Consider the following 72,089-nt stretch of genomic DNA (forward strand, 5'->3'; position numbering starts at 1 on the left):
ATGTCAACCATTTATACGAAAAAAGTTTGTAATTTTTTTTTTTAATAATTTGAAGCATTCATAGGTCTACACGAAGAAGAGGGTGAATTTTTGAATGCATGCAATTTTTTTACATGTTGAGCATAGAGTTTTTGAAGGTTCTAGGTTGGATATGGTTTTTCAGTTAAAGGAAAAATGGGCATTGATACGTTTGTCAAACATTTGCAGCAAAAATGAGATCTACTCAATTAAGTAAGGGTTTTAATGCTGATTAAAAAACTGTTTGAAATCAGATTTAAATTTAGTACAATTTTTTACACACTTAAAAAGGGTTCTCTAACGGTAAACGAAACAATGAGTCAGAAGCTGAATATGAGTAAAAAATAAGCTGCCTAGATTGAAAATGGAGAAGGCTCATATGCTTGTATAAGCTGGAAATATTTACACTCCAAGATTTTTTTAGGAATTTCAAGAGGAATATGAAGAATATTAAGACACTTGCATAAAGGACAACAACATCATGTTGATCGAACTTGAGGCCCATGTCAATTTTACAAGGCCCTATAGTGGACATCAATTTGTACTCGCCAAAAAGAACAATATAAGAGAGAGAGAGAGAGAGAGAGAGAGAGAGAGAGAGAGAGAGAGAGAGAGAGAGAGAGAGAGAGAGAAGAGAGAGAGAGAGAGAGAGAGAGAGAGAGAGGAGAGAGAGAGAGAGAGAGAGAGAGAGAACATGTAAATATTAAGGGACTTTGTGTGTTTCTCCAAAGAATTTATGGATGATCTATCAATTATGAGATTGAGGTATTTAAAAAAGATTCTCTGGACTCGGGCTAAAAAGTCAATAGGTAGTTTCTCAGAGTAGTGGAAGACTCATTCTCCCTCAAATTAAGGGGAGTTTTCCCTTGACTGATATTACTTGAACACATCACAGTCCATGTTTGAAGGTTAAAATGGATTGTGGATATCAGATTGGGCGTTCAGGTACAACTTCGGGCAACCAAGTCCAATTAGACGATCAAGTTCAATCGATCAATTGAGTCTAACATTGCTTCACTTGCTCACTTTACAATTTTTTTTTATCTTTTATGGCCCACTAAAATCATTTTAGGAGATGTTTCTATGATTAAAAGGAAAGAACACTAAAACACTATATAAACAACCTAATAAGATCAATTTCATTCACTTGATATCCTTAAATCTGTCAAATAGACTATAATATATAATATTATATAATTTATTAATAGATTATTAAAATATTTAAATGCTAAAAGGTCAAACTAAACAATAATTAGAAGTTTATACCTGACATCCTTAGACCGACCAAAATATCTTTTTAATAGAAAAAATTAATTTGTAATAAAACCAAATTCGAAAACATATTGCAAGATTTTAGATTTGTGAGGAATTAAGCATGTATTGTTTTATTTTTGAATTTGATTAGTTTTTATCATATTTTGTTCAAAATTATGAAATTTTCAATATTAATGCATACATTTTATGCATTTTAATTGGATTTTTTATTTTTAAAACACTGGTACCTAATTTTAAGTTTTTTTGTGCATTTTTCAAAATATTGGTTCCTAATTTTTAATTATTTTTGGATTTTCCAAAATATCAGTATCTAATTTTTTTTTGTGCATTTTTCAAAATTTCCGATATACATATGGGTGAGGTTAGATATTTTAAAATTCTATTTTGTTTTTTTTTTGTAATTATTTAAATTTTTACTTACAAAGTTTGCAATAAATTGTAGCAAAATTTCAGCAAGAAATACATTACTTGCAGATTTTTTTGCCCATTTTTAATGCAAATATTTTTATACATTTTATCGAATTTTCAAAAGACAGATACCTAATTTTAATTTTTACCTTATTTTTCAAAATTATATATATTATTTTACCTCAGTTGTTTTTGTGTAAAGCTCAATAATATGCATACAACTAAATATTGAAAAATGAGCTTTACTTAAGAAAACAAATCCTTTAGCCGAAAGGTTGCAATGTCAAATCAAACATATGAATGTTGTCCCTCAAATTAACGCGTCTTTGACAATCGTTTCCATTTTGGCCACTTATTTCTGAAGCTTTCTCAGATCTTAGATGTTAGTGCGTTGTGGTAAGATTTCTCTTGTTTTGTTTCTTGCATTACTTAATTTCCTCTGTGCTTCATTGATTATTAGTTTCAACTAAGGTTTTGTATGGTATGTTTATTTCTGTTATCAATTTTCTATTTCAGGTGGAGGCATCAAACATAAACTTTCCCTAATCTATTTGTGGTCTTGCAACTATCAGTATGGACAAGGGTTATTCTTGGCGCAAGTAAGAAAATCAAATATTGATATTTTAACTCACCTATGCATGCTATATCAACTAGTACTGATTTTTAATTCATGTGTTATTATTCCTTTCCTTATACTCCTCATTCGCTTAAAATGACGCATTTGACTTACCTTTGTAGTATTGAATTTGAAAGGGTGACTTAAAAATATAACATATATTTTGTTTATAAAGTTTGGACGACCCTCACCTTTCAAGTTGGTTTTCTAAAAATCAGTTAGATACAATCCAAATTCTAAAATAGTATTAGAGTCTATTCAAAATCACTTGGTAAGGGTTATTTCTGGATAATCTTAATGCTATAATTCTATTGAGAAAAATTCAAAGGATAACATACTCGTTTGCATTAATATATTTAGTCGATAAATTTTTTCTGTATCCATTGAAGAGTGCTGTAATTTTTTGTGCCATTATGTTAATTGGGGTTTAGGATGGGTTTTACAGATGTAGTATGCGGGCCGTAGATGCTCCCATACTTGATTATAAGATTAAGCAACAGATTATGGATGCACTACGAGTGAGAGACCAAGGAGAATATATAATCGGATTATGCGGGTCAGATAAAAGAGCCGAGGATTCTGTAAAAAGAATTATAAGAAGAGTTGAGAGAGATGGATTGTTCACAAAGATTGTCACAGCAACTGTGACTAAAAAACCAGACATTACAAATATCCAAATGCAAATTGGTGATGCAATAGGACTCAGTTTTGACGATACGACGGATCTAGCTGAATCAACTTGTTGCATGTGTTTTGGTTATAGTAAAAGAATGAGAACTGCAGAAAGAGCTAATCTTCTGTGTGCTAAGATGAAGGAGCTGCAAACAGTCCTAGTGGTACTGTATGATCTTCACGGCAAACTTGATTTAGGCGAGATCGGTATCCCCTTTGGTGAAGATCATAATGGTTGCAAGATATTGCTGTCATCTACAAATTTGGAGGTTTTATCCAAAGAAATGAAGGTTCATAAATTGATACAATTATCACAGACATGACACGATGATTTTCCACCGAAGCAGAGTTGATGAAAATTTGAAGTACAGAGATGCACATCATTTGGAACACACCATGGTTGAGTTGGGAGATTGTTGACAAATGCTTTATGTTTTTTTTTGTCATATGCTTGTGTTTGTAAGTTCTGTTAGTATGAACTGTCTTGATAGTACTATCACCATATTATTATTGGCAGTGGACCATATGATAAAGTGGAAGTCGAGATTGTCTTATATACTGTAAGACATAAGTGAGGGAATAGATACGAATGTGAGTCAGAGTATTCTCATCAATGTTTTGATGAAAATGGTTATTTTTCTTACTTTAAGATTATAGACTCATTGTGCTATGGGAGAAACATTCCCTGAAGTTTTAAGACACGAGGTAAGCATTTATATCCCATCATCTAGATAATTGCTGCAAATTCTTAACTAATATGTCGTTTCAATGGATGTTCACTACATTTTATATAGTGACCACACACTTTATAAAAACTCTAAAATGCCCTTCATATCATTGGAATTTTAAAATCCGGATGCACCTATTATATATTAATATCTCTTCGTATGCCCTTCATTAGTGTTTTTTTTTACAACAGGGTGAGTCTGGATATCAAAATCCAGAAAAACTCTTGGACAATTTTTGTTAATGTTTTCAATCTCCCTCTTAGGCATACTCATTACATCTACCTTAACAATATTTCAAGTAATGGTAGCAAAGTTAGGATTCAAATATTTAAGCAAATTCCTAATATATTCAAATCAACAAGTTAATAAGTGAAATCATGTGCAATGATGGTTGTAGCACACGTTTCTATAGACATTTTTTTATCTATTGCAAGACTCTTAAGTTTACCTTACAAGTCGATCATGATTTGACCAAAATCAACATATTTTATTTTTGGGCATCTAACCATATGACAATTTAGTGTCGTGTCCCATGATTCTTACCGCCTGCACTTCACCTTTGAATCCGAAGAGTTCAAAATTGGAAATAAATAAAGACCGATTACAAGAAAAACAACACCAAATAGACCCAAACACAAGAATAAAAAATGTATCAAAATAAATAACAAAAAATAAACATCACATCAAATTAGCAAACATATGCAAAATGAAAAGAACAAACATCATTTTTAATTGAGATAACACATTAGAAAAATTGAAATGAACTTCCAATCAAGAAAATAAATAACAAAATATGAATCAGAAATAGAAAGGAAAAAAAATAACAAAAGAGTGATCTATGTTAATGGGTGCTAGCTTATAATTTTCTAAAGATAATGTCTTGTACACAAATAAATTCTATTTATAAGGACTATGTTAATGTATTGAAACACATCATTTTTGTTAAAAATATCTTCCTTTGATAGATACGCAACAACTTGGTATCAATAAAAGGCCAATAATAAATCTAGTGGAGAAAAATTAGGCATATCAAGGTCAATAATCAATCTAATATCCAAACATTAACAAGTAAAGATGTGGAAACTTCAAAGGCATAGTCATATTCCGAACATGAAAATAATCAAGTTTTTTTTTAAGTTTGTCTTAAGATCATGATAGTACAAATATACAATACTAGATCTGTAGTAAATCTAAAACTGGTTTCTAAATGTGTCATCTCTACAAATTTCATTGAGGTGTTTAACTATTTGTCTCACTTTGCATGTAATATCAAAAGAAGAAAGATCAGGTTGAAGCTTACCTTAATTATGTGTGTCTCTGGAGAGGAAGAAGAACAAAATAAAATCGGTGACATGGATGATCAAATAGAACGACAATGAAGTGGAGGGATAGGCATATCGAAAGATAAAACAAGTAGAAAAAAACCTAATTTTTGGAAAGATGGAATAATATTATATCTATATAAGAAAAGGGACCGTGCAATTTTTTTTATCTATAAAGAGAAAAAAATTAGTAGATTGGGATCCTTAATGGACTGCCCAACTTTCCTTCTAAGTAAAAAAATGTTTTAACAAAAAGTCAGCAGGTAAAATCCGTCTCGCCACTCTCTCGCATCTTTTAAATGGGTTAGGCGGAGCAGGCCAACTTAAGACACTGAGTCAAAAATCTCATCCCAACCCGCCAAAATTGATGTTCCAAATGGGCAAGCGTAGAAGACCTGACCCATTTTGTCACCCTACATGGAGCTCGAACACGACGCTGGGATCAGATGCTCATAATAATCTGCAAATATACCATCAACATATCTGCGAAGGACAGTGGTAGGAGCATCAACTATGTGGGTTTATGGGTTTTCCATGCTGATACTCGAACTGTCACAATACTTGCAGGTAGATGTAGGTACGTAAGTCAAGACCCATAATACAACCATCCAAAGTAAAAAGGATATCGGTTCCAAGGGTTGTGACTCACGGTGCTCATGTTACAATGTGAAACAGATATCACCTAGCACGATGCAATCAAAAGAAACTCGGAATGAATCAGTCGCATGATTCCTCCTGAGTGGGATAATTAAGCAAACATGTGGCAATTCCTCATAGTAGTCTTCAACATATTCCCAGATGGAGAGACGTGGAAAATGCTAATGGATCCATGATTGAAAATAGTTCATATGAAATATTAATAAGAATGTAGCATGAGTACAATGTAATTAATATCAATAAGGGTGCAAACAAATTATCGTAAATAGACAGTTGTTTGTTGTCATTTGTCTCGTCTTCCATAAAATAGCTTCATCTAACTTAGAGTAGAGGTGAACCAAACAAGTCGCCACTCAGTTGTACTCGTGAATATTCTCCAAGTCAATGAAATATTTAATATAGACAACATCGACATAGGTCTCACTTTTGTCCATAAATATGCAAGTCCTAACCAAAACCATGAATTATGACCTCAATGCACATGCCCAATGATAAGCAACCCGTGCATCATCCACCGTAGGAAATATGGACATTGAAATCCATTTTTTTTTAAATTGTTTTGCATGGTTTTGAGATTGGGCATATGTGGTGTGTTGAGGAACATCTTCATTTCAATCTCAGTAACTTATTAGTCCAGATTCAACATTTTGGACTTTTTTAACATTTACTTTTGTGTGTTTTAGAGATAGCTTGTTATGTATTTGTTGTGTTTATGATTCCATTTCACTTCATTTGTTTCTTTTGTATTGCTACGGTGATAATGTGTAGCTAAACGCTCTCTTTTTTAGGTTAGATGTAATTAACTATATTTTGATGTATCGGTTTTGATCATGATGATATATATGTTTTAGTTATTCATTTGTATTGGTTCTTATTCTTGCTTTTATTGTCTATTATACTCTGGTCAATTATGATTTGTTATTGAGAAATACTCTTTAAATCGAGATCTAGAATATTCACATGTTAAAGGCTAAAGTCTAGAGATAGAAATAAGTTTAACATTCACATGTAATGTCAAAAATTAATGTGGTCGTATTTGTAATTTGGATGAGAGATCATCGATTAAGTAATGCAATTGAGTAATATAAAGTTAGAGAGATTGAGAAACACTTGGAATAGGAACTAGGGTTTGTTCTTGAAAAATTTAGGAAATTATTTTCTTTAACTCATTTGTAATATTTTTAACAACTTTTACAAGTATAGTAAATTGGAGAGTGATAAGCCGCAAGTGCATGACTTTGTCGGTTTTAGTATAAAAAAGTTCATCGATCCCACAGAGACCAATCATCAATTGTTGTTATATGTTACTACGATGTTTATCTAAGGCTACACGATTTGTTTGTTTATGCGAAATTGGAAAATATCAATTTAATGCAAATTTAATACTGAGACGCCTGCACATGATTTACACCTATCATTGTTACTCTTATGAATTGTAACATATTATTGTAATGAGAAAACCTTTTTCGCAAAAAAAATTAAGTTAGAGGTATTGTCCATTGTCGCATGTTTGATATCGGATTTCAAACCTGTATTCACCCGTTGTAGCGTGATACAAATTATAACTTTGAAATCCCTGTTAGAAAATAATGATTTCTTTCTTTAATTTAGAAAGTGTTATCGCTGTTTTTAAAAATAAAAAATCTGAGTTTTCTTGATCGAATACCGTTTTCGCTCTTTCGAGTCATAAACAGTATTTTTGTGTTCCTTCTCTCGTAGTGAAACTTTAACTTTAAAATCAAAATTTTCAGAGCATAAAAATGAATTTTGTTATAACTTATTTAACATGCAATTTATATGAGTATCGTTGGTATGACGGTCCTCATGTTCCAAAATCAACCGGATTACTCATACATGGTAAAATAACTAACTAAATGTCATACCCCAAAATTTGTCCTACTTTTTTTACTCAATTCTCATGGCTTATGGTTTTGTTCATTTTCATACTTTTTTCTATTTGATCATGCATTTATCAATATTTTTATATGGTAACAAATTTAGGCCAAAGGTTCTATGATAACTGATTTAATTGATTTAAGTGGATTTTCAAGATGGATATTATTTGGTAATTATTCGGGTTTATTTCTCGTATTACTTGTGGTAGGGATCATCTCTTTATTTTAGATTCATGGTTATTGTAGGTGTTTAATTGGCTGCATTATATGGTAAAACACTAGCTGGTTACTAATGTCTTGACTGATGTCATGACATGTATGTGTGACTACATTATAGTTACTGCAGGACTAGCTAACACAGGAATTATTGAATGTCAAACTGGATGCTATGACATTCATACCTGTCAACAGATACTAAGGAATAGAACAGCAGGAGTTCTGTTAGAACTTAGTACTCATTTGCAGTCTGGTTATCAAGGAAGAACCAGACCTGGCATAAGGCCTACTGACTGAATGTCAAACTGGATGTTATGACATTCATCATTGAAAGCAGCTGCTGAAGATTAGACAGAGTGGTGTTCTGTTATACTTCAGCATGGAACTTAGTTTGTTCTTCAAGAGAATAACAGAACTAACTTAAGGCCAAATGTGTAAATGTTAAGTTGGACACTTTAACATTTATTAATGTAAGCTGTTACTGTAGTATGGTCATTTTGATCATGTACAGGTCAGCAAAATTGTACAGTCTGTTTTCTGGAAAAACAGACTCAGCATATGGACCTTGATGTCAAGCTGAATGTCGTGACATTCATGCCTGACAGCATATGCTATATTGTAGGTTGTTCAGTTTTCTGTTTCAGCTTTTCTTGGGCTATTCTTCAGGAAGTCAACAGCTTAGAGAAAATCCAGGAAACCAACAACCAAGCTACAATTAAGGAACCTAACAAATAGCCTATTTGTTAGCACACTAATATGTGGAAATTAGTTAGAATCCTATGTGGCATTATTTGTGGAGGTCTTGAGATATTTTAGGAACTAAATATGGAGATGTTTTAGGAACTAAATATGGAGATATTTTAGGAACTAAATATGGAGATATTTTAGGAACTAAAAGATTGAAGACCTTGTTTGTAGCAGAAAGTTTCTGCTGATGTTGTAACAGCAAAGGAGAAGTTTGCTGCGATTTCTGAAGGCCCAAATCCACTTGGGTGATTAGGTTATAAATAGCTGATTGTAATCTGGTCTTTGTAAGCCTCCTAGAATGAAAATTTAGGGGTGTGTGTAAGGTAAACCTCCCAACCTGTGGGATGGTTACCATGTGTTTCTCAGTGGTAAAAGCTGAGAGTTTTTGTAACTCAAGCCTGTAGGCAAGAGTGATTATGTGCTTGAACGAAGCTGTGAAGCAAGTTCAAGTTGGTTAGCATTACATTGTGATTGTAGTGATAGGAATGGAAATTGGAGGTTTCTATCTAGGAGTTCCTAGGTATAGATTGCATTGGGTAGGGATTAAGTGATAAGTTGTAAACGGGTGAGTTTAGCTTTGAATTGATACTACTAATAGTGGATCTTCTTCCTGGCTTGGTATGCCCCCAGACGTAGGTGATGTTGCACCGAACTGGGTTAACAATTACTTGTGTTTTTACCTTTTGCATGTTATAATTTTGTCAGTTATAAAATAAGGTAAACCTGTAATGCTGTAACAGATGATGTTCAAATCAATGTTGAGACATCATGCTGATAACTATGCAGGCTCAACAGAAGTAAGTGCTATGTTTGATCTCTGCTGTGCCTGTGTACCAGATAGATAGAACTGGGTGTTCTTCCATTCTATGGTGATATAGTAGCAGATGTCGTGACATCTGTGAATGTGTGCATATCAGTACTAGGTTGTAATTTGTATAACTGTCTTGCTGTATTTGTAGCAATGTTAGATCAGATGTCATAACTTGGAGTAGAACATCTGAAATCTGACTACACCAGAATTTCAATTGGTATCAGAGCAGGCATCCTGTTCTGCTTCTGGATGAGATCCATGGGTGATACTTTCTGGTATCTTGCAAGGAGTTATGTTAGTACTGATGCTGGAACCTGTGAAAGGTTCTGTAATTTCCCTGAATGGTCCCTTGAAGTAGGTGGATGGACTGTTCATGACAGGAATGGTGTGTACCTGTCTCTGGAGGGTGGCAATTGGCCTGTATGTGGGACAGCTGTGCCAGTATTGAATCACATTCAAACTTGGTATGGTCTTAGAGGCTGATCTGGTGAAGTGTGTGTTCATAGGTTGAGTTGTATTATGATTTCCGCTGCATAATACCTGGCAAAACTCAAACTCTGATGTTGTTTCCCCTCATGTGGATGAAAGGCTGCTGTATTCAAGATCTCATCATAATCTACTGAAGATGTCAATGATACTTGAGTCCCCTCAAATCCACTCATCATGACGTTCTCACTTCAGGATAGTAAGAATCACTTAATCACTGATTCTTTTACTCACTTGAGTAGGGTGTATGAAGACCTTGAAGACCTTCAAGGAAGGTTTGTTCCAAGGAGGTGGAACTAATGTTCTATGCGATGTTAGAACATGTTATTCAACAAGTATGCAGCTACTCGTTGAAGAGCAGATGTTTTTAGGTATCAAACAAAGGGATACTTCTGTTTGGAACCTACTCCTAACCTGGAAGAGGAGACATCTGTGTGTGCTAAGTTGACAAGGGTAGGGTCAACTGTGTGTGTGCTCAAGAAGGTCACCTTTAGAAGTCTGATCTCTAGAAGTTGAGCTGGTTGAGATGTGACATGTGCAATCTCCTGCTGTTTGGCATATTCCTGTTGATTGATCAGGATTGGATAGTTGTTCCCTGAATTACTATGGTGTGTTGGAAGACAAGTCTCCTGGATGTTAGCAGTCAATAATGGGGTAACCTGATTGTGATATCATTTAAGGGGGTTGGAACCATGAATCTTGTTATTCAAACACCACGTTCAGAAGTGGCAGTTCTTACTAGGAGTGAGAATATGAAGATTCAGAGGTTGGTTGAGGTAATATGCTCTGGCAATGCATATCTACTATTGACTGGTGTTGTTTGTCTCACTGGTACTTATGGTCAGCTGGAGTCTGATTGGTGTGATTGGAGGAGTTAGTTGCCACTGGTAAGGGATGGTGGATGTCATGTTGAGACATTTGTGTACAATGCATGGATATTGGTGTGGAGTTTCCATGATTGTTAAGTTGAGGGGGAGTCTTGGTTAACCTCCTCAAGTCTGGTCAGCCTAGGGTCTGGTTGGCTGTTAACCTGTGTCACATGGGTTCTGGTGGTTGTGTGACACATTTGCAAGGAAGAATTCATCTCTCTCATTCCTAAGGGTGAATTTAATCTGGGAAGACATTCAAAATTGTCTAGGTGCTTGCAAGCAGAAGATGTTGACACAAGAAGAGTACTTTCAAAGTATTCTTATGGTGGAAGTATCTGAAAGGAAAATTGGGAAAGGATTTAAGATCAATGTCTACTTGTGCCAAGTACAAGTGTGTAATTGATTATCCTTGGAGGTCAAGATAACAGATGTTCTTAAAGATGTTGGAACATCACTTCTTCAAGACCCTGTGCAGAATCACAAGAAGGATAGTACATTGGCTTATGATCTATCTCTTTGGTGGCAGCAAAAGCATATGATCTCTGAAATGGTTTCCTGGCAAGAAACATGTTCAGCCTTGGTATGTACAAGAAGAAGAAGACATCATAGTCTTGATGGTGGTTACTTGGATCAGTTTATTTCTGATCTAGGTAAGGAAGTGCATTAGCTTATGCACACTGTGGAGTCAAGAACAAGTGGCAGCAGTCTTGACATCATGGAAACAGCCTTGCTTTAGGATGTGGAATCCTTGGTATAGCTGAAGGGTTAGTTTCTAACTGGTCCTTCTGAAGACTCATGCATCAGAGTGTCTGATGTCTTTGGAGAAGAAGCAGGGATTCATCAAGGTGTGAGCTTGAATGACTTAACTGCAAACCTGCAGGATGGAGGTTGTTTACTCAAACTTGGTTCCACAATCAAGTCTATGAGAACATTGAACTCTAGTTCTGTGAAGGGAGGAAGTTCTTTCAAGTGGCAGAAGAAGGAGCTGAATTCAACAGCTGGATGTCAAAACACAATGTTGTGACATTTGGTTCAACATCAGATTCTTAGTTGGTGAAGTGGCACATCAACTTGAGATAGAAAGGTCTACAGGGTTGTAGATTGGATACTTCAAAAAGCTTGAAGTTCAAGTCTCACTTGGAAGGTCAGAATATCTTTGGGAGAAGTCTGATAAACTTGGGGAGGTCAAAAAGCAGCATTTGACCTTTTCATATGAGGATTCATGAAGGAGGTAATCAACCAGTGGCATTTGGTCTATCTCAGGAGTGAGTTCGAAGAATCAAGATAATCCATATGGCAGCTGATTATTCTTGAGGAAAGTCTGAGACAAATTACTTTTGAGCAGAAAAGTAGTAAGTTGAAGACTAAATGAGGTGTTTTCTATTCATCCCTTGGAGCTTGAGCTATCTATGGAAGATTATCTCTTGTAATGGGATGAAAATGTATATGTCCCAATGTATGTCTGGGTTCTTCTTGATCAACCCGGTGACTCAGTGATATCTGAAGACTATCAGATGGTGTGCCTTGTCCTGTTATGAAGGATGTCCCAGCTGATGTTAGAACATCTTGTGAAGTGGTCTTCTGTTCTGGTTAGAAGAGAGATTGACACAGAGTGTGAATGTGTTCAGCTAAGAGGGTTGAACAGAGGGTGTGCTCTTGAAGACATGAAGATGCGTCTTATGTTTTCCATTCATCAAGTGGTCTGGAGTCTCTTTGAATCAGGAAGTATGTGAAGGTCCAACTTTGGGATGTTGGATATGCCCATGTGTGATCTCCAAGCTTCAAGAGGAGAATGGGTTGTTCATGACAGGGGGAGTTCTGTCCTTGCACTGCAAGTAATCATCAAGCTTGTGGTCTATGTGTTCTCAGATAACAAGGTTTGGAACCTGTTAGCTAGTGGGATAAAGTTGGTATGTGTCAAGGCTGAGTGAGCAGAAGAATGTCTGACCGGATGTCATGACAATATGGAAGCATATGCCAGTAGGACATTCTGGCTGGTACAGGTGCTGGAGTTACAGCAGCTGTTATTTGATGAATGCACAGATTTAGGGGGAGAAGAAGTACCCTTGTGCATTGTACATTTGTGTGTCTTACTAGTTGCATCCATAACTAGTAATTCTGATTGTTGCAAAGATTTAGGGGGAGGAGAAGTACCCTTGTGCATGTGTGTATTACTAGTAGCCATAACTAGTAATTGTTTTTGCTCCTGCTGCTGACTAAACTACTATTATGTGGTTTAAACTGCTGATAGTTTGCCTTGTTAACAAAAAGGACAGAGTATTCACAAGATGTCATATGTGATGTCTTAACATAAGATATCTTATGTGCCTGCTGGAGTTCAAGAAAGTGTTCATGCAGGAGTGGATCAAGATGTCAGACTCAAAGTCTTGGAATCTGATATGGTGGTACCTACTGTAAAGCAAAAGTGGGTGATCACTTGATCGAAGCTGTGAAGCAAGATCAAGTGGATGTTAACTTGGTTGAAACTGTGAAGTAAAACCAAGTCTGGAACTCTGTCATTGTGCTCTGGCTATGTTGTTGGCTTTGGCAACATTTTTGACAAAAAGGGGGAGTAATAACCACCACTACCCCTGACAAACAGAGTGGGTCTCTACAACAGACTCTCATGACAGATCTGAAGATTCCCTCCCCTGCAGCAGCTGTGTGTTGAAGTTATATTTAACTTCTGTTGTTGTGCTGCTTTGTGAAGTTTTTATTTAACTTCCATGTGTGTGAGTGTGCTGCCACTCTAAGTGTATTAGCTAGTATTATTTCCTGCTAGGTGAGTGATTCCGCTGCTATGAACTCTGTTATGGGGATCAAAGTGTTTTAGCCAAAAATTTGCCAAAGGGGGAGTTTGTAGGTGTTTAATTGGCTGCATTATATGGTAAAATACTAGCTGGTTACTAATGTCTTGACTAATGTCATGACATGTATGTGTGACTACATTATAGTTACTGCAGGACTAGCTAACACATGAATTATTGAATGTCAAACTGGATGCTATGACATTCATACCTGTCAACAGATACTAAGGAATAGAACAGCAGGAGTTCTGTTAGAACTTAGTACTCATTTGCAGTCTGGTTATCAAGGAAGAACCAGACCTGGCATAAGGCCTACTGACTGAATGTCAAACTGGATGTTATGACATTCATCATTGAAAGCAGCTGCTGAAGATTAGACAGAGTGGTGTTCTGTTATACTTCAGCATGGAACTTAGTTTGTTCTTCAAGAGAATAACAGAACTAACTTAAGGCCAAATGTGTAAATGTTAAGTTGGACACTTTAACATTTATTAATGTAAGCTGTTACTGTAGTATGGTCATTTTGATCATGTACAGGTCAGCAAAATTGTACAGTCTGTTTTCTGGAAAAACAGACTCAGCATATGGACCTTGATGTCAAGCTGAATGTCGTGACATTCATGCCTGACAGCATATGCTATATTGTAGGTTGTTCAGTTTTCTGTTTCAGCTTTTCTTGGGCTATTCTTCAGGAAGTCAACAGCTTAGAGAAAATCCAGGAAACCAACAACCAAGCTACAATTAAGGAACCTAACAAATAGCCTATTTGTTAGCACACTAATATGTGGAAATTAGTTAGAATCCTATGTGGCATTATTTGTGGAGGTCTTGAGATATTTTAGGAACTAAATATGGAGATGTTTTAGGAACTAAATATGGAGATATTTTAGGAACTAAATATGGAGATATTTTAGGAACTAAAAGATTGAAGACCTTGTTTGTAGCAGAAAGTTTCTGCTGATGTTGTAACAACAAAGGAGAAGTTTGCTGCGATTTCTGAAGGCCCAAATCCACTTGGGTGATTAGGTTATAAATAGCTGATTGTAATCTGGTCTTTGTAAGCCTCCTAGAATGAAAATTTAGGGGTGTGTGTAAGATAAACCTCCCAACCTGTGGGATGGTTACCATGTGTTTCTCAGTGGTAAAAGCTGAGAGTTTTTGTAACTCAAGCCTGTAGGCAAGAGTGATTATGTGCTTGAACGAAGCTGTGAAGCAAGTTCAAGTTGGTTAGCATTACATTGTGATTGTAGTGATAGGAATGAAAATTGGAGGTTTCTATCTAGGAGTTCCTAGGTATAGATTGCAATGGGTAGGGATTAAGTGATAAGTTGTAAACGGGTGAGTTTAGCTTTGAATTGATACTACTAATAGTGGATCTTCTTCCTGGCTTGGTATGCCCCCAGACGTAGGTGATGTTGCACCGAACTGGGTTAACAATTACTTGTGTTTTTACCTTTTGCATGTTATAATTTTGTCAGTTATAAAATAAGGTAAACCTGTAATGCTGTAACAGATGATGTTCAAATCAATGTTGAGACATCATGCTGATAACTGTGCATGCTCAACAGAAGTAAGTGCTATGTTTGATCTCTGCTGTGCCTGTGTACCAGATGGACAAAACTGGGTGTTCTTCCATTCTATGGTGATATAGTAGCAGATGTCGTGACATCTGTGAATGTGTGCATATCAGTACTAGGTTGTAATTTGTATAACTGTCTTGCTGTATTTGTAGCAATGTTGGATCAGATGTCATAACTTGGAGTAGAACATCTGAAATCTGACTACACCAGAATTTCAGTTATCAAGGGGGATTGAAATGATCATCACTTAATTAAGAGATTTGCTTGGATTCAAAGGAAAGGGAAAAGTTGGAATAAAAGGAAGATTTCATTAATTTATTAGAAAATATCACTTCTCAAAAGTACTAAAAGTCATGGGTTAAGTCACTCAAATTTCAAGCCAAAAGTGGTAGAAAGATCAAGACAAATGCATTAAAATTAAAGTTAATTACTAGTGACTCTCTGCCTTACATCCTAACTTGGTACTTTTGATAAACTCCAACACCATTGGTCTCTAACTACCCTTAACTACCTATTTCTCCACAAGCCATCTATTTCCCTAATTACCCTTAACTACCATAACTTCCAAACAAACACAAATCTCAACTTCCATTTTTTTCACTCAATCCTAATCACTCTTAACAATTAATCTTATGGTTGAAATTGGTGATCCGCAACTAAGGATTAAATTAACTTCTAACCATTGACAAACCAATTACTTGGATCACAATCCAAGGGTGATTGTTCACCTACAAAGTGTATATAAACATGTTATTTCTCATAACTTTGACCATAGCTAGCATCACTAACCTAAATTAGAAAATTCACAATTAACTATTATTTTTCCACCATTTTTATTCTATTATCTCTCAATATTCATCTTCCCCCTCGCCCTCACCAAAGTTCATCTTCATCACCATTTAAAATTTCACATTGAAGTTCTGAAATGGTGGAACTTAGCCATCAACAATTTCTACATTATCATCAATAATTAGCAATCAACAATTCAAACATTATCATCAAAAATCATCCATCAACAATTTCTACATTATCATCAATTATCATTGTCTAAAGTTTATCAAGTTTCATCAACAATCATTATCCAAAGTTCACCAATTCAAGCTTGTTCATCAATATTATCTTCTACGTTCATTCATCATAAAAAATAATCATAAGCCTTAGAAGTTAATTGGATTAAATGAACTTATTCTTGAAGTTGTCTAGGTTTCTTTTCGGCACTCCGATTTTCAACACTAACCGGAGCAAATCTCTGCTCCTTCGGTAATCATTTATCTCTTCCACGCCCTTACTATGAATTATTGGATTTTTTTTTGTTAATTTAGCTCAAACTACTGTTTTGAAATTGCTTATTGGATAATCACTTATTTTAGCATAAGACAGATAAACTTGAAAATATTGATTTTTTAATTCTTAACCGTTAATTGTATGTGAATATATCATTAGAAGAGGTTTTCGTCATGATTCTGAATATGTGATTACTTTTTCACGAATCATTATAACACATGTGAATGAATCAATTCTTTACACACTTTGTTTTTCACTTTTTTGCCCGATTCTTCAAAATTTGTGGCTCATTTGTAAAATTCGGTCGAATATTTGGATTCCTTGCAAAAAAATCGAGTCTGATGATATATAATTTGCATATTGATTTTTTGATTTATAATTTTTAGTAGATCAAAATTCATAAATGTGTGCATTAATAATGAACAAATGAAGAACACATATGCAGACTGCACAATATGCTGACATGTGACCATGTTGAATTTCCCTTTTTCTCTTTCTCTTTGTGTGCCATGTGGTGTGCTGCTATTGGTCAGGCATATGCACATGAGACAAAATAAGGGAAAGACAAAACATGGAAAAGACAAAACAGGGAAAAGACAAAGCAAACTCGGGTCATTCTTCTTGGGCTTGCGCCTAGATTTTAATAAACTTATCTTCTTTTTACAAATTTACTCCCCTGACTTGGAATATATTTTTTCCTTATTTATAGCTTTTCTAACATTAAAAATACACATTTAAATAGAAATTTTACTAGAATTTAATTAAGTAAGTTATATTTTTTAATTGAATTAATTTTTGTTAGAATTTAATTTCTAATTTCGTTTAATTAGGATTAGCCGTTAGTTAAGTTTAATTGCTAATTTCTTTTTAATTTTATTTCATGTTTACTTAGAAATTAGAGGTGACATGATTATTTTCAATTCTTAATGCATTGATCTATTTTTCATATTTCATGTGTGTATGGTTTATTTTTCCACTTGAATGATTTTTGTGTGCATGATTAATGGTTGTATGTTTTGTATGCTTGTATGAATCTTTTTAATTGTTGCATCGTTTATGATTAATCCCCCCATTATGGGTAAAATGTTCTCAAACCCCATGAACGTGTAATAGACTTATCACTTTCCTTTTTCATTGCTTTCCTTTGCATGCTAATAAACAAGATAAAACCAAAACAATAAAAAATAACAGTTTTTTTAAAGAATAAAAATACACTTGATTCAACGTCAAGTGTTTTTCAAAAACCAAATTCAATCAAATGTAACGTGAGTTCTTGATCCAACGTCAAGTATATCTTCCATCTCATTCTCACAATTCTCACACTTCCATTCCATTCCATTTCATTCACACGTTTTCAATTCAAACCTCAAACGCTTGATCCAACGTCAAGTTATTTTTAAAACATTTTCACAATAATCTCGATGAAAAAGGATGTGGTGTACGTACTTGTGCACAAGATTCTCAAGTACTTGGATTGTCGGTCGTACATAGATTGTGGCCCGATACTTGACATTTATTCAAAAACACTTAACAATAAACAAATTTAATTTGGTCCTCTTAGGGCGAAAAAGAGTGGTTAGGATGCAACTGTCCTCCGAACTCCCGAGTATTCTAATTATCAGACGTACTTAGCATATGGTTAGATGCTTGTCTCCCTCTAAGTATCAATAACTAAACTTGCCTCGCAAATTTTATAAATAATCATTATTTCCATTTCTCTTTCGATTTAAAAACCACCCTTATTCCTTCTTTTGGTTTAAACCCCACTTTCATTTACCCTCGGTTTAAACACCATTTCAATCTCTTGCTTCAGTTTAAACACCACTTTAACACTTATATTTCCTGTTTGATTTCAGACTTGTTGGGTTAATATGAAAGCCCCAATCATATGAGATCCCTTGGACGTATTACTACCTTACAGTAATATTTCCACCTCGATCTATGACTCTGAGAACCTTGTTAGAACCTTGGACTCGAGAGTTGTGTAGTAGAATCTCCAAGGAGCCTTCCTTATTGGGAAAATACGAAGATCTTACCTAGAAGATATCATCTGAGGGTATTACTGTCTGACGAGCCTTCATCACGGCAGTGACGTTCTCAAGAAGGATCCATGACTCCAGGAACCTACCAATTGTAGAGCCTACCTATGGGGTTCCGTTAATCAGAGATACTAGTTATTTACCTGTTGTTCTGACCAATCTATGAACTTACTTATTCCTGTGATCTTGAACATTGCATCACATTTCATGCATCCGCATTCCATTAACATGCATATCATTTTCCAATACAAAAACTCATCCCGTCCTTTTGCCAATTACCAGCAGGCTGATTTCCTGACACTCATATCGAACCCTTGAGAGTTACTAAAAGACAAGGGAGCACTTGGATCATAATTAAGTTGAGCTGAAAATGGATATGAACAATATGAAAGGCAAGATAGACCAGATGTTGGAAGCTAGGCTAGCCCAGTCAAAGAACAATCCTCAACATGGTGTCACAAAGAATGTTGGTTCCTCATCAGGCTTTACCGTGATTACCAACCCAATGTATGATCCTCTGCCTGACTATGATCCTCCACAAGAGAACATTCCTACTCAATCCCAATTGATACCAATGACCAATCCTGATGTTGAAAGGCTTCGTACCCTTGAGGAGAGAGTTCGAGCAATGCTTGTGAATGACAATCTTAGGCTTGATATGTGCTTAGTACCAGGCCTAGTAATCCCTCCGAAATTCAAATTACCCAACTTTGAGAAGTACAAAGGGGATAATTGTCCAAGGCACCATTTGGTGATGTTCTTCCTAAAAAGGTCATCACATACTCACGATGACAAGCCGACGATTCACTGTTTTCAGGACAGTTTGATTGAAGCATCGCTGGGTTGGTATATGAAATTGAAAAGAAGCCACATTCAGTCATGGGAAGACTTGGCCAAAGCTTTTTTGAAGCAGTACAACTACAACTTGGGCATGGCTCCAGACCGAAGGCAGTTGCAAAGATTGTCCCTAAAGAGCAAAGAATCTTTCAAAGGATATGCACATCGATGGAGAGAATTGGCAGCCCAAGTGCAACCGCCACTCTTGGACAAGGAATTGGTTGACTTGTTTATGGATACCTTGCAGATTCCTTACTTTGAAAGGATGGTAGGAACTGCGATATCAGACTTCGCCCACTTAGTGACAATTGGAGAACGCATTGAAAATGCCCTAAAAAGTGGAAGAATCCAAGGCACCTCGAGCAGCCAAGCTAGAGAGACAGAATCCTTCAGCAATTCCCAAAAGGAAGAAGAGGATGAAACCAATGCAGTCATAACAGATGTTGGGTACTCTCATGGTGCACCAACAAGACCTTATGATTCTTTATATTTTCAGCGGTCACCAGTTCCAACACCACGCCATCCTTATGGGAAACCAGTAATGCCTAGAGCACTATTCAAGCAACCATGGACTGCTCCTCATACAAATCAAAGATCTCGTGGTCAAGGATATCAGAAGGAACATTTGAATCAGCATAGGCCTCAAAAAAATATGGAAAGAAGGAATGCTCCTCTCGATCCAATCCATATGTCATACAGTCAACTTTTGCCATATCTGATTCAAGTCTTGCTGGTGGAGCCCAAGTCTCTTAGGCCATTGTCGGAACCATACCCACCTGGGTATGATCCCAATGTACAATATGGATACCATGCTGGATCAATAGGGCACTCAACCGAAGATTGCAACACTTTCAAAGCCAAGGTTCAACTGTTGCTTGACAAAAAGTACATATCCTTTTCAAAAGGAAGCTTGTTGGTGCATGTCAACCTCTCACCCAAGTGAGTTGGAAGACTTCATGGAGTTCCTCCTAATGCAAATGATTCAGACATGAAGACATCCTCAACATTGGCAATCTTTGCACATTTTTATCATTGCATTTGTAATTTCTTTGTTGATTAAATGCTACTTGTTTTTAAACATTGTTGTTTTTAATGGTAATATTAATGAAGTAATGATGCATGTTTTGAATTAATTATCTCTCATTCGCTCATTTTTCTTCTCTTATATAAAAAAAAATACATATGTATTTCTCCCCCCGCCTTCTTTATCAAACTGTTGTTTTAGCAATATTTGAGGGAGGATGACGATAGCAAAATACCCATAATTGTTGACTGTATCCTTTCGGATAAAATCCTGCTGATGATGTACATGCATTATTTCAAATCCCCAAACATTAGAGAGATAAGGAGTTAATCCCTAGTCAACCACTTCGAGCCTAGAAGTAGGTGTTTCTTTTGGATATACAAACCCTTATGTTTAACCCAGGGCAGGGTAGTGTTTAGTTAATCTGACTCCACATTTGAATTACAAGAGAATTCATCCCATATAGAGATCAACCACATGATGTTATTCACACACATCCTAAAGTGTTAAAGGAACCATACAAAATCCAAAATTTATGTCGGTTGTTCTTCTATGACCAATGACTTGGCAGTCACAATTTTTCAAAAAAAAAGCCCGCTAAGTCGTACACCCGATAAGGCGACTTAGGCAAAAAAAACTAGGGCAATCCCGGTGGATTAAAAGCTTCAAAAGCAGTCCATGCAAAAGTTAGGTATCAAGACAAAAATCAAAAGAGGTCACGAAAACGCTCAACAAAACAAAACAAGATTCAGTGACCACCATACCAAAATCAAAGGGTCACCGACATTAAAAAAAGGTGACTTCCATTTCAAGAGACTTGAATCATCATCTTTATCCTTACACCTTCAAAGCTCTCTTAAAAGATGAATGTGTATATTGAATTAACTAAGTGTAGGACTGAAGTTCATCACGAAGAAGGGGGTGGGTTAAAATTAAACTTTGAGCCTTATATTCTTTGTTTCAATAACCATGAACCAAGCCACATTACAACCCTTAAAAGACCTAATTGAAGCAGGGTTATTTCTGAAAGCATACTGCAACAAGGTTGTGTAAACTGACTCCTAAAGATTTGCTAATCTTTAACATCGATGTCATTATTCTCACCATGTCTTTCACACTTTAAAATTGCTAAATCAACATTGCGTTTGGACTAATGGTCCAGTTGCCACACACTATCACATCGTTCAAATAAATGATTTTTTTTCAAAACCCGCATGAGTATCGCATTAAAATTACCATTTCTGAATGAACAATTTTAATTGCAACTCAGCATTTGACATCAGGGAAATTTCAACAAAGAGCAATCAGAGAAGCTTGATCATAACCCACGAATCAGGGGCATGCCACCCAATACATCAAGTTGATCATAGGAAGATTACTCCAAGAATTGGTTGAAGGAGAATTGCGGTCCAAAACGCAGCGGAAATTAAAATTTCTCCTTTAGAGATCCTTACGAATGGTCATGATCAGTGATAGAATATTTACCTCTTGTGACGATTGAAACCTTTGGTGCAGATCTCTTGTGACGATCAAAACCTTTGATGCAGATCCACGAAGCGATCATGAACGTTGAACGATGACAACGTCTCTACTCAGTCCACACGAACGGGTTCCTTCAATCTCAATGCTAGCTGGTACGAATGAAGGCTTTGAGTGAGAGAGAGAGAGAGAGAAAACGAAAATAATGCAACCACAAATTTTTGCTTCTGCACAAGGGTTCTATTTATAGAACCACTTGTGTGGGCTTCAAGCTAAAAGCCCACTTAAATGTATTTTGGCCCATATCTATAATATGCCCAAAATCACTTAAGCTCATGGTACCTTACCATATTTCGTATTCTACTCAAGTACACCGTACCTTACGATGTTCTATAACTCACTTAAGGGCACCGTACCTTACGGTATTCCTTAGTTACTCTATCTCTCATCAATCCGTCCTTTGTGTGTGACCCTGTAGGTTTTCGTGACGTTGGCAATTATACTAAATCACGCATTTAACATAATAAACAGTGAGCGGTATCTAGCAACACATCACTGCTACCCAAGACACGAAAATGTCATGTGATCTAACAATTCCTTCTGTGATAATAATTATGTGTATAATTACCCTTTTGCCCTTATGTCTATATTGAACACAAGGCATAGACCGTGTCATCCTTGTCCAGTTCAATATTGGGCCCATAGACATTTATCCTACTACGCAGGATGGGCAAATTCCATCTAGGACACTCATGTCCCTCAGCATGCTTTGTGGAGTACCCATCAACTGTCTTTATGGTTATCCAGTTACGGACAACGTTGGATCAGCAATAAAGCACTCGACTCTACATCTAGGATCCATAGTGGTTTCAGGTCGGAGAGTGGAATACATTATTATCACCATGAGAATAACTTATGACACTTTGCATAACTTTCTATATAGTATTCTCATAGCGGGTCAATCCGGTATAAATATTACTCTTAATATTCGTACCTATGTTTAAGACTTGATAACTCTTTATCCATGATCCATGAGATGTGATCATCAGTCTACAAACATAATAGTCTTAATGCTTTAATGTTATCCCACTTCACACTAAAGCTCGACTACGGATACTTTAGGAATAGTGTCCTTATGTTTAATGTGTTCTCATGATTAAGTCACACTTAATACATTAAACGGACTATCTATTCCAAGGACTTTATTAATCAACCATAATAAAGAAAATGCCTTTAAATAATTCGATACAAGTACCAAAAGTATTGGCCTCTAGGGCTTACACCAACATTGGTTAGTCTTAAACAGTCTCCAACATCTGTTAATAAGGGTGCAAATCATTTCAAGAATCATTTGATCCAGAGAAAATCATCTCAGGACTTTATTAATTGGGATAAATCACCTAAAGGTTATGTTGGCCAGGGGAAAACCCCTTCAATGTTCAGTCAGAGAGAGTTAAGTTGCTTCAACGCTCATACCGAGGCAAGCTACCTCAAGAGTACATGAAAGTCAACAATTCCGAGAGTCAGTTAACCAAGGAAAAATCCTTTCATAACTTAAAATTATGGGGCAAACCATCTCTAAATTATGGTACAATTGCTCTCAAAATCCTCTAGAGGTAAACTCCCGCAAAGGCTCAGCAAACTGAGGCAATATGAGCAACATATGAGCAAATCCTCTCCATGTTTTCAAGTTGTTGAAGCAAAAACTTTGCCGCAAGTCAACAACTGTAGAGTTCAAGATGAGTATCGGGGAATCATGCTATCACCCCATCCAATAATCATTTGACAGACAAGAAGCCTTTCTGCAAAGAACCTTCTCTTCCAATACCCACGCAGGGGCATTTTGGAAACCTGCAAATCATTGCATAAATCATCCTCATGCATTAGTCATGTCGCTTTGCTCTAACATAAAACCATGCATATCATATCACTTATCAGGCCCAACCCCATAACATGAACCTGACATCAAAAAGCCTTAAAACATAAAATCTGACACCAAAGCTCAACATCGCTTGGCAATTCAAAGTCCAATTCTCGTTTGGCAGTTTATTTCAAAGCCCAGTTCCCGTCTGGAAAACCTTTTTAAAGTCCAATTCTCGTCTGGCAATTTATTCAAAGTCCAGTTCTCGTCTGGCCATTTATTTCAAAGTCCAGTTCCCATCTGGAAATTTATTTCAAAGCCTAGTTCCCGTCTGGCAATTTATTTCAAAGTCCAGTTCCCATCTGGAAATTTATTGCAAAGTACAATTCTCGTTTGGCAATTTATTTCACAACCCAGTTCCCGTCTGGAAATTTATTTCAAAGTCCATTTCTCGTCTGACAAGTTATTTCAAAGTCCAGTTCTCGTCTGACAACTTATTTCTAAGTCCAGTTTTCGTCGGACGAACTATTTCAAAAATCAGTACTACAAATCATTTATCAAATACTAGTTCTCATTTGGTAAATTATCTCTTAATACCAGTTCTCGTCTGGTAGATCACCTATTGCGATACCAGTTCCCGTCTGGTAGTCTATTTTTTGTATCCAGTTCTCGTCTGGTAGCCTACTTTAAAAGTCAGTTCCCGTCTGACAAACAAAAACAAAGTCAACCATGTTTGACATTTCAATTATTTTCACCAATTCTCGTATGGTAACATATCCTTCAAGTTTTGTTCTCATCTGACAGTTCAATCCTTTTCACTAGTTCTCTTCTGACAATTACCCTTCAAAGTCCAATTTCATTGGCAACCAAGAATAAAACCCTACGAAAATATCCAATTACCCAGTTGCATTCCCACATGCATTAGTTCATGCATAATTTCCCTACCAAACAGGAAAATTCATCAAACACAATCCTATGAATCACCAGCATCCCCATGCATAACACTCCCACAAAAATGGGAATTCCATAAAAAATGAACAAAATAATTGGCATTCCTACATGCACATCCTAAATATCCCTAGTAAATGCATACATACATCTCATGCATCATTACATGCATAAGTGCTTCCATCCAAAATGGAGCATCATACAAAAACACCAAATATCAGGATCCAGGGTCATTCATATGTATCCCGGACTTTCCTCATTTAAATTCGATGGAGTTATTACCCTGCATATGCTCGTGGAATTACTTCCCAGCAAGTCATTCTTCAAGTTTTGTGGTTAATAACGATATTCCCCAACATCTTTGCTATCATTGTTCCCCAAGAAGAGGTTACCCTAAAAAGTCTCTTATGAGCTTCTCCCCTGTAGAGCATTTCTAGTAAATCTCCTCCAAAAGGAGTCTTTTCTGAATTATTTCCCCCAACAGACGAACATTTGAGATACTGCTTCATTTATATGAAGAATCTCATTTATCTGTTTAAGATACTGCTTCATTTATCTTAAGAATCTCACTTATCTGTTTGAGATACTGCTTCATTTACCAGAAGAATCTCATTTTCTGTTTGAGATACTGCATCATTTATCTGAAGAGTATCACTTATCTATCTGAGATACTGCTGCATTTATCTGAAGAATCTCATTTATCTGTTTGAGATACTGCTTCATTTACCCGAAGAATCTCATTTGTTGTTTGAGATACTACTTCATTTATCTGAAGAATCTCATATATCTGTTGGAGGTACTGCTTCATTTATCCGAAGAATCTCATTTATCTGTTTGAGATAATGCTTCATTTATCTGAAGAATCTCATTTCTCTATTTGAGATACTGTTTCATTGATATGAAGAATCTCATTTGTTTTTAGGTACTGCTATAGTATCCTCGGAGAATCTTAGATACATTTGAGGTATCATTCCCTTGATGGAATATCTCGATTATATCATGTAAGATACTGCTTAGTTGATCCTTAGAGAATTTTGTGCATTCATTTCAAGACACTATTTTGCTGATCCTTAGAAAATCTTAGATACGATTGAGGTATCATTCCATTGTTGGAATATCTCGATTATATCATCCAAGATACTGTTTTGACAATTTCCAGAGAGTCTTGATTGTTTCATTTACCTTATAATAACTTTTCTTACCGTATTTCTCACTACATTTTCATTTATGCATTTCATCCTTGAATCTCAAAGGACAAAATTTGGGTCTTTTTATATTTAATTATCTTCCACCATGAATGTACGAAGACTGTTGTCATTCATACCTTCTTGTTCAAGCTAATTAAATAGGGGTAACTGTCATACCCCAATTTTGTCCGGGAAATTTAAAATTTTCATAAATTTGATTTTTATTTCAGTTTGCATCATATGTATAGCATGACATGCATTTCATCATGAATAATACCTAAAATAATAGTCGGAATAAATTATTAAATATACAGATAAATTGGTTAAATCATTCCTCAAGTACTGCAAAATCAGCGGATAAAAAGTTTCGAAATCAAACTTGCAGACGTCAGTATTATTAAGCTACGGATCGCGTAGTTTAACCTGGTGTGCTCGTTATATTTTTCGACGACTTTTTTAGTTGCATTTTGATCCGTCTGAACCTTTTAACCGGTCAAAAATTATTTTAGAATTAAAAGAAGCGATGTATTTTTCCAATAAGTTTATTTCGCACTGATCATTTTAAGGCACTCAGTTTAATTTTTTGGGCAAATTTGCACCCGACTTTTATTCACTTTTAGCTATCTTATTTTTATTCCTTGATCAAATTAATCAAATGATAGAATTAAGTGAGTAGTCATGTTAGGATTATTTTTTAAATAGTTTACTTTATTTTTTTTAACTATTAAATACTCTCTTTTCTATATCAAAAAATAAGAGAAATAAAAATAATAAAATCAAAATAATGAAGATATCTATTTCCCTCCTATCAATTGGGGCCACGCGTCCTAGTTTTTATAAGTATCTCCCTCCAATTTTGAGTGAAAGACCACTAGTTTGCTAAAACACAAAAAAACGAAACAAATTTTCCTCATACACTAGTTGTTAATGAAATTATTCTTTTCCAATAGCAAGGACACGCGTCCCATCTTGATATCCTCCAACCAATACATGCCAGATGGCACACCCTTGATTATTGAAGGAAAATTAAGGATTTAATGAAAATAAAATATACTTTAGAAACATTTTTTTCGGACACCACTAAGGACAGCTGGAAAGATGGCAATCCAGTCTGGCCCTCCTCTCAAAAAAATGCGTAGCAAAAAAACCATCAAAAATTTATTTTGAAAAATCCTTTTCCTTCTTGCAAACGGACAAAAAAATCACAATAGACAAAATCCCTTCACCTATCTGTGAATCACACACCACGAGACCCCCACAATCGCAAAACTCTGTTCTTCTTCTTCACACCATATTCGTCATTTCTGCCGCCGAGACACCACCATCCAACAAGCTCCGGTGACCTCTTCACAAAACCTCAATCCTTCTTACATCGCCTCTCATCACGACAAAAACCTCACCATTTCCTTCCCCGAAATCCCTCATCTTCCTCAAACGTCACCAACAACTTGGTCGGCGAATCCTCCACCATATTCACCTCCTCAACCTTCCACCGCCGCATTAACGTTTCACCATTAACCATTTCCGATCTACAATCCCGACCTCAAACCCAAATTCTTCCATCATGAACCACCTACAACCTCACTACGACATCCATTCACACCGACTACAACAGCACGACTGTCTCCCTGCGCAACCTTATCACCACCAAACCACCACTTCAGATCCGCCCCCTCAACCTCAAGATCCAATCTGCACCCTCTCCTTAACCAACAACTTTGAACCACCATTTGATCTTTCCTCGCAACCCACTGCAACTTCCTTTTCATAGTCAAGCCCTTTCGCTCATTCCGCATATGTTCGCCATCATCAATAATTTCACTCATCTATGTTAATCGCCGCCAACAGTAGCCAATCGAAAACCCCAACAATGTCAACATCACTCCAGATAAACACTCACATTAAAGCTCCCTACCACGGGTCTACTAGAAACGTGAATAAGCGGTTGTCATCACCACTGTAAGACCCTAATTTTGACCCTAAGATCCCTCATGGCATCATAACATTGCAATTGCATAGCCTCAAGGATCATAAGCATCTTGGCTTTTTGCCTTTGGGGTGGGATCTCTTGTGAGTTGGTTTGAGATCACTAAGCATGCTTGAATTGTATATTATTGCTTTTCTCATTTTATTTACTAACCAAAAGCACAAAAATATGTCACTAACATCTTTTGTTTGTAGCTTGAGCAGTCACAAGGTCAAAAGCTTCTAGGAGATCCCATGTGCAATGATATGGTCAAGAGAAGATGAAAGCAAACATGGAAATGGTTCCCAAAGCTCTCATCCATCAAATATGCCTCCCATGTATCTCAATTCATCATTTTGATCAAACAAATCAAAGGGGTTTGAGGTTTGTTTCCCAAGGAAACCCTAATTCATCTGTTCATCAACTATGCCTTGCCCATGAAGCAACCTCAACCCATGGTCAAATAAAATCAAGGAAAGTTCTTTAATTCATCATTTCATGCATATTTGAACTAATTTGAGTTCTCTCAATCATCAATTCATCAAGATATGAGTTGTGGATTTGAGAAGTTGATCAGTCAATTCATCTGACTATTTTGAAATACACTGAGACCTAACTTTTTATGTGTTGGTAAAATGGAGATGACTCTAATAGAACAAATGTTATTAAGGACAATAGGAACAACTTTCATGTTCATAAAATTTTTATTTGAAGCTTGGAAGGTCATCATCCATTCTAAGACATTATAGGTCCTTTTGACTAAAACCCTAATTTTGGGTCAACTTCCCAAGAACATAACTCATTCATTTTTCATGATTTTGAGGTGAAACTTAATGCATTGGAAATATTAATGTGTCTACTTCAAATGTTATGTTGAGAAAAATTGCAAAATATCAAAATAAATACATATGATAATGCAAAACATTATAGGTCACTTTGGACCAAATGCATTAAAATGTGAAAAAGTCCAACTTCAAGTGCCCATAACTTCTTCATTAAAAATTCAAATGATGCAAAATTTAAGTCCAAATTGATTGCCTTGAAAATATCGACAACTTTTATGTTGAAGGTTTTGTCATTTGGAGCTTGCATCATTGAGACAGAAGGGCTTGAACATTGGTCAATTTTGGAAATTTCAGAAATGCATGTTTTGCACCCTACACTTCAAGCTCAAATTTCATTATTTTCCAAGGCCCAAATTAAGTTTTGATCAACATGATATTTGTTCCTTATACAACAAGCTTTTCAACCATTACTCATAAGGTTGCATTTTGATTTTGGAAGCATCATTTTCGAAGAGATGAAGAATTATGTGCAATTTTAGAAACCATTTGAAAATTTCATGCACACTCATTTGCAATCATATCTGCACGTCCATTCCATCTAATTATGATATAAGCTTGCCATTCCAATCAGAATTGGACCCTCCATGCGCCTGTACAGGCCCATGCATGAAGGCCCTCTTCTCTCATGCAATGCTTTGTTCATGCTTCTACATTGACATTTGCTATATATAGGAGTGCTTGGCCTCTCATTTCTTCAATCTTAAGGCGCCCTACATACTGTGCAACTGAAATCCCACACCCACACCAAAGGAACAATCTCACTTTTCTCGCAAATTTCATATCTGAATTTTGATTTCCTCGATTGAAATTTCAGATCTAAAGTTCCTTAGCCTTCTTCTCCTTCATCCATAGATCACACTGTAAGCTTAAGCATCAAGAAATCGTGCTCTCAAACTCTCCATTTTAGAGGTTTACTTTAAACTTTGATTTCTTCGAATCTCATTATACATTGCTTGTTTCTTGTTATTGTTGTGTTGTCTGAAGTCCTCTTCATAAAGGCAATCATTCTGAGCTTTAAATTGTTGAAATCCATTAAGTTCCAGTTGGACACCACAAAATTCAAACTCTGATTCCTCTTGCTATGGAAGCATAGAGCTGAATTGGTTGGTATAGGGGTGATGTACATCACCCCAACTTTCATTTGGTACCTGGATCGTGCATTTTGGTTAACTTTTTGTCCTCTGCAAATTTGAACCCTCGCCGGAGCTAGCCGGAGAAGACGGTGGCGCTGGCCACCGTCCGTTTTCCAGTTTTAATGTGGGTCGTTGGATCATGCTTCCAGATCTAATCAGATCCATTGGATGTTATGACTTTTTTTTATTGTTTATGTTATTCAGTTGACTGAGGTTCATGGTGCACGCGCATTCCATTGCCCTTAGATCCTCCACGTCATTTAATGAAGTTCAATCCAACGCGTGTGGATTTTCCATATTTTCCAATTTCTGATTTTATTTTCTTTTATTTCTTTTAATTCCATTGTATTTCTAAAATTCATATCTCTCTCATTATTGGTCCAAAAATTATGGGACCAATTGCGTTATTTCTCTTTTAATTTCTAGTTTTTAAAAATGATTTTTAATATTTTTTATTTTATCATTTGCTATTTTTTAGTAATTTTCTCTTTTCTGGTTATTTTTAATTCATTTTAAATAGTTTTTGATATTGAAAAAATACAAAAATATTTTTCCAACCTCTTTGAATGATGATAGATCTATGAAAAATATTCTAATCAATTTATTAATTAATTTGAGATTTATTTGAGATTTTAATTCAATTAGGTTATTTTTATGCATTTTTAATTGATTTAAAATAGTTTCTGACTTCTAAAAATGCTGAAATTTTTTGTCAAACTTTGTTTGACCTTGTTGAACTTGGGATAATTCACTTGGACTTTTCAAAGTTGATTTGAAGTGAATTTGAAGTTTGACCTTTCTTTATTATTTTAATTCAAGTTTTAATTTTAAATATTAAAAATGCCAAAAATATTTGACTTGTTTCTTGACTTGTAATCTTCATCTTGCTTCTGTTTTCTATTGTTTGACCTTGATCTTCCCTATCTTTGGTCAACATTTGTTGATTAGTACATACCATTTCATTTAATGCACTTTAATTTCTTCATCTTCTTCTTCTCCTTCTTCTTTTTCTTTTTTGATCAATGAGTTAAAGATTGGTGGTTAGCATTGATATAGGGAGGTTTAATCTTCCTTGATTCAAATCTAATTCATCTTGATCATGGATCAAGTGAATGGCTTTGCATTAAGGATAGATTACTTCCTAAGTCATGCAAAAGACCTAAATCAATACAAGATCATTTCTCATCTTCTTTTTGGCATGGCAAGTTGTTGGAGTTTGATTCACTAATCAAGACCTCTAACTTGTGTTGTTGCCTACATTATTATTGACCGACCTCAGATAGTTGTGACTTCTACATAAGTCCAATTACGATTGCTTAACATAGCGCTAAATTTGTCTTATGGCACACTAACTACTAACATTAACCATTAACCATTAACATGTACTTCTTGCACTTTACATTTATGCAATTTACTATTCTTGTACATATTATTCATTTGCTTTCCCCCTTTGCTCATTTGAGCACATGTTTATGTTAATGCAATTTGCCTTTTGCTCACTTGAGCACATAATTGCGTATATATTATTGTGCTTGTGCTTTTGTTTTGATTGTTATGGACCAAATGCAAAGAAATGGACAAATGGACTTAGACTTTAGGACTTTCCCTATGCAAATTTGGAGTCAAAGAGCAACTAGGAATTGGGCCTTTAGAGTGCTATAAAAGTCAAAGAGCAACTAGGCATTGGGCCTTTAGAATGCTATAAATGTTGAAGAGGACTTTGAAAGGACCAATTTCTAAACTCCTTCTTGTTCATTCTTGGTTTGTTTGATAGAACTTTTTAATGTGTGTGTTCTTGTGCTAGGGATTCCAACATTGAGCCTAAGTGAGGAACCATTTCCATGAGCTTCTAAGAGAGAGAGAGATCTAAGAGCCATTGAGGAATTTTCCAAGAGCTTGTTTGATTGTATTGATTGCTTGAGCTTACTATTATCTTGCTTGCATATTCCAAAGGATGGGAGCTACTTGGACCATCAATATGATCTCAAGAAAGGAACTTCATTTGTGGTCTTGTTTCTTATCCCTCATCTCTTGTATGATTAGGACTTTAGCCATTCTTCTTCTTTCCTCCACTCTAACCCAAGCCAAAACTTTTGTGCAAACATTTAACATTTCTTTTCCAACATTAGAAACCTAAGCCTTATGCTTTTGATTTTCAAACTTTCTTTTCATAACACTTATTTTGAATTGAACTTCTGAGTCAACTTTGACCATATTATGTATATACTTTTCATTAGTAAATATAACCCATTCAAATGCTTTTTATGGTTTCAATGGCCACTTTCTTAATCAAAACTTTTCATAACCTTTAGCTATTAGGTTTGAGTTATCCTTGAGGTAGATGTAATACTCACCTATATCCTTAGTGATGGACAATGAGTCTTCCATGCTTATTATATGGTTAATCCCTCACTAGCATGTTGAAGCTATCCTCACATGGGAGATTTGTGGTTTTAGGTTGAGTTTTCTCCCTTGGATAACAAAAGACCTTAAGGCTTTTGGACCAATCAATTCACCAACTCATTTTGAGATTTTTACCCCGAACTACGAGGTTTTGATCCTAATCTTTTTTAAGATGGTACGTAGGTAATGGGTTTATCCATCCAAACACAAAAATGTAAATAACTTGTATATTCTCTTCTCGTCTCTTCAATCATGTTTGCACAAACAATTTTTCACAAAATACCAACCTTACAACAAGTGTGAAAAGGGCTCCCTAGGAGTACCTAGGATGTTTTGGGTGCTTAAAACCTTCCCATTGCATAACCAACCCCCTTACCTAGATCTCTGACATTTTTACTAGTTTTTGATTCGATAAAACTTTTAGGTTTTTGTTCGCTTTCTAACCATTCCTTTGGAAAAATAGAAGTGCGGTGGCGACTCGACTTGTATGGTTTACCTTGGATTTAGTCAATAAATCTAATGGTAACGAATACCCCGCTACAACCACCAACAAATTAAAATCCGCTGATGACAAGATTCGTTGCTCACAATATCTGCGTTTCTAGATCCGGCATATCGTCACATTTCATTTGGTCCTCAACTTTGTAACAGGGATATCTTCATTTAAAATACCGTTCTTCTTTCCTAATTATTTTAATTATGCTAGTTTAAATCATATTGGTGGTCATTTGATTTGGTTTAATTATATTAGAGTAATTACAAATGATAGTTTGTTTATCAGAAATTAATATTGTAATGTTAGCTGCTTGATGAAATATGATAATAGTAATTAGAAGCATGTTAAATATTCTAATGAGCTTAGGTTTTGGTCTGATTATGCAATGGTTATATTGTGCTTTGATCCTATGAATATTGTAAATAATTTAAATATTGGGTTGTTGTCGATTTTTAAATTTTTCGGATTTTAATCCGCGGATTCGACAAATTTATGTCGTTATGCCGCCCAAGTTTCTATACATTGATTGTGAATTTTCACCACGTTACAACCTTGCGTATGACATTCATCATATTGTCATTTCGTACAAACCGGTTTCGAGCACATCATCGTTATCTCATACCAATTAAATCGGCATTGTCACCTTTTGCTCTCTCTTCTAATTAAATTAATTAATTAATTAATTAATTAAAACTGAAATTAATTAGTTAATTTTGATTAATTAATTTTAATTAACTTAATTATTTGATTTAATTAAATGGTTTTGATAATTAATTTTAATTAACTTAATTAATTGAATTTTAATCAATCAGTTTTTGTTAATTAAAAATTGATTGACCTCTTTCACTATCATTTTCCATTATCAGTTCACAATCATTTTCAAACAAAACTATTTCATTTCATCAGCAATTCATAATCACTTTCAATTCTATTTCATTTCGTTTCATCAGCAATTCGTAATCACTTTTAATTCTATTTCATTCCGTTTCATCATCAATCCAAAACCAAATAAATCACATAATTCTCGATTCAAATGTCGAGCCATTTTTCAAATACCTTTACAAGTCGATTGCTTTTAAGCATCGCCATCAACCTCACATAGCTTACTCTCGGGCTTTCTTACAATGAGACCTATTCGATTTTAATTAATCGAGTAGATGATTGATTCACTAAACATAATCCAATTTATACGTAAAAGCATAAATTTAAAACCTCGATCCAACATCGAGTATTTTCATTTAATTTAATTCAAAATACCTAAATTACGATTAAATACTATTCCGTTTAGAAACGAAAAGGGGGATGGTTTTGAGCCTTCAACTTCTCTCCTCGATTGTTTGAACACGAGTTCTCTTACTCGGTTAGTCAGATAATTATCGTTTTTCTACAAACTCAATTAAATCAAAACATTTTCATAATAAACTACACGAAAAGGGAGATTGTTTTGAGCCTTCGATTCCTCTCCTCAAATACTTGGATATGAGTTGCCTTACTCAACTATTCGAGTATTTGTCGTTTATCTAAACTACATCAACCATACACAAACTTATTTTCATAATCAATTAAAGATGAAAAGGAAGATGGTCTAGAGCCTTCGATTCCTCTCCTCGATTATTAGGATACGAGTTGCCTTACTCGACTATCCGAGTAATCGTCATCCATTCAAAACACCTTAACTATTATGAAATCCTTTTACAATTAAGGATGAAAAGGGAGATGGTCTAGAGCCTTCTATTCCTTTCCTGGACTATTAGGATACGAGTTGCCTTACTCGACTATCCGAGTAATCGTCATCCAACAAAATATCTCAACACATCAAATCTATCTTTTCTCGCCCACGTGTGATCGAAACTAATCAAACAAAACATTCAACATATTAGCTCAACTTGTCACCCCCAGTGTGATTAAAACTCTTTTCAGAAAGAACATTATTTAATTTCTTCTAACGCGCACAACAAACTAGTGCTTAAGCCTTCACCGAGAGTAAACAAGCTAACGTTTAGCCTTTAGGACGTGATCTAAACAATCGTTCACTAAAAGACACCAACCAACCATAGTTCCCCGAACTACGAATGCTCTGATTTCCTTATTTCACCATAAGGATACGTAGGCATGAGATTGCTAGATCTTCGCGAGCACACTAATAAAAAACTCCCTTTTCCCCTTCTGAGGTTTCCATCCATATCTATTTTTAATCCTTTATTCACTCGAAGAAAACAAACAACATAAGTTAACATTCAAATCGCAAATTCAACTAAAAGGTTCCCATTGAGTACAACGGACGTGAGGGGTGCTAATACCTTCCCCTTACGTAATCGACTCGCGAACCCGAATATGGTTTCGATGGCCATTATTCTATTTTTGAAAGGTTTTGCCTATATTTTCCTATTCCTTCATTGGGATAAATAAAGTTCGGTGGCGACTCTGTTCGGACTAATTTTTTCCGCGACCATCGCAAGGAATCGTATTTTTCGAGATACGACAAATGGCAAGGTCAAACTTGCTGATAATAGCGCATTGCAAGCAGAAGGTAATGAGGACATAGTTATTCAAAGGATCAATGGAGAAAAAGCTATGATCAAAGATGTACTCTATGTACCTGGAACAAAGTGAAATCTGCTAAGTGATAGACAACTGATCGAAAATGGTTTCTCAGTGGTTATGAAAGATGGAGCCTTGGAGCTATTCGACACATAATAACTTGATCTTGAAATATTCCATGTCGAAGAATAGGACATTTAAGACCATGATCAATTCAAATCATGTACAATGGCTAAAACATGTTCTCAGCCACAAGAATAGTTGGTTGTGGCATTTAAGATTTGACCGTCTGAATTTTAGGTCACTCAATCAACTGATTACTCAAGATATAGTAACTGTTATACCAAGTATTGAGATTCCCAACAAACTTTGTGAAGGTATCTTATTAGGGAAGAAATCCATAAAGTATTTTGTTTTGACTATGCCAATGAGGTCCTCTTGCATACTAGAACTAGTACATTCAGATGTATATGTCCCGTTTGAGGATTAAACTATTGGTGGAAACAAGCACTTTGTCTCGTTCATTGATGAGTATAATAGAAAGTTTTGGGTCTATGTGATTAAGCGAAAGGAAAAAGTATTTGAAATCTTTAAGAGATTCAATATATTTGTCGAAAAACAGAGTGAAAAGAAGATCAAGGTTCTGCGAACAGATGAAGGTGGCAAATACACATCCAAGATATTTGAGGAGTTTTATGGAGAACATGGTATTGATCATGAGGTAATTGCTCCTTACATGCCTCAACATAATGGAATAGCATAAAGAAGAAACATTACCATATTGGATATGGCGAGATGCATGTTGAAGTAGAAGAACTTGACAAGGTCCTTATGGGGTGAAGTTGTCACCATAGTTGTTTATTTTATGAACAAGTGCCCTACCAAGAAGTTGAAAAACACGGTTCTAAAAGATGTTTGGAGTGGAAAACAACCATCAGTGAGTCATCTTAAGGTGTTTGGCTATATTTGCTACAAACATGTTCCTAATGTAAGGAGAAGGAAGCTTGATGATAAAAGTGAACCTCTCGTTTTGGTTGTATATCACAAAGTTGGAGCTTACAAGCTATTCAATCCAATCAATGATAAGATCGTGATGAGTCGAGACATGGTGATTGATGAGAATTCTGCATGGGATTGGAATATAAGTGATGCGACTAACAAGCCATTGATGAGCTATGAAGTTGATGAAGAAAGTAGTGAGCACGAAAAAACTCTAGTAGATAATGTTCCGGTCATTGTCGAAGTCGGAGCGAAAAATTGAGAGGGTTTGGCTAGCACAAGACCTCAAAGTACTAGAGTTCTTTCAGCAAGGCTTCAAGACTATGAAGTGGGTGGTGATGATGAATTCAAAACAAATGGAGAATTAGTTCATTTTTCTTTAGTTGTAGATGCTGACTAATCAACTATAGTGAGTATTTAAAGAATGAATAATGGAAGTCATCTATGGTCGAAGAGTTACAAGTGATCAAAAGAAACAACACATGGGAGTTAGTTGAATTGTCAACACATACAAAAGCTATCGAAGGGAAATGGGTGTTCAAGTTGAAGCATAATGTTGATGGATTAATAACAAGACATAAGGAAATATTATTAACTCGGGGATTTCTTCAAAGAACATAACTTGATTACTCTAAGGTATATTCACCAGTAGCAAGATTGAAGATTGTTCGGTTGATGGTAGCCTTGGCATTTAAGCAAGACTGGTCGACATTTCACTTAGATGTGAAATTAACATTTTTGAATGGTCCTCTAGATGAAAAGGTATATCTCACACAACCTTATGGGTTTGTGATACATGAGCAAGCAAGGAAAGTATACAGGTTGCACAAAGCGCTCTATGGCCTCAAGCAGGAACCTAAGGTATGAAACAAGAAGATCGACTCATACTTGGTCGAATTGGGATCATCAAATTCAAATATAAGTATAGTGTCTATGTTTAGGTTGTGGCATAAGATATAATAATCATCTGCTTATACGTCGATGACTTGTTAGTAACTGGAAATAGCTTGGAGAATTTGTCGAAGTTCAAAGATCTAATGAAGAAGGAATTTGAAATGTCGGGTCTTGGAAAGTTGTGTACTTCCTAGGCATGGGGTTTCAAATGTTGAAGCAAGGTATGATGCTACATCAAAGAAAGTATGTCAAAGAGATACTCAAGAGATTCAGGATGGAAGACTCGAATCCTTCATCCTCACATGTCGAACCAAATTTGAAGCTGGAGGAGCATGGAGAGGAAGACAAAGTTGATGTCACTTTGTTCAAACAAATTGTCAGATCTTTGAGATATGAGTGCAACAGTCGATCTGATATAGGTTTCTTAGTCAGATTAGTGAGTAGATACATGAGTGAACCAAGGGTGTCAAACATGAAGGTTGCAAGAAGAATCCTGAGATACCTAAAAGGATCGACAAACTATGGAATTCTATTTCCACGAGATTTTAAAAGCAAAGAAGCTGAGATTAATTGATATTCAAATGCTGTTTGGTGTGGAGATAAGGAAGATCGAAGAAGCAGAACTGGTTATTTGTTTCAAATATTTGGTGCCCCGATCTCATGGTGCTCGAGAAAGAAACTTGTGGTGGCATTACCATCATGTGAGGCTGAATATATAGTAGAATCCTACATGTCAAGCAATTTGGATCAAATTTGTTCTGGAAGAGATGGAGGTCGAAGTGAAGAAACCTATGGTGCTGCATATCGACAACAAGTCAGCCATTAATCTTACAAAGAATCCTATTTTGCATGGAAGGAGTAGGCACATTGAGGCTAAGTTTCATTTCCTAAGGGAGAAGGTAAGCTAGAGTGAACTTGAAGTGAGGCATTGCTCGAGTGAAGCACAGTTGACTGATATTTTCACCAAAAGTCTGAAGATTGACATATTCCTAACTTTGAGAAAGAAATTAGGAATAGTTCGGATCGATTATGATTAGTTTGTGTTTGACACCTTGGATTATAAGGGGGTATGTTGTGATATAATACAAGTTGCAACCCAAGTCAAAGTTAGTCAGGGTTAGGGTTTGTTATGTTAGTTACTTAGTATCGTTGTCTCTCTTCTCTCTCTCTCTCTCTCTCTCTCTCTCTCTCTCTCTCTCTCTCTCTCTCTCTCTCTCTCTCTCTCTCTCTCTCTCTCTCTCTCTCTCTCTCTCTCTCTCTCTCTCTCTCTCTCTCTCTCTATATATATATATATATATATATATATATATATATATATATATATATATATGCATGTTGTAATTCAATTTAACAATCACATTCAAGAATAACAATCATTATTATTCATTCTCTCTTTCTTTCTCTCCTCATTAAAAGTGTCTTACGCACTAACACTTTTAGTGGTTATTTGAAACCTTTCTCAAAGCAATGAATGTTGAAAATCCTATAAGAATTATAACATATCAAGATGATGCAATGGCCAAGGCTATTTCTCTAGTTATGCCAATGGCATCAGAGTCCATATTTGAAGGGCAATTTTTACCTTATTTTTCAAAATTATATATATTATTTTACCTCAGTTGTTTTTGTGTAAAGCTCAATAATATGCATACAGCTAAATATTGAAAAATGAGCTTTACTTAAAAAAAACAAATCTTTTAGCCGAAAGGTTGCAAAGACTGTGAAATCAAAAGTTGTCTTTGACCGGAAAATAATAAGTATAATGTAAACCATACTTATTTCTGAAGCTTTCTCAGATCTTAGATGTTAGTGCGTTGTGGTAAGGTTTCTCTTGTTTTGTTTCTTGCACTACTTAATTTCCTCTGTGCTTCATTGATTATTAGTTTCAACTAAGGTTTTGTATGGTATGTTTATTTCTGTTATCAATTTTCTATTTCAGGTGGAGACATCAAACATAAACTTTCCATAATCTAATTGTGGTCTTGCAACTATCAGTATGGACAAGGGTTATTGTGCTACCGAGTAAGAAAATCAAATATTGATATTTTAACTCACATATGCATGCAATATCAACTAGTACTTATTTTTAATTCATGTGTTATTATTCCTTTCCTTATACTCCTTATTCGCTTAAAATGCCGCATTTTTGACTTACCTTTGTAGTATTGAATTTGAAATGGTGACTTAAAAATATAACATATATTTTGTTTATAAAGTTTGGACGACCCTCACCTTTCAAGTTGGTTTTCTAAAAATCAGATAGATACAATCCAAATTCTAAAATAATATTAGAGTCTATTCAAAATCACTTGGTAAGGATTATTTTTGGATAATCTTAATGCTATAATTCTATTGAGAAAAATTCAAAGGATAACATTCTCGTTTGCATTAATATATTTAGTCGATAACTTTTTTCTGTATCCATTGAAGAGTGCTGTAATTTTTTGAGCCATTATGTTAATTGGGGTTTAGGATGGGTTTTACAGATGTAGTATGCCGGACGTAGATGCTCCCAAACTTGATTATAAGATTAAGCAACAGATTATGGATGCACTACGAGTGAGAGACCAAGGAGAATATATAATCGGATTATACGGGTCAGATAAAAGAGCTGAGGATTCTGTAAAAAGAATTATAAGAAGAGTTGAGAGAGATGGATTGTTCACAAAGATTGTCACAGCAACTGTGACTAAAAAACCAGACATTACAAATATCCAAATGCAAATTGGTGATGCAATAGGACTCAATTTTGACGATACGACGGATCTAGCTGAATCAACTTGTTGCACGTGTTTTGGTTATAGTAAAAGAATGAGAACTGCAGAAAGAGCTAATCTTCTGTGTGCTAAGATGAAGGAGCTGCAAACAGTCCTAGTTGTACTGTATGATCTTCACGTCAAACTTGATTTAGGCGAGATCGGTATCCCCTTTGGTGAAGATCATAATGGTTGCAAGATATTGCTGTCATCTACAAATTTGGAGGTTTTATCCAAAGAAGTGAAGGTTCATAAATTGATACAATTATCACAGACATGACACGATGATTTTCCAACGAAGCAGAGATGATGAAAATTTGAAGTACAGAGATGCACATCATTTGGAACACACCATGGTTGAGTTGGGAGATTGTTGACAAATGCTTTATGTTTTTTTTTTGTCATATGCTTGTGTTTGTAAGTTCTGTTAGTATGAACTGTCTTGATAGTACTATCACCATATTATTATTGGCAGTGGACCATATGATAAAGTGGAAGTCGAGATTGTCTTATATACTGTAAGACATAAGTGAGGGAATAGGTACGAATGTGAGTCAGAGTATTCTCATCAATGTTTTGATGAAAATGGTTATTTTTCTTACTTTAAGATTATAAACTCATTGTGCTATGGGAGAAACATTCCCTGAAATTTATATTTTTTTTTTAAAGAGTCTTACATGTCATTTATAAATCAATTTCACAATAAATCATGCACATTTGTCTTTCACTAATAAGATCAATTATTCAAACAAAATATTGATAAATCAAACATCAATGTTCATAAAATAAATCGAACCATAATATAAATTTCAAAATATAAAGTAAAAGACAATTATATATGATGTCCATGTTCCTGCATATGTTATGCCTATGCTAAGATGGTCAGTAGAGTGGTCATATAAGGAGTGTCTTCCTCAAACTCTCCTCTAACTATGGTCTCTCTCCCAATAGCCATTTTACGGTGACATATCAACAACACATCCACAACATGCCATTTTACGGTGACATATCAACAACACATCCACAACATGCCATTTTACGGTGACATATCAACAACACATCCACAACATGCCATTTTACGGTGACATATCAACAACACATCCACAACATGGTCCGCCATTGTCTGCTCCACTTCTAATATCTTCCGATTGGGATCCTCAATGGACTTCCCAATTTTCCTTCTAATTAAATTTTTTTTTAACAAAAAGCTCGCATGTAAAATCTGCCTCGCCACTCCCCAACATCTTTTAAGTGGGTTAGGCGGGGCAGACCAACTTAAGACACCGAGTCAAAAACCTCAATCCAACCCGCCAAAAATGATGGGCCAAATGGACGGGCATAGAAGACCCAACCTGTTTTGTCACCCTTACATGGAGCTCGAGCACGATGCTGGGACCATATGCTCATAATAATATGCAAACATTCCATCAACATATTTGCAAATGACAATGGTAGGAGCATCAACTATGGGGGTTTCTGGGTATTCCATGTAGATATTCGAACCACCACGATACTTGAAGGTAGATGTAGGTAAATAAGTCAATACCCATAATACAACCATCCAGAGTAAAAAGGATATTGGTTCCAAGGGTCGTGACTCATAGTGCTCATTTTACAACGTGAATCAGATATCACCTAGCATGATGCAATTAAAAGAAACTCGGAATGACTCGGTCTCCTGATTTCCCCTGAGTGGGATAATTAAGCAGACATGTGGAAATTTCTCATATTAGTAATCAACATTTCCCAGATGGAGAGACATGGAAAATGCTAGTGGATCCATAATCGAAAATAGTTTAGATTACATATTAGTAAGACTCTAGCACGAGTACAATGTAATTAATATCAATAAGGGTGTAAATTTTTTACCGTAAATAGAGAGTTGTTTATTGTCATTTGTCTCGTCTTCTATAAACTAGCCTCATCTAACTTAAAGTAGAGGTGAACCAAACCAGTTGCCACTCATTTTTACTCGTGAATCTTCTCCAAGTCAATGAAATACTTAATATAGACAACGTCGACATATGTTGCACTTTTGTCAATAAATATGCAAGTCCCAACAAAAACCATAAATTATGACCTCAATGCACATGCTCAATGATATGCAACCCGTGCATCATCCCCCGTAGGAAATCTGGACATTGAAATTCATTTTTTAAATGTATTTTTGTATGGTTTTGAGATTGGGAATATGCGGTTTGTTGAGGAACGTCTTCATTTTAATCTCAGTAACTTATTAATCCAGATTCAAAATTTTGGACTTTTTTAACATTTCCTTTTGTGTGTTTTATAGATAGCTTGTTATGTATTTATTGTGTTTCTGATTCCATTTCACTTCATTTGTTTCTTTTGTATTGCTACAATGATAATGTGTAGCTAAACACTCTCTTTTTTAGATTAGATGTAATTAAATATATTTTGATATATTGGTTTTGATCAAGATGTTATATATGTTTTAGTTATTCATTTGTATTGGTTCTTATTCTTACTTTTAAAGTTTATTATAGTCTGGTCAATTATAACTTGTTATTGAGAAATACTCTTTAAATCTAGATCTAGAATATTCACATGTTAAAGACTAAAGTCTATATGTGCAACTTCCGTTAGATGTGTTTTGTATGATGCCAAAACTAGTATACTTTAGCGTTAATGTATATTGGATGGTATCCTCTGAATCTTTATGTGCATCTTAGTATTAGAAAGCATAAAAGTATTTGGAAACAATGTGAAAAATGTCTCATGCATCAAACATGCATGAAAAATCAATTTTTGTGAAAATAGCATTACAATTCGACACATGCAACTACAGGTCGACCTATGGAAAAATTTCCTATCTATAGGTCGACACATGCAGTCTATTGGTTGACACGCATGATGTTGTATTAAATCTTGTAGCCTTTGTATCATGTGCCGAGTCTTCAGCTTGACACATAGGGAGTATATAACAGTCATAGATCGACACATGACTTTAGACAGGTCGACCTATGCATCGAACGGATCGACACATAAATTTTATAGGTCAACCTATCTGATGTAATTTTTCAAAAATTCATTCTTTTATCAAGTCCTTTGCATTTACTTTTGCCCTAAATTACCCATGCATATAAATACTTGATACATGCATCTTTCTCTAGTAAGGTTTCTAGAGTGAGTAAAACCTACATGAATCCAGGATTTTAAATCATCTCATCATCTCCAACTCAATCTATGCATACACACAATCAAACTACACATAATCATTTTTTGATTGGATTCCATCTAGATTATGATTGATAACGTCCAATTAGGTTTGTTGTACCGAGAATATTGGGTTGAGATCTTTGAGTGATTCAAATAAGAAAACTGAGGTGGGGTTTTCCTTCAAGATCTTTAAGGTTTGAAGGTTTTGGACAAGATTATGCAATTCGTATCCGATCGAGTGAAAGCCTTGGGACTAGCTATAACGTGCAAGGGAGTAGCGTGAGTGGATCATTGTTAGATACCCAAAAGTGCTTATTTGAGCCATCAATTAAGGGTATCTTTCACTCTATTTCCTTGCTAAAATTGTCAAAACCACAATTGTTTTACATGAAATGCATTACATTGATAAACAAGCTTGGTGCCTTTGATTTGTGTGTTATTGTGTAGGAAAAAGGGCATGAACTAATTGAAAATGAAGACACAAGAAAATTGGCAAAGGAACCAAAGAATACAAGCATTTCATCAGCCTGCTCGCTAGGCGAGGGCTGTGGCGAAGCACTGCTTCGCTAGGCGAGCTCCAAGCGAAAAGCTCCAGTAAATTGTCAATAAATTCGCCAGGCGAGCTGCTGGCGAAGGTGGTGGCGAGTTCGTTCAGTTTTGGTGAAAAGCGCAGCCAGCACTCACTCGCTAGGCGAGGCTCTAGCGAGTCCCCAGCGAGCATTCCAGTAGCAAAACCTCTCAACCTCGCTGGGGCGAAGGTTGGAGCGTGTCCTTCGCTAGGCGAAGGTTTGTTCGCTAGGCGAACATGACAGTTCAACAGACCCTGTTTTCTCTGGGCGCAGGTGCCTTTGGTGCCACAATTAGACCCTCGCTAGGCGAGCCTTTCTGCTCGCCTAGTGAGCATGACAGCCCAGCACATGTCTATAAGTAGCAAGTGCCACTTTTGAGCACCATATCTCAGTACCTTAGTTTTACTTTATTTTTCCAGCTTTTGCTCTAGAGATATTTTTGACCTAGATTTCATTTCTCTTCATCTTGTAACCATCTTCTACAAAAAGAAGGTGGATTCCCATCCAATCTCGATTATCCGGCTTGGATGTTGATCAACCTTCTTCCGAAACTTGCCGACCAAGCTACCATGAAAATGAGTAGCTAAGTCATCCATTTGTCAAGGTTAGATGTAGGTGATTACTAGCTTTGGGTGTAAATGTAAGGATCTTCATATGTAAACTCTTTAATGGTGAATATATGATGAAAACTTTGTTTCTATTTAAAACTCTTTGTGTTGGTTTATGATCGAGAGATGTTTACCAACTCTTGACCTAGGTTTTCATCCAAACTTGTTCGTTAGCTAGAGATAGTAATGAATGATTTTGTTCACCATAAGGTTGAACCAAAAAGTTGTCATTTTGATAGATTGTGTTCGAGAGAAACAATGGATCAAAATGGGAAAACTCACAATGTGTGTTCGAGAGAAACATATTGGGAGGACTTTGTGAAATGATTTATCATCTAAAGGAGTTTATAAGATTGTTGACCGAACAAATACATGCAAAGTAATCATTGAACCCTAACTTTGACAATATTTCTCATTTAATCAAACCATAACTTTTACCGCAATTTAATACCTTTGTATGCAAGATAACGTGACAACCAATCAAAACCTTATTGTTACTTGAGCTAGAATTAATACAACCATCGAACGGCGGTGATATCTTACAATCTCTGTGGATACGATAACAAAAACCCGACACGTAAATTTACAACTAACAAAATGGCGCCGTTGCCGGGGATTGTAAATTGATATTGCGAGCATCGCAATGGTTGTTTAAGTTTTAGCTTGTGAATTTTTGACTTGTGCTTGTAATTTGTTTGGTTTAGTGTGCAGCTTACGTTTTATGCGAGGGCAAATCCCTGTGGACGAACTTCTTTTTGATCCTGAGATCGAGAGAACCGCAAGGAGGCTCAATAGCAAAACGAGACGTAGGAGGCAACAGGCTAGACAACGCCAAGAGCAAGGAGAAAGTTCTTCAACCACAAATCCACCACCATTCATACCAAACATGGATCCACAACCACCACCACCTATTTCTACTCCATGCATCAATAGTCCAAGGAACACCGCTCAGTTTGCCAACCACACCGGAAGGCAAGCTGAGATGAAAACGGGAACTCTAAATCTATTATATGGAAGTCCATTCACCGGAATGGACCATGAAGACCCATTTTCTTTTCTCACAAAATTTTATGAGATAGCATTGGCTGCCGGAGTGGATCAGGCTCAGGAGCTTCCGTTGTTCAGACGATTATTTCCCCACGCTTTGCTCGGTAAAGCAAAGGATTGGTACCTAGATCAAACACCAGCCGTAATGACAGACTGGAACGTGTTAGAAGAGAAATTCATCGAAAGATTCTTCTCCCATAACCGGTTCATGGAATCCAAGACGGCCATCTCGGTGTTTTCACAAGGAACCAGTGAATCTTTGAATGAAGCGTGGAAAAGATTCAAGTCCATGCTTCGGAAATGTAAAGGGCATGGATTTGATGAAATGACTCAAATCCATATCTTCAGAAATGGACTTCAACCAAACTGCAAAACGTTGTTGGATGCTACCTCGGGTGGCTCTTTATTGTCAAAAAGTGCCGAAGAAGCCACGAACATTATAAATCGAATGGCTTTGAATGATCTTCAGAGTCAAAGTCGAGGAAATTCTTTGAAGAAGGCGGGAGTGCTTGAGCTAGGGACGAACGATGCCATCCTTGCCCAAAACAAGCTCATCTCACAACAAGTGGAACTCTTAACGCAACAAATCAAAGAGTTAAGAGAACCGTCAAAAGCTAAACAAATAGCTTGTTGTGAACTTTGTAAAGGTGAACATGACACCGAATTTTGTCCACCTCCCGGTTTTGATGAAGTAAACTACATGGCCAATCAACGGGACTATCAACCGAGACAACAACAACAACAACAACAACCTTATCAACCGCACCCTCAAAATCAACAACAACATATCCAAGGGAACCAAGGGTTCCAACCTAGAAGCAACTATTATCATAACCAAGGTTATGGAGGTGGTTCTTCTAGCCGTCAAAACCCTCCCCAAAATCCTTATCAACCTCAACCTCAACAACCTTCGGTCGTAACTTCTAAATTGGAAGAGACATTGACGCAATTCATGCAAATGTCAATGGCTAACCAAAAGAGCAATGACGCGGCCATAAAAAATCTCGAGACTCAAGTTGGGCAACTTGCTAAGCAACTCGCGGAACAACAAACCGGTCCTTCCTTTTCGGCAAACACGCAAACAAATCCTAATGCACATTGTAAGACGATCATGACGAGAAGTGGGAGGGAGTTGGGTAGTGAGAATGAAAAAAGAGTTGAGAGTGAACAAAGAGAGAAAGAGAAAGAAATTGAGGAGGGAATATTGGAGGAAAATGTTGATGGTGAAGTAGGAGAGTGGAGTGAGGGAGAAGAAGTTGAAAAGAATAAAAATAATGGTGAAGTTGAAAAAGAAAAAGGTGTGGAGATGGGGAAAAATACAAGTGATGAGGTAATAAGGGAGGTAGTGAAAAAGCCTAGATGGAAGAGTGCTAGAATTGCAAAGGGAAAGGAGGTAGTGAGCGCTACTCCTATCCAAAACCTTCCTTATCCTCATGCTCCTTCAAAAAGGGAGAATGAACGGCATTACGCCCGGTTCATGGATATTTTTAAACAGTTGCAAATCAACATTCCGTTTGCCGAAGCCTTGGAACAAATGCCCAAGTATGCCAAATTCATGAAGGACATACTAACCAAAAAGCGGAGGTATACGGAACCGGAGACCATCGTCCTTGATGCGAGCTGTAGTGCCATTATTCAAAGGACGCTTCCTAAGAAAGAGGTTGATCCGGGAAGAGTTACATTGCCGGTTAAAATTGGTGACGTGTATGTCGGGAAGGGACTTATTGACTTGGGGTCAAGTATTAATCTTATACCTTTGTCAATTATCAAGAGGCTTGGCAACATTGAGATTAAGTCCATCCGAATGACGTTGCAATTGGCGGATAAATCGACGACCCATCCTCATGGCGTAGCCCAAGATGTTTTGGTGAAGGTCGACAAATTCTTTTTCCCGGTTGATTTTATTGTTATTGATATGGAGGAAGATGATGATGCTCCGCTCATCTTGGGCCGACCGTTCATGAAGACCGCGCGAATGATGATAGATGTTGATGACGGTTTAATGAAGGTGAGAGTTCAAAATGAGGAAGTGACATTCGATCTATTCGAGGCAATGAAGCATTCAAAAGATAGAAATGATAGCTTCCGCATCGATGTGATCGAAGACGCTATTATGGAGGTTTCAAAGCATATTCATGAGATATCTCCTATGGAGTTAGCTCTTGACGACTCATTGGAGGTTTTCACTGTTGAAGAAGAGCTAGCTCTTGAGGAATGCTTAAAGGAACTTGATAGTTTAGACGACCTACAACCATGGGAAGTAGAGGAGGAAAACTTGAAAAAGGAGGTTATTGACGAAAAAGCGCCAATTGAATTGAAAGTGCTACCCTCTACTTTGAAATATGTGTTCCTAGATGAGACCGAGGCAAAGCCGGTCATCATAAGCAACCTTTTGACAAACGAAGAAGAAGCCCGTCTAATCGTTGTGCTCAAAACAAATCAAGAAGCAATGGGTTGGACTCTTTCCGATCTAAAAGGAATTAGTCCATCCTATTGTATGCACAAGATTTTGATGGAGGAAGATTTTAAGCCGGTGGCTCAACCACAACGCCGCTTAAATCCTACGAAGAAGGAGGTTGTAAGAAAGGATGTGGTGAAGCTATTGGATGCGGGAATGATTTACCCGATCTCGGATAGTCCATGGGTTAGTCCCGTGCACGTGGTTCCGAAGAAGGGTGGAATGACCGTAATCCGAAATGACAAGGACGAATTGATCCCTACTAAAGTTGCAACGGGGTGGAGAATGTGTATAGATTATAGACGGTTGAATACCGCGACTCGAAAGGACCATTTTCCACTCCCATTTATGGATCAAATGCTCGAAAGACTATCGGGCCAACAATACTATTGTTTTTTGGACGGCTACTCCGGGTACAACCAAATTGCGGTTGACCCGGTTGATCATGAGAAGACGGCTTTCACGTGTCCGTTTGGAGTGTTCGCATACCGAAAAATGCCCTTTGGGCTGTGCAATGCACCGGCGACCTTCCAACGATGTGTCCAAGCCATTTTTGCCGATCTGATAGAGAAAACAATGGAAGTCTTCATGGATGACTTCTCGGTATTTGGTGGGACGTTTAGTCTATGCTTGGCAAATTTGAAAACGGTGTTGGAAAGATGTGTGAAGACCAATTTGGTGCTTAATTGGGAGAAGTGTCACTTCATGGTGACCGAGGGGATCGTGCTAGGCCACAAAGTCTCTCGAAGGGGGCTTGAAGTGGATAGAGCTAAGGTTGAAGTGATTGAAAAATTACCCCCTCCGGTGAATGTGAAGGGCATCCGAAGTTTTTTGGGGCACGCCGGGTTCTACCGGCGCTTTATCAATGACTTCTCAAAGGTGGCTAAGCCTTTGAGCAATTTGCTCGCCAAGGACCAGGTATTTCTCTTCACCGAAGATTGTTTGCAAGCTTTTGAGGTTTTAAAAGAAAAATTGGTTACCGCTCCAATAATAGTCGCTCCCGATTGGAATGAAAATTTTGAACTAATGTGTGACGCGGGTGACTATGCTGTTGGAGCGGTACTTGGCCAAAGAAAAGACAAAACTTTTCATGCGATACATTATGCGAGTAAGGTTCTTAACGAGGCTCAAATAAATTATGCCACAACGGAAAAAAGACTACTTGCAATAGTGTATGCGCTAGAAAAGTTTAGGTCTTATCTTATAGGGTCTAAAGTCGTTGTGTACACCAACCACGCGGCGATTAAATATCTGCTAACCAAACCGGATTCGAAGCAAAGGCTCATCCGTTGGATCCTCTTGTTACAAGAATTCGATGTAGAAATCAAAGACAAGAAGGGGTCGGAAAACTTGGTAGCGGATCATTTATCCCGCTTAGTGAATGTGGAGGTTACCGCATCTGAAAAGGAAATTCGGGAAGAATTTCCTGATGAAAAACTGTTTAAGGTTCAAGTTAGGCCGTGGTTTGCAGACTTTGCAAACCACAAGGCTAGTGGTTTTGTGCCTTCCGACCTAACTTCGAACCAAAAAAGGAAGTTCCTTTCGGATGCGAAGTATTATGTTTGGGATGACCCATACTTGTTTAAGTTGGGTAGTGATAACCTATTAAGGAGATGCGTAACTGGAGATGAAGCCCAGAGCATCCTTTGGCATTGTCACAACTCGCCTTACGGCGGACATTATAATGGGGTTAGAACGGCCACTAAAATTCTTCAATCGGGATTTTATTGGCCCACTATTTTCAAAGACGCACATACCCATGCGCAAAGTTGTGACAGTTGCCAAAGAAGCGGTGGGATAGGTAAGAGAGATGAAATGCCTCTCCAAAATATCCAAGAAGTGGAGGTATTTGATTGTTGGGGCATAGATTTCGTAGGACCTTTCCCACCCTCTTATGGGAACGAGTACATGCTTGTTGCTGTCGATTATGTCTCTAAGTGGGTTGAGGCGATTGCCTCACCTCGGGCGGATGCGAAAACGGTGATAAATTTTTTGAAGAAAAACATATTTTCCCGTTTCGGGACCCCCTGAGTGTTGATAAGTGACGGAGGGTCACACTTTTGTAATGCACCTTTGGAAACTATTTTAAAACATTACGGTGTATCGCATAGGGTGACGACTCCGTATCACCCACAAGCTAATGGGCAAGCTGAGGTCTCTAATCGTGAGATTAAGAGAATCCTCGAAAAAACCGTGTCTAATTCAAAAAAGGAGTGGTCCCAAAAATTGGACGAAGCATTATGGGCCTACCGTACGGCCTTTAAAACTCCAATTGGCCTAACTCCCTTTCAATTGGTATTTGGTAAAACTTGCCATTTGCCGGTTGAATTGGAGCACAAGGCCTTGTGGGCCCTAAAGTTTTTAAATTTTGAAAATGAGTTGGCCGGTGACAAAAGGAAAGTGCAACTACTTGAGTTGGAGGAGATGCGCAATGCCGCATACCACTCAAGTTGGTTGTACAAGGAAAAGGCAAAAAAGTATCACGACAAGAAGCTCCGTAACAAAGAATTTGTGCCCGGACAATTGGTCCTATTGTTCAACTCCCGGTTGAAATTGTTTCCCGGGAAGTTGAAATCAAAATGGTCCGGGCCATTTCGAGTGAAAGAGGTGAAGGAGTATGGGGCTATTGTCATTGAAGACATAGACAAGAAAGATAGTTGGACAGTGAATGGCCAACGATTGAAAGTGTATCTCGGCGGTCATGTGGATCGCGAGAGTTGTGCAGTTCCGCTTGATGCTCCTCAGTGAGCATCACACCGTCGAGCTTAGCCGACGTTAAACAAGCGCTAGTTGGGAGGCACCCCAACATTGTAAGTATTTACTATTTTTGTGTTGTGTTGTGTTGGGTTTCTTTGTGCTAAAACCATGCTGTATGAACATGAATTGCTGCTTTTGAAAAAGCACTTGCTGTAATGCTCGCTAGCTGCTCGCTAGGCGAGGCAGTAGCGAGCTGATTCGCTAGCTGCTCGCTAGGCGAAGCAGCAGCGAGCGCTGCATGACAGCACTTATTTAAAAACTCAGCAGGGCACTCATTTTTGCCCTAACACAACTTTGCTGTCTTGCAACCCTGCTGAGAACAATTTTTACAGAGCTCTCCACAATCTCTCATTTGCATCTCTCTCACTAACACTCTCTTCCTACTCGGTCGATTGCAAATCCTACTCACTTCACATTTTCAACCTACCACTGTAACTAAGGTTTGCCCTACTACATTCTCTTTTTGTTTGAACTCTATATTTCCAATTTGAATCGCAATTAGGATGAGTGGAGTATGGGAAACATTAGGTTTGCATGTGTAATTTAGGTTTTGCAAATTGGGATTTTAGGTTTTAGAATTGGGGATTTTAGGTTTTGAATGCAAATATGTAATCCCCAATAGTATAGAACGGTTATTTACTTGATATATCATTAGGTTCTGATGTTGGAACCATTTGAGTATGGGTTTTGGGGGAGAATCTCTGAACATGCTGAAAAATCCCAAAACCCGTAAGGTTCGCTAGCACTCGCTAGGCGAACCTAGGGCGAGCGTTCGCTGCCACTTCGCTAGGCGAAGCAGCAGCGAGCATGTCAGTCTTTTGAATATTGCTTTGATGTATAATCTGTTTGTTTGGTGTGTGTTGTTTCCTCTCATATTTTGCAGATGGAGTCAAGGTCTGGAGCGGCTAAGAAAAGAAAGGGAGCAACTACATCCCGGACTGTGCCTATCCAATTCGATACCGACAAGTTTGTCGGTCCAAAACAGGCTGCAAGGTACATCGCTCTGGAGAAGAGGAAAATTCTTCCAGAGAAGCGTTTCGTCATCAACCCTCAGGGCACGAACAGAAATTTTGCCGGGTTGATTGACGCGAAGAAATGGGATCGGTTGATTAATCCCTTAGAGCATTACGACATAGCTACAGTGCGTGAGTTTTATGCTAACGCACTGCCTGACGACGACGAGCCCTTTACTTGGGTATCTAAAGTGGTCGGGCGTCCAATTGCATTTGATCGGGATGCCATCAACCGAATCCTTGGGGAACCGCTCCAGCTGGGAGCGGATGAGAAAGATCAATACCACACTGACCTACGGCTTCACCGTGATGTTCCTGCCATTACTGCCGCCCTGCTTTTACCAGGGAAATCTGTTGAGCTGAACCCATCTGGGGTTCCAATGAGGTATCACCGGGAGGACATGACTCCCATGGCTCAACTGATACTGCTCTTGGTTTTGACCAACATCCAGCCTAAATCCCACACCTCTACAGTGCCGATCTCAGTGGCACATTTGGTCCATTCTATCCTCACCAACGTCGAGATCGATGTCGCGAGGATCATCACAAATGAGCTGAAGTCCGTGATCGAGAGCGGGCTAAAGTCGGGGGCTCGTGTTAATTGTCCCCTAGCTTTCCCGTGTTTGATCATGAGTTTGTGCATTCAGGCAAGGGTGAGACTTCCGTCTCGGGGTCAGGTAAGGATCCCGTCACCTATCGATGACCGGTATGTGGCCAAATATTGTAGACCGAAGACTGCTAGAGACAGTGCTGCTTCAGGGAGTACCAGGGCTTCTGATGGTCCTAGTACTTCTACTCCTAGACTAGATCCATACGTCCAAGTTGTGTGCAATTACAGTTTGGAATGGATGGCGGCATCCCAGAGAGCCATGTTAGATATGCACGACTCTATGCAGCGGTTGCAGCTGCAAGGAAGTGGTGCTCATGCTTTGATGACGCGTGAGCAGTTTCTGCTTAACGCCAACTGGCCTGTGAACACGCCAGTGTATAGTGAGGGGGTGGGTGCTGATGCTGATGACGATGATGATGATGATGATGTTGATGATGAGGCTACCGGTTCTGATGCCGGTAGCGAGGAGGAGTCCTGAGCCCTTAAAGGGTTAAGTTTTTGTACTTTTCAGTTTTCTTATGTTATTTCTATTTGTATTTTCGGATTTTGTATCTTGACTTTGGTGTTGTACTATTGGGGTGTTTTGTCCCCCATGAACAAATTTATATTTTCAGTTAATGTTATTTATTTATGTTTTTAATTTTGTTGTTTAATAAATTTTTGGGTGATTAAGTGGCAAACCTTCTAGATTGGTTGCTCCTCAAGAAGTACCCAATGAAGGTGCATCCGAGTTTGGATGGCAATGATAAGAATAAACAAGTGAATGAAGCTAAGGTACATGGTTACCTCCGGCTAGAATTTTAGAATGCATTAAGAACTTTACTCTTTTTGGTAAATTGAATATTGTCTTTTTGCAACATAATTGAATGAATGTTTCATCTAGAACTCAAAACCACAAATTGTGAGGAAACCTCCATTGTACACTTAAATGCTGGATTCTAATAAGTTTTGTTGATTCATGTGATTCATGCTTTGTCTTTTATTATTGTGAAATTGTGGAAGCAATTAGAAATGATCAAGGCACTTGTTTTCTTTTGAGCACAACTACATCCAAGAACAACTTACCTGTGAGCAGAGAGAGTATTTGTTAACCCCTTTGAGCTTAAACAGTTGAATCTCGGCTTGAAATAAAGCGAGATCTCAAAAATCTTTGTTTTTACAACCCGGAAAATCTTGATTATTGTTCTTTTGCCGTAAAAAGTTAAGAGCATTCACTTAGGGTGAGGAAGAAATAAGTTGGGGAGAACGAAAAAGAATCGGTAAGTACCACAACTCTTGAAAAAGAAAAGAAAAACCGAGCAAGCATAAAAAAAAATATATGTATAGAAAATATAGAAAAGAAACATCTGTTTTGTATATTTGATGTGAAAGAAAAGAACAAAAATAAAAAGAATGAAAATGAATGCTTGCTTGGAAGAAAAATAGTGAAAAATAAGAATTGAGTTGTGGAATATGTGTTGTGAAGGTTTCAAATAAGAAACAAATGAAACAAAGTCGAGATGTGTGATTAATACTGTGAATGTCTCTTTTGCATCGGCACTTTCGTTTCAATGGCCTTAGAAATGACCCTTGTTTGTTAACCTAACCAAGCTTCAACCGAAAAGCCCTTAGTGATCTTTATGCTTCCACAATACCATTTATAATTGTTAGACATTGTATGAATCTATTTGATTTCTTCATTGTTTGTTAGAGAGTGAGATTATTCCCGCGGTTGCAAACGCGTAAAATCTTCATTCCTTATTCGAAGAGGAGAGATAGGATGATTCATTCAGAATAGTATTGTTGTAGATAGATAAATATTTTGCATTGCTATTTAAGTTTTAGTTCTTGTGTATTATTTTATTCGAACGGTTGGAAACTTGTATATGCTGATTTCGCTTGTGTTTGAGCCGTTTATCCAACTTCGGAGAAACCATTTTCTTAAAGCAAATCCTCTTGTCCTTCAAGAGGCATACTTTGCTTGAGGACAAGCAAGAATCTAGTTGGGGAGAGTTGTTAGATACCCAAAAGTGCTTATTTGAGCCATCAATTAAGGGTATCTTTCACTCTATTTCCTTGCTAAAATTGTCAAAACCACAATTGTTTTACATGAAATGCATTACATTGATAAACAAGCTTGGTGCCTTTGATTTGTGTGTTATTGTGCAGGAAAAAGGGCATGAACTAATTGAAAATGAAGACACAAGAAAATTGGCAAAGGAACCAAAGAATACAAGCATTTCATCAGCCTGCTCGCTAGGCGAGGGCTGTGGCGAAGCACTGCTTCGCTAGGCGAGCTCCAAGCGAAAAGCTCTAGTAAATTGTCAATAAATTCGCCAGGCGAGCTGCTGGCGAAGGTGGTGGCGAGTTCGTTCAGTTTTGGTGAAAAGCGCAGCCAGCACTCACTCGCTAGGCGAGGCTCTAGCGAGTCCCCAGCGAGCATTCCAGTAGCAAAACCTCTCAACCTCACTGGGGCGAAGGTTGGAGCGTGTCCTTCGCTAGGCGAAGGTTTGTTCGCTAGGCGAAGGTTTGTTCGCTAGGCGAACATGACAGTTCAACAGACCCTGTTTTCTCTGGGCGCAGGTGCCTTTGGTGCCACAATTAGACCCTCGCTAGGCGAGCCTTTCTGCTCGCCTAGCGAGCATGACAGCCCAACACATGTCTATAAGTAGTAAGTGCCACTTTTGAGCACCATACCTCAGTACCTTAGTTTTACTTTATTTTTCCAGCTTTTGCTCTAGAGATATTTTTGACCTAGATTTCATTTCTCTTCATCTTGTAACCATCTTCTACAAAAAGAAGGTGGATTCCCATCCAATCTCGATTATCCGGCTTGGATGTTGATCAACCTTCTTCCGAAACTTGCCGACCAAGCTACCATGAAAATGAGTAGCTAAGTCATCCATTTGTCAAGGTTAGATGTAGGTGATTACTAGCTTTGGGTGTAAATGTAAGGATCTTCATGTGTAAACTCTTTAATGGTGAATATATGATGAAAACTTTGTTTCTATTTAAAACTCTTTGTGTTGGTTTATGATCAAGAGATGTTTACCAACTCTTGACCTAGGTTTTCATCCAATCTTGTTTGTTAGCTAGAGATAGTAATGAATGATTTTGTTCACCATAAGGTTGAACCAAAAAGTTGTCATTTTGATAGATTGTGTTCGAAAGAAACAATGGATCAAAATGGGAAAACTCACAATGTGTGTTCGAGAGAAACATATTGGGAGGACTTTGTGAAATGATTTATCATCTAAAGGAGTTTATAAGATTGTTGACCGAACAAATACATGCAAAGTAATCATTGAACCCTAACTTTGACAATATTTCTCATTTAATCAAACCATAACTTTTACCGCAATTTAATACCTTTGTATGCAAGATAACGTGACAACCAATCAAAACCTTATTGTTACTTGAGCTAGAATTAATACAACCATCGAACGGCGGTGATATCTTACAATCTCTGTGGATACGATAACAAAAACCCGACACGTAAATTTACAACTAACAATCATGTTGACAAATCTTGGGTTCAACAAGTGTGCGCTTGGAATTAATTCAGTCGGGTGAAAACCTTGAGACAAGGAGGTCATGCAAGGAAGTAGCAACAATAGGTGAATTGAAATAACATTGTTGGTGACTTGAACAATCTTTGATCAAGGTTTTTGGAGGTGCTAGAGTCAAGAACAAACTTAAGGTTTGTGGGATTTGATTTCTCATCTCTTGTATATTAACATTTGCAAAGTAAGATTTATTATATGAGTATCTCAATTCAAATTTGAATTGAGGGAAGACGTACCCATAGCAAGGTCGATTAGGGAACTGCCTAAACAAATCCTTATGTACTCTCTCTCTCTCTCTACATCAAGAGTAATCTCATCATTGTTTTGATGAAAATGGTTATTTTTCTATATTAAGACTATAGACTTTCATTGTGCTCTGATACAAACATTCCCTGAAATTTGAAAACAAGAGGTAAGCATTTATATCTCATAATTTATATAATGGAAATTTTTTAGGTACTCTAATGTTTCAATGGGTATTCACTACATGCCATGTGATCACACACCCTATGTAAAATCCAAATACCATATTTGTAGTATGAATTTCAAAATTCCAACGTATCTATTATACACCAAATCATTTCATTAGCATCTCATGTGTGTTTCATTACAATGGGATGAATCAAGATATTAAAATTCGCACAAATCCTTGAATATTTTTTCCATTCATTAATGTGTTTATTTCAAAACACATGGGTGTGTCTAGATTTTAATCCAAACTCATCTTATTGGCAACTTTTTAACACCTAGATAGTAAGTTAGAAGAAAATTAATACTTTTTTTTATAAATCTTACATTATAAGTCATTTATAAATCAATCCCAATCATACACATTTGACATTCAATAATAAGATCAAATATTCAAACAAAATGTTAAAATGTTAGTGTACCATACATAAGTGTTCATAAAATACAACGAACCATAATACAAAATATCAAAATGTAATGTCAAAATACAAAGTAAAAGATAACTATTGCGTATATCTGACGCCTTTGTTCCTCTTCTGCCTCCGGTCCTACAACACATATTGTGTCTCTACTAAGATGGCCTGTAGAATAGCCATCTGAGGAGTGCCTTCCTCAAACTCTCCTCTAGCTATGGCCTCTCTCCCAATAATCAATATTAAGGTGACACATCCATGACATGGTCCGCCCTTGCATGCTTCTCTTCTAGTATCTCTTGATGAGCTAACCTCAATAGATCTCCTTCTGCATTCGGTGTCATTCAAGAATGCGCAACTCTACAAAACCATTGGATATAACCATATTTCTTACTTCATGGACGAGGAGTTGGCACACGACGTACATCCTCTAGGACCAGATGCTTATCATACTCCACATTTATCCCATCAACATCTCTTCGGAGGATAGTGATAGGAGCAACAACTGTAGGGTCTCTAGGTATACATGCTGATACCTGAACTACCACGATACTCACTCAGGTAGATATGGCTACATAAGTTCGAACAATCATCAAGAGTACAAGGATATCACCTCCAAAGGTCATGAATCACAGTGCTCGTCGTACAACGTGAAACATATATCACCTGGAACGATGCGATCAAAAGAAAATTGGAATGACTCAGTTGCCATATTCCCTTTGAGTGGGATAATCGAGTAGGCACATGGAAATTCCTCATAGTAGTCTTTAGCATATTACCAATTAGAGAGACATAGAAAATGTTGGTGGATCTATGCTTGAAAATAGTTCATATGAAATATTAGTAAGAGTGTAACACAAGTATAATGTAATTAATATCAGTAAGGGTGCAAAAAAATTAGCGTAAGTAGACTGTTTTTTTGTCATATGTCGCATCTTTCATAAACTAGTTTCAGCTAACTTGGAGTAGAGGTGAACCATCAGTTGTACTTGTGAATCCTCTCCAGGTCAATAAAGTATTTAATGTAGACAACGTCGACATAGGTCACACTTTTTTCTACGAATATGCTGCCAACAAAAACCATGAAGTATGACCTCTATGATATGCAACCTGTGCATCATCACATGTAAGAAATCAGGATATTGAAATCCAATTTCTCTTAAATGTGTTTTTGTATGGTTCTAAGATTGGGCATAGGTGGTATGTTGAGACACGTCTGGATTTTAATCTCAGTAACTTATTAATTCAAATTTGAAAATACAGACTTTTTTAGCATTTACTTTGGTGTGTTTCAAGGAGAGTTTTTTTTGTGTATTTGCTGTGTTTAAGATTCCATTTCACTTTTCATTTGTTTCTTTTGTATTGCTACCATGATAATGTGTAGCTAAACTTTCTTATTTTGAGGATAGATGCCACTAACTTTATTTTGATATATTACCTTTGATCATGATGTTATATATATTTTAGTCATTAATTTTATTAGGGCTTATTCTTGCTTTTAATGTCTATAATAGTCTGATAAATCATAACTTGTTATTGAGAAATACTCTTTAAATCTAGATCTAGAATATTCACACATTAATGACTAAACTCTAGAGATATAATTAAGTTTAACATTCACATGCAATGTCAAAACTTAATGTGTTCATACTGATTATTTGGATGAGAGATAGTTTACTAAGCAATATGATTGAGTAATATAGATTTGGAGTGATTGAGAAACACTTGGGTAGAAAAATATAATATGTTCTTGAAAATTTTAGGAAATTATTTTCTTTAACTCATCTGTAATATCTTGTAATAATTTTTAGAAGTATAGTGAATTGGTGAGCTGCTCTATCCGCATGAGTATATTTGTTTGATCAAACTAGGTACACAAATTCTCTGCGTACTAGTTTTTTTTATTCCTCTTGCTTATTGTTGATTTTCTAACATTGTTTGATAGGTTATTTTGTTACTTGAGGCCATTTGGTTGGTTGTCATTGTTATTTATCTCACTGATAACTATTCTCGACAAAATTAATGTTATTCTTAGTTTGACAACAAGAAGTTCTTAATGTCGTTGAACCTTTTAATTTCATAGCAAGAGACACTCATTGTATGGCAAATATGTTAAGTTTACAAGTGAGCACCATGTGTTCTAAATAAGATACTGAGAAGTTTTTTACCAGCAACAATCTTATGTTGTGGAAAGTGAATATACAAGAATTATTAACATAAGAGAACTATGTAGAAATATTAAAGGGTGAGGCATTATTGCATGCATTCCTAACACTAGTAGAGAATACTGGGATGGTTAATAAAGCCAAAAATGTCATTTTCTTGTGTCTCGATGATAAAATTTTAAGGGAAATATATAAGGAGAATACCACGTATTTGATGTGGACAAACCTTGAATAATTGTATATGACCAAGTATTTGGCTCACATATTGTGTATGAAACAACAAATGTATTCATTATAAATAGTAGAGGACAAATCTATAGTGGTGTAATTGATAATTTTCACAAGATCATGTGTGGACACATGTCTCCATACACAAGAAGTGGTAAATTCTGGAGGTTTGAAATCTTAGGTTTAAAACAAAATCATATGTAAAACCAGAGTTTGAAAACATTATCTAAAATAAATGAATAAATTGGCAGCAGAAAACCAAAGAAAAGAAAAACTCTAAAAAGTAAAAGATTTAACGGAGAAGAAGTAACACCATAGAATTATATAGGTTCACTACTACGGAAAATACCTATCACAAGGTTGGAAAAGGGATATCAGCATGCTAGATCAACCGTTGTAAGGTAAAGTGTGATTGTATGTATGATGCTTTCCACCACAGTCGTGCAGCCGTGATTATAAGTCAAGTAGCACACTATCTACCACAATAATTACTTTAAACAACCTTGTTGTATGCCTCAACCTATCACCACGGTTACTTTAAACAACTTTGTTATATGCCTCAACCTATCACAAAGGCTATTTTAAACAACCATTGTTGTATGTTTTTAATAAAATAAAATAAAAAGCAGCAGTAGAACAACAACAAAAACAACAACAATAACAACAAGAAATAGAACAACAAGAACAAAAACAACAATAACAACAATAACAACAACAATAAGAACAACAACAACAACAAAAAGAAAAATAACAACTAACATTGCTAACTTGAATCCATGTTTTCCTTGTCTCATTCAAGTTGGAGAAGAGGTGACGGAGTTCTGAAATTTGTTAATGAAAGAAATGATATTTTCGAGTTTTGTTTATGGAAGAAATGATGTTTTCGAGCTTGTTTTAGTGGAGAAATAAAGTGGTGCAAATGGAAGAAGATGTTTGGAGGTAGAATATGAAGTTCGTCTAAGTTGGAAGTTCACCTAAGTTTTAGGTTTCACATGGATCATTAATGGTAGTGTCTTGACAGTTGATACTCATAAAATGGACGGTAAATATTTGTTTAAGAAAAGTGAAGAAACTCAATAAACACGCTTATATAAAGTGGCTTAAAAATAAATATAAATAAAACTATAGGTTCCAACCTATCACAACGACTACTTTAAACAACTGTTATTGTATGTCTCAACCTATCACAACAGTTACTTTTAGCAACCATTGTTGTATGTCTTTTAATAAATAAATAAAAGCAAAATTGTAGGTGTTATGACTCGAACTCATGACCAGATGCCACTTTTCAGCACAGTTAAAAGTTTCAACTATGGCGAAAAATGGATTAAAAATAAATAAAATACAAAATTGAAGGTGCTAGGATTCGAACGTATGATCATACGCCACTTTTCACTACAGTTGGTACCTATGACCGTTATGAAATATCTTTTAGTAAATACCAAAAAAATAACCCAAAAAAACTATTATCACGGTTAGCAGGAAGACCGTTGTAAAATGGGTGTTACGAAAGGTCTATTTTGTAGTAGTGGTTTGAACAAGAAGACCTACTTTTGTTCTCAAGAATAATTCTTGAGAGTTTCCACTAAACTTGATATACTTTAGAAGGATTTACCCACGAACCTCCTTATACAAGGAAATTATGTTTTCAGGCTATCTTCTAACCAAACAACAAATAATGGCTTATAGTGGTTAGTCTCCAAACTAAACAGAGATTTTCCATGAGCTTATCTTGAACCAAGACGGAGTTTTGATTTTGTTATCATCTGAGTTGAACTAGATTTTTACACAGGCTCACCAGGAACCATTCATAGATTTTTACCGAGTTGATCTCGAACCAACTGAACTTTTACACTAGGCTGAACTCAGGAACCAAAATAGATTTTAACTAGGTTGATCTTGAATTGGTAGAGCTTTTAGCCGGGTTGAGCTCAAGAATCGATGTGGATATTTTTCTAGATGATCATCACGAATCAAAAGATAGATTTTTCTCCAAGGGGAAGCTTACGAACCAAACAGAGACTTACTAAGACAATTCCCAAAATATAAGAGCTTTTAACTAGTGTGGCTTGTAATTAAAACAATAACTTCTTATGAAAAAATTATTTACACAAGAGAAAAAATACACTCTTGGTAAATTTACGACTTTTCCATCACCCATAACAACTATCCTCACTTATACTGAACAACACTCTCAAAGCACTATGGCTAAAATATGTGAGAAAAATGAGAGATTTAGATAACTTATGAGAGAAAAAAGTGAGGCTTCCTACACATTTTCTAGATGTTGAAAAGTGATAGAAAATATCTCTATTAATAGGTTAGACGTGGTATAAATTTGGAAACAATCCATGGGGAAAATGAATTCTCTAATCGATTAGGTTAATCAATTAAACAGTCTAAATAATCAATTGTTAAGGTCACAAGTGAAAGATTTTGATATATGGTTATTACCAATTATTAAAAGAATGTCTTAATCGATTGTCTACTCAACTAATCATGATCTCGATTAGGCAAAAGATTTAATCGATTATTCCGTTAGAAAATGGAGTTCAATCAATCAATCACTCTCCTAATCAACTAGTTAGGTCTCAATAACTTTTTTTTGTGATTTAATTAAAGTATGATAGGCTTGTCAAGAATTTTTAGTGTGTGTTTGTGTGGTTTAGCCATAACATTTTCAGAAATATCATTGTGTCTTCACAAGACATTGGTCACTAGACAAACACGACTAGTAAAGCTTTCATACTTCCTCTCTTTCACGACTATGAAACTTTAAGTGTTGGCATCATTATCTTTGATTTTAGCATCCCACAAGAATCCTAAGTCTTCTTGATGAGGCTTTATATACCTTCACGTTGATTACCATCATCTGAAAGGTTGATAGGGTAAACCATTGATGATCCTTGAAACTAAAGTCTTCACTTGAAAATTGTTAGATTACATTGTTGACTTTGAATAAATGTCTTGATTTTCAAGAGCATAACTTGATTCAAGAGGATAACTTGGTCAACCATCTTATGCATATTTATTTGTTTGAGCTATCTTCAAATGTTGTTTGACTTCAAGTTTTGTCATCATCAAAACTAAGCAACTCTTATTTGACTTGTATCTTTTTTATACATAAGTTTCACCTCATTTCTTGATTATACCTGCAAGCACATATAAATTCACATATCATTGATGATTTAGAGAATATTGAGGTTAAGATTGATGATCAGGATAGAGCTCTATCTTTGTTAAGCTTATTAGGGGGATAAGTATGGGGAGAAAAGTCATTTCTGGTTGGTTATTTGACTTCCTTAATCTTGTTAGCTTTATCTGCTAGCTTTCTAGTTGCTAGAAATGCTCAACTTTTGTTTTTCCTAAAAATAACCAAGACGGGAGGTTAATTGTTATTTTTATCGGAAGAATGTTTAACAAGATGTCAGGAAGTTGCTGAGAATTCTTGACTCTATAATCCACTAGTGCATTATTTTTGGATAGATCTCGTTTGATTCTAGATTTTACGTTCCAGTTACTGCATGATTAATTTTAGAAAGATTTATCTCGTTTAGAATCTTCATTATTTGTTTTGAAAAGATATTGTTTCAAAAGATTTAATTTGCTATAGAGGTTGCATGATTTGTTTTTAAAAAAAATTATTTTGGGAATATTTAATTTATTGAAGATTGGATAAGCTATGAAAGAAATATTTAATTTACTGAAAAGATTTGATATGTTATAGATTTGTTTATCTTAATGCGCTTTTCTAGATGGATTGAATTCTCTATGTAAATATATTGAATCCCCTTGAAGATTAACAAAAAAAGAAGAAGAGAATAAGCACATTCCGAGAGATTAATCGAGTTTCATTGTTTGTTTTGTTTGTGTAAAACTATGTTCTTTGTTATGTATTACTATTTATGAGAGGTGGAGTTTTTTTATATTTATATGTGAAATTTGTCACTTCCATAATGTTGATTCTTATAAAAATTCAGGAGAATGTTTGAGGTAAAGTAAGGGGATCTCAAATTCGAGGAGAATCTAAGTTAAAATTCATATGTAATATTAAGAAAATGACATTTAATTGAGAGGGTTTAGATGAAATTGTTGTGTACTATTAACTACTTATAATTAATGAATTTCTTTTTATTGGGTTACTACCATCCAAACTTAGGTGACTATTAAATCGAACTGGGATACCAATTATTTATATATTTTATTTATTATTTGTTTATTATTTATCTATTAATTTAGATTATCTTATCTCAGATATTGTTTCAGCATTGTGTGACATATTATTTCTGATTTAATAGAATTTCATGACGCAACAATCATCGTGACTAGGATAAATCCTTCGATTTAGATTATGAAGGTGTCATTCCAATTCAAAATCTCATGCTCATCATGTATTGGGCAATCTTTGATTGAGTGATCGGAAAACAGATTATGAGAGAAGTTTACATTTCTTAATACATTCTTTACCCCTAAAAGTCATAAAAAGAATGTTTCTTCATATCATACTTGTGTTTTAGTTTGAATTATTTTTCCAACGCAAAATGTAGAATGACATGTAATAGAGCTAATAGAAAAAGGGCTGGAATATAGAATGACGGAGAATAGATATTTAAAACATCTGTGTAACTTTTGTTGCTTAATAATTTAAATGTCATGCGTCGATGGGTTGTTAAATTTGATGCATGTCTATTGTTGCCACCATTTTGTATGTTGTTTACTTTTTTAATTTATTTGAGGGGTCTTCCTAGCGTGTCCATTGTATTTAAGGATTTTATTTGAGGGTCTTCCTAGAGTGTCCGTCGTATTTAAGGATTTTAAATAAAGAAATATTTTATAAAAAAATTAATCATTTAAGCATTATTAACAGCAACTAAGTGCAATATAGAAGATCATAGAAATGATCAGGTACATGACCATAAATTTATTAAGGTTTTTGAGTATCCCCAATCTTTGTAGGGATATCACACACACCTTGAATTTTTAACTAGTACAGTGGTGTCCACTGTGGGGCCTTGGTAAAATTGATCTGGATCACACCTCTTTCATCATCATCTTTTCCATCTTTGTCTAAGGATGACTTATAAAACTCCACATTCCAAGATCAACACCGTAGAAGGAGGTTTCTCCAATGGAGGTAGTTCCAACTCCTCCTAGAGGAAATACACTAGACATACACTGACCCCGAACATCATATCCCTCGAATTCCCCAAAAGGGAATGATGGGAATCAGGAATCGACGTCACCTACTCTAATAGTGATGTCACGGGGATTCTCCCTCACAATAATGACCCATTGGTCATCACTAGAAAATGGGACATCAAGCGAGTCATGATAGATCCTGGGAGTTCTACCGACGTCCTATTCCAGGATGCTTACCAGTGGCTCTAGCTCGATCCCAATGACATCAGAGCCTACCAAGGTTCTTTCATAGGACTGTTAGGTGAATAAATACAAGTGAATGGCCACATAACCCTAGAGGAAACTTGTGGCGAGGTGAATATATATTTTATTCATTAATTTTATTAGGGCTTATTCTTTCTTTTAATGTCTATAATAGTCTGATCAATCATAACTTATTATTGAGAAATACTCTTTAAATCTAGATCTAGACATTCACACGTTAATGACTAAACTCTAGAGATATAATTAAGTTTAACATTCATATGTAATGTCAAAACTTAATGTGTTCATATTGATTATTTGGTTGAGAGATAGTTTACTGAGCAATATGATTGAGTAATATAGATTTGGAGTGATTGATAAACACTTTGGTAGAAAAATATAATTTGTTCTTGAAAATTTTAGGAAATTATTTTCTTTAACTCATCTGTAATATCTTGTAACAATTTTTAGAAGTATAGTGAATTGGTGAGCTGCTCTATCCGCAGGAGTATATTTGTTTGATCAAACTAGGTACACAAATTCTTTGTGTACTAGTTTTTTTTATTCCTCTTGCTTATTGTTGATTTTCTAACATTGTTTGATAGGTTATTTTGTTACTTGAGGCCATTTGGTTGGTTGTCATTGTTATTTATCTCACTGATAACTGTTCTTGACAAAATTAATGTTATTCTTAGTTTGACAACAAGAAGTTCTTTGTATGGTTGAACCTTTTAATTTCATAGCAAGAGACACTCATTGTGTGGCAAATATGTTAAGTTTACAAGTGAGCACCATGTGTTCTAAATAAGATACTAAGAAGTTTTTTACCAGCAACAATCTTATGTTGTGGAAAGTGAATATACAATAATTATTAACATAAGAGAACTATATAGAAATATTAAAGAGTGAGGCATTGATGCATGAATTCCTAACATAAGTAGAGAATATTGGGATGGTTAATAAATCCAAAAATGTCATTTTCTTGTGTCTCGATGATAAAATTTTAAGGGAAATATATAAGGAGAATACCACGTATTCGATGTGGACAAACCTTGAATAATTGTATATGACCAAGTATTTGGCTCACATATTGTGTATGAAACAACAAATGTATTTATTCTAAATAGTAGAGGACAAATCTATAGTGGTGTAATTGATAATTTTCACAAGATCATGTGTGGACACATGTCTCCATACACAAGAAATGGTAAATTCTGGAGGTTTGAAATCTTAGGTTTAAAACAAAATCATATGTAAAACCAGAGTTTGAAAACATTATATAAAATAAATGAATAAATTGGCAGCAGAAAACCAAAGGAAAGAAAAATTCTAAAAAGTAAAAGATTTAACGGAGAAGAAGTAACACCATAGAATTATATAGGTTCACTACTACGGAAAATACCTATCGCAAGGTTGGAAAAGGGATACCAGCATGCTAGATCAACCGTTGTGAGGTAAAGTGTGATTGTATGTATGATGCTTTCCACCACAGTCGTGCGGACGTTATTATAAGTCAAGTAGCACACTATCTATCACAACAGTTACTTTAAACAACCTTGTATGCCTCAACCTATAACAGCGGTTACTTTAAACAAATTTGTTATATGCCTCAACCTATCACAACGGTTACTATAAACAACCATTGTTGTATGTCTTTTAATAAAATAAAATAAAAAGCAGCAGTAGAACAACAACAATAACAACAAGAAGAAGAACAACAAGAACAAAAACAACAATAACAACAATAACAACAATAACAACAACAACAATAAGAACAACAACAAAAAAAAGAACAATAACAACTAACATTGCTAACTTGAATCCATGTTTTCCTTGTCTCATTCAAGTTGGAGAAGAGGTGACGGAGTTCTGAAATTTGTTAATGAATGAAATGATATTTTCGAGTTTTGTTTATGGAAGAAATGATGTTTTCGAGCTTGTTTTAGTGGAGAAATAAAGTGGCACAAATGGAAGAAGATGTTTGGAGGTAGAAGATGAAGTTCGTCTAAGTTGGAAGTTCATCTAAGTTTTAGGTTTCACATGGATCATTAATGGTAGTGTCTTGACAATTGATACTCATAAAATGGACGGTAAAGATTTGTTTAAGAAAAGTGAGAAACTCAATAAACACGCTTACATAAAGTGGCTTAAAAATAAATAAAAATAAAACTATAGGTTCCAACCTATCACAACGGCTACTTTAAACAACTGTTATTGTATGTCTCAACCTATCACAACAGTTACTTTAAACAACCATTGTTGTATGTCTTTTAATAAATAAATAAAAGCAAAATTGTAGGTGTTATGATTCGAACTCATGACCAGACCCCACTTTTCAACACAATTAGAAGTTTCAACTATGGTGAAAAATGGATTAAAATTAAATAAAATACAAAATTGTAGGTGCTAGGATTCGAACACATGATCATACGCCACTTTTCACTACAGTTGGTACCTATGACAGTTACGAAATATATTTTAGTAAATACCAAAAAAAAAGCACCCAAAAAAATTATTATCACGATTAGCAGGAAGATTGTTGTAAAATGAGTGTTACGAAAGGTCTATTTTGTAGTAGTGTTTTGAACAAGAAGACCTACTTTTGTTCTCAAGAATAATCCTTGAGAGTTTCCACTAAACTTGATATATTTTAGAAGGATTTACCCATGAACCTCCTTATACAAGGAAATTATGTTTTCAGGCTATCTTCTAACCAAACAACAAATAATGGCTTATAGTGGTTAATCTCCAAACCAAACAGAGATTTTCCATGAGCTTATCTCGAACCAAGATGGAGTTTTGATTTTGTTATCATCTGAGTTGAACTAGATTTTTACACAGGCTCACCAGGAACCATTCATAGATTTTTACCAAGTTGATCTCGAACCAACTGAACTTTTACACCAGGCTGAACTCAGGAACCAAAATAGATTTTAACTAGGTTGATCTCGAATTGATAGAGCTTTTAGCTGGGTTGAGCTCAAGAATCGATGTGGATATTTTTCTAGATGATCATCACGAATCAAAAGAGAGATTTTTCTCCAAGGTGAAGCTTACGAACCAAACAGAGACTTACTAAGACAAATCCCAAAATATAAGAGCTTTTAACTAGTGTGGCTTGTAACTAAAACAATAACTTCTTATGGAAAATTATTTACACAAGAGAAAAAATACACTCTTGGTAAACTTATGACTTTTCCATCACCCATAACAACTATCCTCACTTATAGTGAAGAGCACTCTCGAAGCACTATGCCTAAAATATGTGAGAAAAATGAGAGATTTAGATAAATTATGAGAGAAAAAAGTGAGGCTTTCTACACATTTACTAGATGTTGAAAAGTGATAGAAAATATCTCTATTAATAGGTTAGACGTGGTATAAATTTGGAAACAATCCATGGGGAAAATCAATTCTCTAATCGATTAGGTTAATCAATTAAACAGTCTAAATAATCAATTGTTAAGGTCACAAGTGAAAGATTTTGATATATGGTTGTTACCAATTATTAAAAGAATGTCTTAATCGATTGTCTACTCAACTAATCATGATCTCGATTAGGCAAAAGATTTAATCGATTATTCTGTTAGAAAATGGCGTTGAATCAATGAGTCACTCTCCTAATCAACTAGTTAGGTCTTTGAAATTCTAGTTAACAGACTTTCGATGTCACACGGGTTGTTATGACATCCAATTCTGCGCAGACAAGAATTATGCAGAAGTTAAAATGTAAGTGCAATAAATAACACAAGGAATTGTTTACCCAGTTCAGTCCAACATGACCTACGTCTGGGGGCTACCAAGCCAGGGAGGAAATCCACTATTAGTAGTATTAATTCAGACCTTAAACCAACTGTTTAACCCTATCACTTAATACCTACCCAATGCAATTTCAATCTTACACTAAGATCAGAGTTCCTACTCACTCCCCCTCAATCACCTCAGTGATTACAACCTTTAATTAAGATTAAAGACAATTTTAAAGTCACACTTCAAACAACTCTTGATTGTGCTTAATAACTTTAATCAAGATACACAGCACTCACGCTTAAAAGCTTAGAGTGACACAACACTTACAACTCAATGAACACCCTATACCAATGCAATCATCTCAGTGATAATAGCTTGGCTTACAAGATACGTCTAATACAAGACACACAAAAATACAGCAGTGAAGTATAATGGACAACAAAATCTTCACGCCTAAAACCCCTAAGTTCTGAAAGAAGGATTGCCATCCTTTTATATTGCAGCACTTGGGCCTTGTACTTGTATTTCCTGAATTTAAGGTCAAGCGAGTTAACCTAAATTCCACAACTAGGTTACTAACATATAGGCTATTTGTTAGGTTCATTAATTGTAGCTTAGTTGTTGGTTTCCTGGATTTTAGCTCAGCTGTTGACTTCCTGAAGAATAGCCTGAGAAAAATGCTGAAACAGAAAAACTAAACAACCTACAATTTAGCATACGCTGTCAGGAATGAATGTCACAACATTCAGTTTGACGTCCAAAACATAGGCCATATGCTAAGTCTGTTTTTCCTGAAAAACAGATTGTACAAATTTGCTGTACTGTACAGAACCAATCTGTCCATACTTCAGTATCAACGTACATTAATAAATGTCAGAACATCCAATTTGACATTTACACATGGAGCCTTACATCAGGTCTGTTATCCTCTTGATAAGCAGACTGAGCTGCATACTGAAATGTAGCAGAAAACCAATTTGCCGATTGTTCAGTATATGCTGTCAATGATGAATGTCGTAATATCCAGTTTGACATTAGACAGTAGGCCTTATGCCAGGTCTGTTATTTCCTTGATAAACAGACTGAAAATAAATACTGAGTTATAGCAGAACACCAACTGTTCTATTCCTCAGTATCTGCTGACAGGGATGAATGTCATAACATCCAGTTTGACATTCAATAAATCCTGTATTAGCTAAACCTGCAGTATACTACTCAAGTATGTCATGACATCAGCCAAGACATCAGAGTACAACTAGATATTCTAACATATAATGCAGTCATACAAACATCTCCACAGCAATACATGACATCAGTCAAGACATTAGAATCCAGCTAGTGTTTTACCATACAATGCAGCCAATTAAACATCTAAAAACTCCCCCTTTGGCAAATTTTTGGCTAAAACACTTTGGTCTCACAACAGAGTCCATAGCAGCGGAAACCACACATCTAGCAGGAAATTAACCTAGCTAATACACTCAGAGTAGCAGCACACATAAACACACTCACACTCATGGAAGTGGAACACCAGCTGTTGCACAACCTCTGGATTAGAGATTAGAGGATCTTGAATATCTGTCTTGAATATCTGTTTAACAAAACAATCTGTTGTCCTGGGGCATCACAGGTGTTACTCCCCCTTTTTGTCAAAAATGTTGCCAAAGCAACACTTTAAATTACATACCAACATAACATAAACAGAATTACACACACAAATGACAGAATTACAGACTTGATTTTACTTCACAGTTTCAATCAAGAATACCCCATCTTGATCTTGCTTTACAGCTTTGATCAAGACAGCACCCACTTGATCTTGCTTCACAACTTTGATCAAGTAGTCACACAATCTTGCTTTACAGCAGGTACACCCATATCAGATGCCAAGACTTTGAGTCTGACATCCTGAACCACTCATGCATGAGCAATTTCTTGAAGTCCAGCGGGCACATAGGCCGACCTATGTTAGGATATCCCCTTAACATCTTGCTACTACACTTGCAGCAAGTAACACAGCTGTGAACTGTTGTCCAGTCATAGCACACTTTCAATTGTTTAATAGGTTGAGATATTAAACAATACATCCCAAACATCATTGGTTGCTATAAGTCCTCAGAGAGGCATATTCCCAGTTTGCCCCTTAAATTTTCAAACTGAGTAGCATCCAAAGCCTTTGTAAATATGTCAGCCAGTTGTAGTTCAGTGGCTACATGTTCCAAGGTAATCACTTTGTCTTCCACCAGATCTCTGATGAAGTGATGTCTAATGTCAATATGTTTGGTCCTGCTGTGTTGGATGGGATTCTTGGAAATATAGATGGCACTGAGATTATCACAGAACAATGTCATGACATTTTGAGAGACATTGTACTCAGTAAGCATCTGTTTCATCCACACCAGTTGGGAACAAATGCTTCCAGCTGCTATGTATTCAGCCTCTGCAGTGGACAGAGACACACAATTCTGCTTCTTGCTGAACCATGATATGAGATTGTTTCCCAAGAAGAAACATCCTCCTGATGTGCTTTTTCTGTCATCAGCATTCCCAGCCCAATCAGCATCACAATACCCAGATAGGACAGGCTCAGAGCCATGAGAGTATAGCATACCATAGTCACAAGTCCCATTGATATACTTGAGAATCCTCTTGACTTGATTCAGGTGGCTCACTTTGGGCTTTGCTTGGTATCTAGCACACACTCCAACTGCATAGGAAATATCAGGTCTACTTGCAGTTAGATAGAGTAGACTACCTATCATGCTTCTATACAAGCATTGATCAACACTGGGACCTCCATCATCTTTGGTTAGCTTTAAATGAGTAGGTGCAGGAGTTCTCTTGTGCCTGGCATTATCCATACCAAACTTCTTAACTATGTTTTTGGCATACTTGCTTTGGGAGAGAAACATAGACTCCTCCATTTGGTTGACTTGCATTCCAAGAAAATAAGTCAGTTCCCCAACCAGACTCATTTCAAACTCAGATTGCATCTGGTGAACAAAATGTTTCACCATTTCCTCTGACATTCCACCAAAAACAATATCATCCACATAAACTTGGGCAATCATGATTTTGCCATCTTCATCCTTCACAAACAAGGTCTTATCTATCCCACCTTTTCTGTACCCATGAGAGGTTAGAAATTCAGTCAACCTTTCATACCAAGCTCTAGGTGCCTGCTTTAACCCATACAAGGCTTTCCTCAACTTGTACACATGTTTAGGTTGGTCGGGATCACAGAACCCTTTAGGTTGTTCCACATAGACTTCTTCATTTAAGTAGCCATTTAAGAATGTACTCTTCACATCCATTTGGAATAATTTGAACTTCATAATGTAGGCCACACCTAACAGCAGTCTGATTGACTCAAGTCTAGCAACAGGTGCAAACGTCTCATCAAAATCAACCCCTTCAACTTGAGTATATCCTTGAGCCACTAGTCTTGCTTTATTCCTAGTGATTACTCCTTTCTCATCAGACTTGTTCTTGTAGATCCACTTGGTACCAATGATGTTAGTCCCTTCAGGTCGTGGAACTAGCTCCCATACTTCATTCCTTTTAAACTGCTCCAGTTCATCTTGCATGGCATTGATCCAATATTCATCAGTCAGGGCTTCTTTCACATTTTTTGGTTCAACCTTGGATACAAAACAGGAATTTGAGCTAATTTCCCTTGATCTGGTAGTCACACCACTATTGGGATCCCCTATGATAAGATCCTTAGGGTGGTCTTTCTGAATTCTGATAGATGGCATTTTGGTGGGTGCATCTACCTCACGTTCAGGAGGAGTCTCCTCTACTTCTTCAGACTTGACTGGTAAGTCTGTTGAAGTATCAAGGAATGTTCCAACATCCTCTATGACATCGATTCCTTCCTCTTTATCATCCACAATAACATTTATGGATTCCATCAGGACATTGGTCCTGTAGTTGAACACTCTATAAGCTCTGCTGTTAGTTGAGTGTCCTAGGAATATACCCTCATCACTTTTGGGATCCATTTTCCTTCTCTGTTCACGACCTGTGAGAATGTAACATTTACTTCCAAAGATATGAAAGTACTTCACAGTGGGCTTTCTGCCTTTCCATATTTC

General features: G+C 36.2%; 1 protein-coding gene across 5 annotated transcripts; it reads left to right on the plus strand.

The window, feature by feature from the left end:
- Positions 1-1,934: 1,934 nt before the first annotated feature.
- On the plus strand, positions 1,935-40,311 carry LOC127105623 (disease resistance protein RFL1). 5 transcript variants are annotated; one of them, XM_051042812.1, is made up of 4 exons: positions 1,935-2,097; positions 2,218-2,300; positions 2,749-3,258; positions 40,026-40,311. In XM_051042812.1, the coding sequence occupies exons 1-4, from the start codon at positions 2,082-2,084 to the stop codon at positions 40,077-40,079; spliced, it is 663 nt and encodes a 220-aa protein (XP_050898769.1). In that variant the 5' UTR covers positions 1,935-2,081; the 3' UTR covers positions 40,080-40,311. The 5 variants fall into 5 exon arrangements, with proteins under 5 accessions (XP_050898769.1, XP_050898770.1, XP_050898771.1 ...); XM_051042813.1 differs by lacking the exon at positions 40,026-40,311 and having other exon boundaries at positions 1,937-2,097; positions 2,763-3,715; XM_051042817.1 differs by lacking the exons at positions 1,935-2,097; positions 2,218-2,300; positions 2,749-3,258 and adding exons at positions 38,839-38,862; positions 38,983-39,065 and having other exon boundaries at positions 39,530-40,311.
- The last annotated feature ends 31,778 nt before the right edge of the window (positions 40,312-72,089 follow it).

Source organism: Lathyrus oleraceus, chromosome 7 (assembly GCF_024323335.1).
Source record: "Lathyrus oleraceus cultivar Zhongwan6 chromosome 7, CAAS_Psat_ZW6_1.0, whole genome shotgun sequence".
NCBI lineage: Eukaryota > Viridiplantae > Streptophyta > Magnoliopsida > Fabales > Fabaceae > Lathyrus > Lathyrus oleraceus.

Coding starts and splice junctions, on each gene's coding strand:
- LOC127105623 (XM_051042812.1), top strand. Junction 2,301..2,748: donor AAGGGTTATTCTTGGCGCAA/GTAAGAAAATCA, acceptor ATTGGGGTTTAG/GATGGGTTTTACAGATGTAG. Junction 3,259..40,025: donor TGTCATCTACAAATTTGGAG/GTTTTATCCAAA, acceptor ACAAATTTGGAG/GTTTTATCCAAAGAAGTGAA.